This window comes from Thermobia domestica, chromosome 2, assembly GCF_964235325.1.
Source record: "Thermobia domestica chromosome 2, izTheDome1.hap1.1, whole genome shotgun sequence".
Lineage (NCBI taxonomy): Eukaryota > Metazoa > Arthropoda > Insecta > Zygentoma > Lepismatidae > Thermobia > Thermobia domestica.
In genome coordinates this window covers 373824067-373896155 of record NC_137455.1, presented here as the reverse complement: position 1 = coordinate 373896155, position 72089 = coordinate 373824067, and the positions used below count along the sequence as shown (strand labels likewise).

The following is a 72089-nucleotide window of genomic DNA, read 5'->3' as shown; positions in this document are numbered from 1 at the left end:
GCCCATCGGTGGTTCACCGACGCTTATGCCATGGGGTAGTGTCCTAAGGATATGTTCAATGTCCTTTCTAAATCTTCTTTTCAAATGAAAAGTGATAGTAATACTACCATTTCCGATCTCAGCACATCGAGAGAAAACCGCCATAGATAGCGAGAAATCGTTTTTATACTGATTATTCTTCATTTCATAGGTATCACAAGAGCTAATTCTTTTATTTTTAATCTTCAAAGCACGAATATTGAAATATTAAAGAAATACTTCAGATCTTTCAGATTGAATTTGTATTTATTTGATAAACACAACATTTTATATAGGAAAACTGCTTTATAACAATGTCATTCTTGTAACGAAGTCTTCTTTTCAACTTATTTTCGTCTTTAGGCTAACTCGTAAATTTAAAATACTTACTGCCTAAAATTTTTCTCCTCCTTTCAGAAAAAAAAAATCATGTTAACTTCTTTTGATTAACAATACCCCATCTATCAGGAGGCTTCCTTAATTTGGTTGAAGTCCTATTATTACACTCAGAAAAAAAATCGCATGTGGCGTACGTAAAATCGTATGTTAAATTTGTAAATCTTTTAGTTTTTGGGCTTAACGTACAGCAAAAGTATAACTGAAAACGCATGTTTTATAATACTTTCTCATATAAGTGTTCCATCTGTACGTACTTTCCGTATAAAACAACATAGGCAGTCAGGTTCTCACATGCAAATGAATGTATACAACATAAAACTGACGAAGATAACATACATATACAGGGTGTTTGAAAACAACGCCGACAACCTTTGGGAGGTGATTCCTGACACCAAGATAAGACGAAAAGTATATCTATAGACCAACCTGGGTGCACAAATGCTTCCTTTCAGAGTTATAGGCTGTCGAAATCATGGAAAATTGAAGTTTAAAGGTCCATAGCTCCGAAACTATGGGACCTACCATAGTCGGATCAAGACTTCACTTAAGAACTAATATGTGTTCTATCCAGATTTGCATGATTCAGAATCCTGCGGTACTTCCGCAACATTTTTTATACAGGTAGTTGGTGAGTGCTTCAAATTAAATGCCCCTAGCCAAACTCCATCTATAAAAATTGCTGCGTGAGTACCTTGGGATTCTGAATCATGGAAATTTGGATAGAACACATATTAGTTCCTAAGTGAAGTCTTGACCGACTACGGTGGGTCCCATAGTTTCAGAGCTATGGACCTTTAAACTTCAATTTTCTATGATTTCTGCAGCCTATAACTCCGAAAGGAAGCATTTAAACACCCAGGTTGGTCTATACTTTTCGTCTTATCTTGGTGTTAGGAATCACCTCCCCACGTTGTCGGTGTTTTGAAATAACTTGTATGTATGTAATATAAAGAAGACTGTTAGATATCAGACATCCTGGAATGGCATGATGTAACATTTAAGGGCAGTGACTATTGTTGCATGTGGATAGCGTATGCTCCGTACTGATTTCTGTGGTAAACAAGAGGATTCCGTATATTTGTACAATATACCGCTGTCCGGAGAACGGATTTTTCTCAGTGTAGGAAAACTCTTGTATTCCGCTTTCATTTGTCGATTGGTTTCACCAATATCGGAATCACTATGTCTATGATCTACTATTAGTTTAATATAACTATCCGGTCCTCTGTTATGTAGTTTATCTTTGTCATATCCCACGTTAAGCTGTAGGTGAATGTCTTATATAACCTCGTTGATAAACGGGACGCTAAACTCAAATTCAAAAAAGGCTTTTTAAATTCCTTCGGTTGAAATCACGAGTTCGGAAAATAATCTTTCAGTTTAACGTCCCTTGAATATGCCTTTTACACTAAGATAGATGAATAATTAGGCCAAGTGAATGGCGATAGAAGAATTGGTGGAATGAGAATGTGGAAGGAGTATCCAAGTAAATCCACGAGTACGATGTTGTCCACCACTAACTTATTTGGCCGAAGATCAAATCAGGGGCCCGACGCACCAGAGAGTAAGTGCCCCAGCACTAAGCCCCCGTGACCCTTCAAATCACAAGTTTGGGTCTCCTCTTCATGTGAGAACCACTTAAATTGCTGTCGAGAGAAAATTATTTTTTCTCCATTTTCTTCCACTAATTTAATTAAGGTAATTAACCTATCCTCTTGATAAAAACATTCGTAACAAACTTGGGCGATGTTTGTTTAAAGTTTCTTACCCTAACAGTTTGACCGATCTTGGGCAATCTTCTATTTCTTCAACACCCTCCTGATCCATTCACTTGTTCTGAATTCCCTGTAATTATGTAACAGAACCTTTTCCACTAGCTTTCCGTTTATCCCTTACGGGTAATGAGAACAATGTTTGTGGCTGATAACGTAAAATTTTATTTGGTTGGAATAATTTTATCGTCTAGTGATGTTGTGTGAAGGAACATGTAATTAGTATTGTCTATCGATCTCTTGAAACCGGTCTTATCCACTTGTCTCCAATTCTGCAACACTCGTTTCACTGTTTCCAATCCCTTTTCAGCAGCCCCATTGTTCTTAAGGTGAACGGAGCTGTAAAAATTTATTGTATGTTTCTAATTCACGTAGCTCATGCTCTTGAAAGGTGGTCCATTGTAGGAAACCAGTATATGTGGAAATCCTGTGAACTTAAGAAGTCCATCGAGATAAGTAGAACGAATTTACGACTTAGGCCTTACATTACTTAAAGTGATACGCAGGATTCCAATCCTACAGTGATTGAATATGAATATTTTTTCATTTATCTCCTCTTTCTTTCATTATTATTGGCTGTATATTTCTCAACTTCTACCCTATCCTACACAAGTACAAATCAACAATGTTATTAGGCAACCAGATGGTTTTGTCTTGGTCTCTGCTTCAATGCAGTTGTATCTCTTCTTGATATGGAAGTACTGTAGTTATGACCTATTCTGAAAGTAGCAGTTTGGCACCTATGCTCTAGACACATAGGTTAAGATGAATGTATACAGGATGGATGAGAGGAAGAGTGTTAAATAATGTGACATTTTAATAGCGTTCAGAGTTCCTTTTCTTCTAAAACAGTGTTACTTTCTAACCTCATCAGCCAATATATGTCAGAGATCTAATATACAGAGTGTTCCAAAATGATCTTTCAAAATTGATGACGTATAAGACAGATATGGGAACAGATAGAAAGGTGCGATTTAGGGCATAATGTTCACTCACACCTTAAGTTTGTTCTATACAGACACTTCTAACAAATCACTCTGCTCTAATTTGTTTTGTTTTGTCTTTGCAGGTATAACTTATAAAAAAATATAGAAGTTGGTTTCGGATATCGCGTTTCCTGGTTCGCTCTGGATTGGAACCCCTGAAGGCAATTATGGCGGTTTTATATGTTATACTATACAGCGTTTCTTAAAGAATAGATTGTAAATGACGTAAACTATATAGGAGTAGACTTGCAACGAAGCGTACATTCACCTTTAAAATTATCTGTATATATATATATATATATATATATATATATATATATATAGCGGCGATCCTTAAGATTAGGTCAACATTGTGATTACTATTATTCAGGATTCTAACACCAACTTCCATCTGATTCAGTTCGGCATACATTTGGCTCGAACTCAAAATATTCTTTATAGGTGGAATCCATATATACAACCACTCGTCGACTCTATATTCATATCAGCCATCTCATACATATCAGACAATATACACATTTACGGTACACTACTTCAAGCCTCAACTAACAAAACAAAATACAGTTTCGACGTCATCACAAATAGATCATATTATATGCATTTTATTAACTTAATTGTATTTGTTGTTTAATTTACAGACGAACGCATGCATATATAAGAAAGTATTAGATGATCACATAGCACATCGTAAGGTGAGATGAAGTAGTTGAGGTGACCCGAAAGTTATTTATTCAGACATAGCTTCCATCTTATTCATATCACAAGAAATACACAGGACACTGATCAATAATAATCATTAACAGACAAACTTTCTCAAGATTTATCAATCAGTGAACTACACAAATTTAACGTTTTTCACTATGTTCAGTTCGTCGTTATATAATTAGATCTTTTTTTTTCCTTATCTTATATTTTTCAATCAACAACAGTATATATATTCTTTTCTTCTCTTCTAATATGTTGGATTATAAACCTAACATCATAAATATATTTACAACAGTCGAAACCGGACATAATTATATTGTAGAATATTACAATAATCAGATTTATATAGATATTCATAATTTTAAGGAAATAGATTAAATAAGAAGTCTAATTTTAAATGTTAAAATAAACGAAATCTCTTCTAGAATGATATAGATTTATGGCCTTTCTGCACATAAAACATCTTTGGAAATAAACAATAATTCTCCAAGTTAAATTTTTCTTCTTATGTAAATAACTATTACGGGAGATGAAATGACACTATTTAGTGAAGCGCTAAAATGTCTGTAACGGAGCGAGGCCAAAATTTGGTCCGTTACAGATTTGCCGGCCCATCATAAAAAAATTATAAAATAATGTTTTATAATTTTTTTTCAAAGTTTCATTCGTTCTGAATTACATTGGGCATTAAAGGGTTAACCTAGGTTCAAAGAAACTGGCAATATCTCGAATTATCATTTGTTTAAGAAAACAACAATAATTAATTTAAACCGTAATTCCTAATCCCTGACCTACATTACAATCCCTAACCTACGTAAGTTACATACAATACAAGTAAGTAAAGATTTCATCATTGCGGTTTACCTTAAACAACACGTAATCAAGTATCCTACCATCTACTACATCTTTTTCACTAATTGACTTGACAAATTCTACGTCAATCTCTACTCATGTGTTAGACCACATTGATGTCATATTCTACTTGACTAGATATAATAGAATTTACAATTAGCCTCATCTACGAAGTTCCTACCGTTATTTACATAATTACATCTTGAATAGACGAGTTATCTACATACTATATTAACACTATTTACAAAGTTTTATATCTCGCCATATGTACTTTTTTCTTTCTTTTCCTCTTCTGTACACAGTACCAAACCAGTCTTCTCAAAATGTTCACAGCTGCTATTAACTTTTCAATGTCCGTCTTATTTCTCAAGCAACTGCATCCCCTAGCTTTCTGTTTTCTCCACTTATGTTCATATTTAGATAGAGCAGACTTCTTCCTATTTCGTTTCTTCATTGGTTTTCCTTTCCAGTGTCGTCCTTTCTTCTTCCATACACCGTGCTGTTTTTTCCGGACTTCTCTCCCTTCTTCCTTCGAAAACATACATGTCCTTTTAGATTTTATTTTCTGCCTCTTTCGACTACGGTTCAATTCCTTCCACGGATTTTCTCGGATTCCGCTTCTCTTCCTCCTTCGATGTCTTAACAATGTCATACCATCTTTTTCTTGTTTTCTTTCGGAGTTTCAGTCTCACTGAAGTTAGCAATTTTGTTCTTTGTGTTTCACAGGCTCTCTCACATAAATTCTTCTTATCTTTCTTCTTCATCATCCATGGGTTTCTAGTTTCACACTGTCCCTTAACCTCTTTCGAGACCTCTGAACAAATTTTCTTATTGAAGCCTGACTTTATCATCCTTTCACTGAATTTGATAGTATCCTTCTTCTCCGCTTCCTTCCATTCCTTGATCTCTCTCCTGGTTTCATCCTGGTCCCTTTTTATCTCTTCCATAATATTTCTCATACCGGCGAATTCCGAAAATTTTTCATCAAACCATTCTGCCAGCAATCTAAATTCAGGTGACACTTGTATACTTCCAAATAATGCTGCGTTTGTAGACCTCCGAGGATCACAATTACATCTGTATTTGACCTGGGTTTCAATATTCCCAGAAACAGTCTTTTTATCTTTAGATTCTGTCATTCTGACATTAACTAGCGGGTTCCCCAACAACTTTTTTCTCCCCATTATGCTTATTCCAATAATCTCATCTATCATAGATTACCACCAAATCCACATCGGTTGATTTCCATCCAGAGAACTGCTGCGCCATCTAGCGGATATCCTGGCTGGGTCGCCATTTTATAACTTATAAAAAAATATAGAAGTTGGTTTCGGATATCGCGTTTCCTGGTTCGCTCTGGATTGGAACCCCTGAAGGCAATTATGGCGGTTTTATATGTTATACTATACAGCGTTTCTTAAAGAATAGATTGTAAATGACGTAAACTATATAGGAGTAGACTTGCAACGAAGCGTACATTCACCTTTAAAATTATCTGTATATATATATATATATATATATATATATATATATATATATATATATATATATAGCGGCGATCCTTAAGATTAGGTCAACATTGTGATTACTATTATTCAGGATTCTAACACCAACTTCCATCTGATTCAGTTCGGCATACATTTGGCTCGAACTCAAAATATTCTTTATAGGTGGAATCCATATATACAACCACTCGTCGACTCTATATTCATATCAGCCATCTCATACATATCAGACAATATACACATTTACGGTACACTACTTCAAGCCTCAACTAACAAAACAAAATACAGTTTCGACGTCATCACAAATAGATCATATTATATGCATTTTATTAACTTAATTGTATTTGTTGTTTAATTTACAGACGAACGCATGCATATATAAGAAAGTATTAGATGATCACATAGCACATCGTAAGGTGAGATGAAGTAGTTGAGGTGACCCGAAAGTTATTTATTCAGACATAGCTTCCATCTTATTCATATCACAAGAAATACACAGGACACTGATCAATAATAATCATTAACAGACAAACTTTCTCAAGATTTATCAATCAGTGAACTACACAAATTTAACGTTTTTCACTATGTTCAGTTCGTCGTTATATAATTAGATCTTTTTTTTTTTCCTTATCTTATATTTTTCAATCAACAACAGTATATATATTCTTTTCTTCTCTTCTAATATGTTGGATTATAAACCTAACATCATAAATATATTTACAACAGTCGAAACCGGACATAATTATATTGTAGAATATTACAATAATCAGATTTATATAGATATTCATAATTTTAAGGAAATAGATTAAATAAGAAGTCTAATTTTAAATGTTAAAATAAACGAAATCTCTTCTAGAATGATATAGATTTATGGCCTTTCTGCACATAAAACATCTTTGGAAATAAACAATAATTCTCCAAGTTAAATTTTTCTTCTTATGTAAATAACTATTACGGGAGATGAAATGACACTATTTAGTGAAGCGCTAAAATGTCTGTAACGGAGCGAGGCCAAAATTTGGTCCGTTACAGATTTGCCGGCCCATCATAAAAAAATTATAAAATAATGTTTTATAATTTTTTTTCAAAGTTTCATTCGTTCTGAATTACATTGGGCATTAAAGGGTTAACCTAGGTTCAAAGAAACTGGCAATATCTCGAATTATCATTTGTTTAAGAAAACAACAATAATTAATTTAAACCGTAATTCCTAATCCCTGACCTACATTACAATCCCTAACCTACGTAAGTTACATACAATACAAGTAAGTAAAGATTTCATCATTGCGGTTTACCTTAAACAACACGTAATCAAGTATCCTACCATCTACTACATCTTTTTCACTAATTGACTTGACAAATTCTACGTCAATCTCTACTCATGTGTTAGACCACATTGATGTCATATTCTACTTGACTAGATATAATAGAATTTACAATTAGCCTCATCTACGAAGTTCCTACCGTTATTTACATAATTACATCTTGAATAGACGAGTTATCTACATACTATATTAACACTATTTACAAAGTTTTATATCTCGCCATATGTACTTTTTTCTTTCTTTTCCTCTTCTGTACACAGTACCAAACCAGTCTTCTCAAAATGTTCACAGCTGCTATTAACTTTTCAATGTCCGTCTTATTTCTCAAGCAACTGCATCCCCTAGCTTTCTGTTTTCTCCACTTATGTTCATATTTAGATAGAGCAGACTTCTTCCTATTTCGTTTCTTCATTGGTTTTCCTTTCCAGTGTCGTCCTTTCTTCTTCCATACACCGTGCTGTTTTTTCCGGACTTCTCTCCCTTCTTCCTTCGAAAACATACATGTCCTTTTAGATTTTATTTTCTGCCTCTTTCGACTACGGTTCAATTCCTTCCACGGATTTTCTCGGATTCCGCTTCTCTTCCTCCTTCGATGTCTTAACAATGTCATACCATCTTTTTCTTGTTTTCTTTCGGAGTTTCAGTCTCACTGAAGTTAGCAATTTTGTTCTTTGTGTTTCACAGGCTCTCTCACATAAATTCTTCTTATCTTTCTTCTTCATCATCCATGGGTTTCTAGTTTCACACTGTCCCTTAACCTCTTTCGAGACCTCTGAACAAATTTTCTTATTGAAGCCTGACTTTATCATCCTTTCACTGAATTTGATAGTATCCTTCTTCTCCGCTTCCTTCCATTCCTTGATCTCTCTCCTGGTTTCATCCTGGTCCCTTTTTATCTCTTCCATAATATTTCTCATACCGGCGAATTCCGAAAATTTTTCATCAAACCATTCTGCCAGCAATCTAAATTCAGGTGACACTTGTATACTTCCAAATAATGCTGCGTTTGTAGACCTCCGAGGATCACAATTACATCTGTATTTGACCTGGGTTTCAATATTCCCAGAAACAGTCTTTTTATCTTTAGATTCTGTCATTCTGACATTAACTAGCGGGTTCCCCAACAACTTTTTTCTCCCCATTATGCTTATTCCAATAATCTCATCTATCATAGATTACCACCAAATCCACATCGGTTGATTTCCATCCAGAGAACTGCTGCGCCATCTAGCGGATATCCTGGCTGGGTCGCCATTTTATAACTTATAAAAAAATATAGAAGTTGGTTTCGGATATCGCGTTTCCTGGTTCGCTCTGGATTGGAACCCCTGAAGGCAATTATGGCGGTTTTATATGTTATACTATACAGCGTTTCTTAAAGAATAGATTGTAAATGACGTAAACTATATAGGAGTAGACTTGCAACGAAGCGTACATTCACCTTTAAAATTATCTGTATATATATATATATATATATATATATATATATATATATATATATATATATATATATATATATAGCGGCGATCCTTAAGATTAGGTCAACATTGTGATTACTATTATTCAGGATTCTAACACCAACTTCCATCTGATTCAGTTCGGCATACATTTGGCTCGAACTCAAAATATTCTTTATAGGTGGAATCCATATATACAACCACTCGTCGACTCTATATTCATATCAGCCATCTCATACATATCAGACAATATACACATTTACGGTACACTACTTCAAGCCTCAACTAACAAAACAAAATACAGTTTCGACGTCATCACAAATAGATCATATTATATGCATTTTATTAACTTAATTGTATTTGTTGTTTAATTTACAGACGAACGCATGCATATATAAGAAAGTATTAGATGATCACATAGCACATCGTAAGGTGAGATGAAGTAGTTGAGGTGACCCGAAAGTTATTTATTCAGACATAGCTTCCATCTTATTCATATCACAAGAAATACACAGGACACTGATCAATAATAATCATTAACAGACAAACTTTCTCAAGATTTATCAATCAGTGAACTACACAAATTTAACGTTTTTCACTATGTTCAGTTCGTCGTTATATAATTAGATCTTTTTTTTTCCTTATCTTATATTTTTCAATCAACAACAGTATATATATTCTTTTCTTCTCTTCTAATATGTTGGATTATAAACCTAACATCATAAATATATTTACAACAGTCGAAACCGGACATAATTATATTGTAGAATATTACAATAATCAGATTTATATAGATATTCATAATTTTAAGGAAATAGATTAAATAAGAAGTCTAATTTTAAATGTTAAAATAAACGAAATCTCTTCTAGAATGATATAGATTTATGGCCTTTCTGCACATAAAACATCTTTGGAAATAAACAATAATTCTCCAAGTTAAATTTTTCTTCTTATGTAAATAACTATTACGGGAGATGAAATGACACTATTTAGTGAAGCGCTAAAATGTCTGTAACGGAGCGAGGCCAAAATTTGGTCCGTTACACAGGTGAGGCATTGACGAAAATGGACACCCCACAGGAGATGTGGAATGATGGATAGAGCCCAAATCTGAAACCCAGATACAGTGAAACTTCCGGACGCGTTACAAACGTATACCACCATCACGTGCCATCATCCGTCATGAAGAAGACAAGTTCTGGACGTCTGAGCACGAGTGAAGCTGATGTGAAACGAGTGTAACAGACATTTCTCCAAAGCCCAATCAAATTAGTCCGCCAAGCGTCTCGATAGTTGCAGCTACCACCAACCACGGTGCAGAGGGTGCTATAAAGCGACTGAAGCTGTATACCTACAAGTTCCTGTTGCTGCATGCGCTTCACCCTGATGACAGACCAGATCAAAGCGTAAAGCATTTGCAATTAAGATTCTGAATCCATCGACCAGGACCTGGACTTTCTGACGAAAGTGATGTTCTCTGACAAAGCGTCCTTTCATGTGTCCCGAATAGTAAACCGATACAATGTACGGATATGAGGCTCGGAGACCTCAAACATACGCTAGGGAATTGTACGCGACATTCCAAAGATAAACGTGCGGTATGGTCTGCTTCATGAGCATATGGTGGAAACATTTTTCTCTCCATAGGCGTCAGTCACTACGTATTGTTGTTTATCTAGACATGTTGGAACAGTTTACATTTCCACACGTCGAATACCTGTAACCTGGCATCGTGTTGCAGCAAAACGGTGCCTCTCCCCAGTGAGCCATGATCGTTAGGAAGGCTTTGAACAACACATTTCTAGGTCGCTGGACTTGTCGAGCAGTACCCTTGTCTGGTCCCCAAGGTCTCCGGACATCACCCTACTAGGTTTCTTCTTTAAGGCTTTGTGAACACGTTCCGGCACAACACTTGAACAAATTACGGAGATTATGATAGGCCAGACATGGGTGGAAACGGTATATCGCTTAGAACTCCTGCGTGCTACATATGGCGCACACATTGAATTCTGTTCAACGGCTAGTAAAACTTCAGATATGTGTGAACATCTTTCTACCTGTGCAAACCACACCTTTCTATCTATCCCCGTTTCTGACTTACAGTATATGCGATCAAAGTTGAAAGATCATTTTGGATTACCCTGTATATCTTGTCGTTTGTTTCCTATTATCGTTTGAGGCTAGGTATAGTGTCTGATGAAGCCAAGCGGTTAGAAGGGCGAAACTGTTATACGTTAACAATTTTACAACAAACGTATTGTTTTGCTCAACTAATAGTTCATCATCATCATATGTATTCTGCCATTATTGGCAGGTCACTTGCTGCAACTGAGAAGCTTCCATGCTCCACGGTCTTCCGCTAACCTCTTCATCTTCACGTACGGATTTTCTATTTTGATATCGTCCATTAATTATAGTCTCCTTCGCCCCTTTCCTCTCTTTCCTGCCAGCATACTCTCTAACACGTCCCTCAGGGTACAGTTTCTTCTTAGCCAATGTCCCAACTAGTTTTTCTCCCTCTTCTTAATAATATTTAAAATTATGTTTTCTCCCACAATTTCTAAGTTTTTAATTTGTTTTCCGCTCGACCCAGCTAATCTCTCCATTTTTCTCCATACCCACATTTCGAAAGCTTTCAGTCATTTTTCATCATTTTTGCGTAATGTCCGTGTTTCTGACTCATACAAGTATAGTACAATACTTCACGAAGCACTTTATGAATCTTTTTGTCAATTCTTTATTCAAGGTTCCACAAAATAGTATTTTCTTCCAACTAAAGGCTCCTTTCGCCTTTCCTATCCTTGCTTTTATTTCACGCTCACATTTTATATTATCACTAATACTACTATCCAAGTATCGAAAACTAGTCACGTGTTCTATTTTGTCTCCTCCTACTTCTATATTTGACACTGACCGCTTCGTTCCAATCACCATGGCTTTTGTCTTTCTAACATTTATTTTCACCCATATTCTTCACAGCCCTTCCTGAAGTTTTCTAACGTCTTCTTGACTGCAACAAGCGCCGTATCATCTGCAAACCGTACATACCTAATCATTCTACTTCCTACTAAAATGCAGTCTTCATTTTGTAGACTCTTTTTCACTATATTTACTAGATAGATAAATAAACGTTGAGTAACGTTGGAGAAAGACAGAATCCCTGTCGAACTTTCCTTCCAATTGCAATCTCCTCTGTCATTTCCACGTCTATTCTAATCTTACTTGTTGATTCATATATAAGTTTCGTATGAGTCTTCGATCATTCCATTCCAGCCTCACCTTCTTTAGAACTTCCAATAACAATTCTCAATTCACGCGGCCAAAAGCCTTTCCTAGACCAATAAATTCTACATATACCTCTTTCCGTTTTTCTATAAACGTCTCACCAATTACCCTTAATAATTCAAATGCATCTCTTGTGCCCTTACCTCTCCTGAACCCGAACTGTTCCTCCTCAACTTCTTCGTTTGTTCTTCCATACAACCTTCTGTTTAGAATTCGAAACATTTTTTTTTTTTTGCTGTATGAGATATGAGACTAATAGTTCTATAATCTTCACATTTGTTTGGGTTTAATCAAATTTAAATACAACTGGAGTAGAACTAGAAGATCCCATATGCTTATACGGGGAGCTAAAAGGGGGGGGGGAGTCGTAACATCGTGGTCATAAATGGAACATATTACATGTAAGCAGAATCCACTTTCAATATCACTACACTGAGGGGGGGGACTTGAGCCGATGGATTCCCTTCGTACGCCACTGCAATGAAGAATCCTCTTGCGTCTGGGTTAGTAGAATTTGCTTCTTTTCACTTCGTAATTGACGAGTTTGATGTAATAAGGGCGTAAGGGAGGTTTCGCCCTTTTGGCATCAAACACATAAGTGGCTTTTACCATGCTTGTTTAACCTCCTGGTAACATTTCAATTCCATATCGGAATAAAATGTCGCATATTGCATTGTTTTATGTAAGAAAAAAACACTACTTATTTTTAACATCGTTTTTCTCCAAATGCATATTTCAAACTTACACCCTTATTGCATCAAACTTCTCAATTGTTTATTTCTCACTTAAAGCGAAATGCAAATATGCTGCTAAGACTCCATAGTGCACCTAACTTTTTTTTTAAAATCGTATACTCGAAAAAAAAAAAAAACTTTGTCATTATACCCTGGCTGGTGAACGATGATTTCTGATAGCTTTGCACAAGGCCACGGCGAGCGAGCAGAAGACAGCAGGTCAACCAACCTAAGGCTCAGAACTTGTCGTGTCTCCATGGTAGCCACCGCACATTGCCAAACTTTCACTAACCCCTTCCCACCCTCAACGAGGAAGCAGGCGATTCTCCCCTTGCGCAAGAAGCACATGGCAATACCGCACTCCTTGCGAGCTGAGCTGTCAGAAATCATTGTTCGCCAGCCAGGGTATAGTGGTATATGTATCATCAACTGCTAGAACTTGTGAGATAACAAGGAGGCAGGCGGAGCCATTCCAGCTTTCTACAGCTGGAACGCGGGTTAAATGCTGAGAGAAGTTCTTCTTAAAACTCCAAAGGTTAAAAATGAAAAACTGACGAATCATATATACCAAATCTCCCAGTTCAATCAGAATTTGTTGTTGCCGACTGCAAAAACAAATATGCTCACAACAGCAAAGTAGGGATGAATGGTAAGTACCACTCAGCTTCAGGGGCGGATCCAGGACCGACTTCTCGAGGGGGGCACGATGGATTGTCATACTGCTACTTTTCAGGGCTCCAACCTTTCGGATGGGTTTTATTTATATATATAAAATAAGAAAGTTTCCTCTTCTGGGGGGCGATCGTATTTACAAAACTAACTTTCCGTGAGTGCAAAAACATAGACAAATAATGGCAGAAGAAACGAAAATGAACATGGTTTTGATCTGTCAAAAGTATATATTCGTACACTGAAATTAAAGACAAAAACGTCCAGCTGTTCGAGCTGTTGTTGACACAGAACGCCCTCTGGAGGTTTGCAAAGCTAAATACAACTACAGGCAAGCGAAATATCATTCAAGTGCAAAGAGTTATTCAAGACGGAAGACGTAATGGGTCAAAAAAGGACGGAGACAACAGATGCAGAAAGGAAAATAGTTATAAGGTTTCATAACGATCTACCATTGACTCCAAACTCATACGGAAGATATAAGATGTTATCGGACAACACATTCGACCGTGCAATCACAGATAGCCTCTGCCAAACAAACACAGTCAAAAACATGCCGCGAAGTGGACGTCCACGGAAGATCTTTGGACGATGTGAGCGCATACTGCTGAATGAAATTAAGAAGAACCCAAGAATCAGTGCTCCACAGATGCTGGCAGAAGCAGCCAAATCAGGTATGTTACTTTCAAAAAGTAGTGTGCGTCGTGCATGAAACAAACAAGGTTATAATGCTTGAAAGATTTTTTTTTTCTTCCGAGATGAATAGGAAGAAGCGGCTCCGGTTTGCGAGAGCTTACGTGAACAAAGATGTAGCTTTCTGGAAAAAAGTGATACTCTCAGATGATAGTAAATTTAATGTGTTTGGTTCCGACAATAGAAAAATATTGTGGCGGGAGCCAAATACAGAGATGGACCTGAAATATCTGAAGCAAACCGTCAAACATTGAGGTGGAGAAGTGCTAGTTTGGGAGCGCATGCGTGCTTCGGAAATGCGAAAGTTGACAATTATCGACGGTATTATATACCAGCGTATGTATACTGATATCTTGAAAAAAAAACCTACGTCCTAGTGCTGATCAAATGGGCCTGCACGACCACTTTATACTTCAACAGGATAATGATTCCAAATATACGGCACACAATACAAGGCTCTGGTTACTATACAATTTGCCAAAGCAACTGGCCACTCCTCATTAATCACCTGACCTTAATCCGATTGAGTGTTATGGTACTGATTCGTAAGGAAACTCCGCAATCGCAGCATTACGAGTAAACGTTCTTTGCAAACTGCACTTAAAGAGGAATGAGTTTCTATAAAAGTCGAAGATTCTCGACATATGGCGCACTCGATGCCGAAGCTCCTTCTATCTGTAATTAGGGCCAAAGGGTACCCATCCAAGTATTGAATCATGCACAATCATTTTCTTTCTGGACGTTTCGTACGTGTACGAATACTTTTGATACATCAAAACCATGTCTACTTTTGTTTCTTTTGCTATTATTTATCTATGTTTCCACATTCATTGAACTTTTTTTTTTTTAATACTAAAGAACTTAATGCAGAATGCAGTGCCATTTGTTTCAATGCTCTATCTCAAAGGAAATCAGAGCTACAGGCATTTATTCATAGTTTGCAGTCGGTGTACGAATACTTATGACTTTCACTGTATGTACAGAAATAGCCAAAACTATTGACAAGAGGGTTTCATTACTTACATCGCAGAAGTTTACACAACACAGAACCTTTTGCTGGTTTTATTTTAATTTTATTTTTTATATCTCATATTTTAGAAATGTACATTTAGTTTTTTTTTATTTTTTGGGGGCGGTGGTGCTTCAGAGAGTGGGGCTCTAAGCTACAGCTTGTTTAGTTGCGGTGGCTCAGTGGTAGTGTTCACCTCCGGTGCTTGGGTTCCCTGGTTCGATCCTAGCTCGCGTCGTGTGGACTTTGTGGTGGACAAACTCCGTGCTCATGGGTTTTCTCGGTGTTCTACCATTTCCTCCCACTTTCTTCCTTCCACCATTTCATTCATTATTCATCATCACCGTCTCCTTTAGCCTAACCGGCATAACCGTGGGACCTTAAACTCAAAGATTTCATTTCATTTTTTTTTTTTTTCCCTGGAAGCACATGCTAACATGTCCCACCATTGATATGCACCCACATAAATTTTGGAAAGTCGGCGCCGTTGAATGGATGTGTACTGAATTCACTCAGATAGTCCTCAAAGCAGTTTTCCGTTTTCCCCATCCTCACCAAATCATCAATTTTCCCTCTTCTTGAACTGTTGAAGTGGGGAATAGGTGTAATTGTTTGGTATTCAGTTTCGGCAACGTTTGATTCCTTATTTTACAAGTGAAAATGGGAACGCTATACTTTTTGTGGACAATTTGTGAAAGAAATGCTTTCGATATCAGCAAAAGAAATAATAATAATAATAATAATAATAATAATAATAATAATAATAATAATAATAATAATAATAATAATAATAATAATAATAATAAAACTAAAACTAAAATATAATCTGACATTATCTTGAAGAAAAAAGCAAGACAACTTGTTCTGAATGCTTTTGTTCCCTTACGTCGTCGTAAGAAACTATTTTTACTCATAGACAAGCTAAGCATATTTATTTCTGTTACTTTTAGTTGATTTCTTTACTACACGGTTAGCTTTTCTCTCAATTGTACAATGAAAGAGTTTAGTGTGGGCATCTCTAGTTACAAATTTAGATGTGCTTTAAAGGTTCTGCAGAAGGAATGATCTAATGAATATCGTTGTACAGTATAGAATATTTACGAAGTTAAGCCCGAAAAGGCCGGAAAAATATGGTTGTATATTTAAATATTTAAGGTCTGAGCCCGAAGTGATCTATGCTTGGTAGGTCCGAACCCGTGCAGACCTCTAATGTAAGCAAAAAAAGACCAATTAATTTTCCTCTTAAGGACTATTTAATGTAAAGAACATTTCATATCTTTAGAATATGTAACATTCAGTAAAATATTTAAAAAGATGTAATATAAAACTTGACTATGACATCTCTGCTAACGTTAGGGTTGCCAACCGTCCGGCATTTTACAGGACAGTTCGATTTTTGACCTCCTTGTCCGGTGTCAGGTAAAACCTCAAAATCGGACTTAAATGTCCGATAATTTTTCCTCTTACTTGTCCTACTCTCTGTTCTATTCAGATTATGTTGGAGTGACGAAAGAAATCGTTTGTCGATGAAAATGGTTAAAGCAGAGCTTGTAATTCGCTTTGATATTGACCTGTCCAGAGGCGGATCCAGGACTGACTTCTGGAGGGGTGGTCGTTTGTAATACTACTACTTAGAGCTATTTCTGACAGCTCCAAACTCTGGGATGGGTTCTATTTATTTATAAAATAAGAAAGTTTCCTTTTCTGGGGGGGGGGGGGCATCGCCACGATCGCTTTCCCCTGGATCCGCTCCTGGACCTGTCGTGGCTAAAGAGTTCAAAGCAGGAAAATTTACTGAACTTCTCAAAACTGCTAAAGGTCAACAAAAGTAGATTTTCAAGAGCACAGCTAGCACTGCTTCATTCTCTGCTAGATTTTCCAATTAAATAATGCATCGGAATCCAGTAAAAGTTTGTAAGCATTATGAGACATTACCAGTCCCAGCAAAGCTGGTAACTCTTATTTTTCAAGTATATTTTGTGCATGTTATAACAATATTGCAAATTATATTGGAGTTTACTCTTCTGTTTTAAATACAATGTATTATTGATGATAGACTACAAAAATTACATGTACCGACTCGAACAAAACTGGAATGAGTAAGTTTAATAAATGCTTCCAAATAACTTAAGTTATTAAATTCGAACTCCGAATAGCTCAATTTTATATGAAGTAACCACTTTCAAGTTGTTTACATTTTCGACGAAACGATGATGTCACAATATTAAGAGTATACGTACTCCAGGAAGGTGTCTGGTATATACATTTTCAGAAGTTGACAAGTCTAGCTGACGTAATTCATCAACGGTTTTTATTTATTTTTTTTAATTTTACACGTGTACGTATAAAGGAAATGTATGAAATTACATAAAAATCCGGGCTCTAGTAATAAAGCATTATCCTAGATGCATCACATTTGCGACACAATTACTCGTGAGACACTTCACATTCCTACTGCGATGCGATATTATTATTATTATTATTATTATTATTATTATTATTATTATTATTATTATTATTATTATTATTATTATTATTATTATTATTAACTATTCTGTCTATTGGCAGGTTATAAGACTTATGAGGTTGCTTTCTTCTTCTGTTCATCTTAATTTTCACTTTGGGCTTGGAAATGTTTCTTCCACGTTTCTCGATTTTTGGCTTCCTCTTCTAACTCCCAATATTTTCTTGTAATTTTCAAGTCATCGGCCAGTTGTGTTCTTCTTCTCCCTACTCCTCGCTTCCCTTTCATCTTTCCTTTTATGGCGCACTGAGAAAAAAAATGTAGGTGGCGTACTTAAGAAGATAGGTTACATGCGTAATTCATGTAGTTTTTGGACTTATCGTACAGCAGAAGTATAACTGAAAACGCATGTTTTGTAATATTTTCTGTATAAGTGTTCCATCTACACATACTTTCCGTATGAAACAATGTAGGCGGTCAGGATCTCACATACAAATGGACGTATATAACATATAGCTGACGAAGGTAACATAAGTATATGCATGTGAAATACGGAAAACTGTTAGATGTCAGACATCCTGCAACGGCATGATGTAACATCTAAGGGCAGTGCCTATGTAGCATACGGATAACGTATGCTCCGTACTGATTTCTATAGTAAACAAGAGGATACCGTATATTTGTACAATATACCGCTGTCCGGAGAACGGATTTTTCTCTGTGCGGTATGAAGAAGACCGCCATCTTTCTTTGTAAGATGTGTCCCATCCAATTGGCCTTTCTATGAAGGATGGTGTCTAGAAGCGTCCTCTTCTCTCCTATCCGTTTTAAAACGTCTTCCTTTGTTACTTTTTCTCTCCATTTTATCTTCTCCATCGTCCTCCAACACCACATACATATATTAAGATATAAATACAAAATCACATTATCCTGAACGAGAAAGGTTTATGTTCCAACCTCAGAAATCATTGAGAAGACATTATTATTATTATTATAGTAGTAGGCCCCCGCGTATATTGAGCCGAGTCAGCAAAAATTTTCTCGATTCTGATTGGCTGAGAGAGGTCACGTGACGTTAGGCCCCGCCCACGCGGGAAATTCAAATTTTCAGGTCACGTGGTATGACGTCATGAGTCACCCTGCGGGGAAATCCCTCACTAATTTGTTCCCTTTTACGGGTAAGATGTGTGTTTCTGATTGGTTGATAGCTGTCACATGATCTTAGACCCTGCGATATTTGAAAATTCGTTCCCTTTTACGGGTAAGATGTGTGTTTATGATTGGCTGACATAGGTCACATGATCTTAGACCCTGGGTTTTGAAATTTGGGTATCCTCTTTGATGAGTACTTTGGTACTACGATACATGATCTTAGACCCGCTACACGCTGAACAGGTCACATGGTATGACGTCATGTTTTACCCTTGCGGGGAAATCCATTACTAATTCGTTTCCTTTTACGGGTAAGATGAGTGCTTTGGTACCTTGATTCTGATTGGATGATAGAGATCACGTGATTTTAGGTCCTAGGATTTTTGAAATTAGGGTGTCCTTTCTGATGTATACTTTGGTATCTCGATTCTGATTGGTTGATAGAGGTCACGTGATCTTAAGCCCTGTGACTTTTGAAATTCGTTTCCTTTTTTTACGAGTAAGATGAGTGTTTTGGTACCTCGATTCTGATTGGCCGACAGAGGTCACGTGATCTTAGACCCGCCACACACCCCATGAGTGAAATATAGAGCAATATGTCGGTGATCACCCTAGACCTGGATTTTTTTTTTTAATGGTTATCCTTAAAGTTCCCATGAAGGGTTCAACCTCCTCCTTAAATAACCCTTTTTTTGGTATCATGATATTGTACTGAAGTTTACCTTAAATATTATCATTCTCTGTGACAGATAAGATGATTACCAGCTTTCTTACCTTGATGGAGATCCTGTCCTTGAATTAGTAGCCTATGTCTCTGGAAGTAACAATGGTGAAAGAGAGGTGTCGCTTGTAGATTTCTTATAACACATTGTTGTGAGTTTAAGCGATTTTTTAAACGCTCAGTAAGCGCTTCATTAATGGAAACAGTGTTGCCAGATTTTTTCTTACCGAAACTGCTCCGGTTCTTTTCGAAACGGTTCCGCAGAGTACAAGAAATTTTAAACTAAAAAATTTTTCGAACTAAAAAAAAATTGTAACTAAAAAATTTTAAACAAAAATTTTCAAACAAAAAATTTTCGAACTAAAAAATTTTGAAACTAAAAAATTTTAAACAAAAATTTTCGAACTAAAAAATTTTGAAACAAAAAAGTTTCAAACAAAAAAATTTTCGAACCCAAAAAAAATTTCGAACTAAAAAAATTGAAACAAAATTTTGTCGAACTAAAACATTTTTAAAAACAAAAGTTTCGAACTAAAGATGTAAATCACATCTAAAAATTTTCAAATCAAACTTTTTATCGAACTAACTTTTAAAATTTTCGAACTAGAAATTGAAACCGAGTTTTAGAAAAATCCTAAGAAATGTTTCTCCAGGAATCGAACTCAGGTATTTCAAACCAAAGATGTGTATGCTAACCGCTTAAATGAATTTGGTTTTAATCGATCTTGGTGGGTTTCGAACCATGGTCCTTGAAAAGGATACACATATACTTTAAGAAAATAAATCTGACAGTGTAACACTTCTCAAATCAAACTTTTTATCGAACTAAACTTTTAAAATTTTCGAACTAGAAATTTAAACCAAGTTTTAGAAAAATCCTAAGAAATGTTTCTCCAGGAATCGAACTCAGGTCTTTCAAACCAAAGACGTGTATCCTAACCGCTTAGCTATGAATGAATTCGGTTTTAATCGTGCTTGGTGGGTTTCGAACCATGGTTCTTGAAAAGGATACACATATACTTTAAGAAAATAAATCTGACAGTGTAACGCTTCTCAAATCAAACTTTTTATCGAACTAAACTTTTAAAATTTTCGAACTAGAAATTGAAACCAAGTTTTTGAAAAATCCTAAGAAATGTTTCTCCAGGAATCGAACTCAGGTCTTTCAAACCAAAGACGTGTATCCTAACCGCTTAGCTATGAATGAATTCGGATTTAATTATGCTTGGTGGGTTTCGAACCATGGTTCTTGAAAAGGATACACATATACTTTAAGAAAATAAATCTGACAGTGTAACGTGGATTAAAATAAAATGCTGATAGACTTCTTTGTGTGACGACATAGAAGCACATATGATTGAAAAAATGCAAACGTCAGCGGATCGCATTACTTTAGTTTTACTACGAACGTGTCAGCATGATTCATGGAAAAAAAGCAAACATTGACATTCTCGTATGGAATATGAGGAAAATGAAATGTCGTCACAGTTACGACAAGTAGTGACATGATCCTGACAGAAAGCATTTTGGGATCAGAACTGTGATACTAGATGTTGTAACTATTGAGAAACTTGAATGACGTCACGATCGATTGTTACACATCGTTTTGGTTCGTGATTCATGACGAAAAGCAGCGAGCGTTTTGATTGGTTCGTTGTGATGTCATTTTATAAATTTCCTCGTTTCTGATTGGCTGACGGTGACGTCGTTTTCACAGCGACCTAAATAAAAATCTAAATTTCATTTTTCAAATCCTACATCGCTCTCAACTATCGTGTGAAGAAGATCTGTTCTTGAAAAGTGTCTTCATTTAAGAAGCTTTACTACACCGACTTTTTGTTCATTGAATTTGAGGTAAGTTCAGTGAGATTTTATTTGTCACCCAAGATTCCAAAATCATTTTTATTTATATTTGTGGGCGGATCACGAATACACTGTTTTACTTTTAGTACGAAATATTTAGACTATGAAGAAATTAGTGGAATGGGAAAGTGGGAGTACGAATCAGGAACCCCCTACACATTAAAACTAAACACGATAAATGATATGGTTTAGCGTCCCTTCAGCGAGCACCCGTCGGGAATTGAACCATGGCCAGAAAAATGTGTGCGCTTAGTTTTGAAAAGAATGCATTACAAAATTTCAGAAACTATGTCTGAGAATAATATGGTTCGATTCCCTTTAAAAGCATTAGCGGCCCCTTCAGCTTAACGTGATATTCGAGCAATCACCTGGGATTGAACATGGGCCAGAGGCGTGTACGTCAACCATTTAGCTTAGTTTTGAAAAGAATGTATGATAACGCATGAGAATATTAAATTTCAGAAAAGACTTGACAGCGCTCCGATGTGGGAAAGTAAACCCACCGAGGATTGAACCAGGACCTTCCACATCCGAACCATGTACGCTAACCGCTTAGCCACGAGTGCATGAATATGTGGTTAAAAGATTTACGCTATACAGATTTTGTTTTGACAATTACGTATGTATAACGTTAATGGTTGGTGAATCTCTTCAACTTGCAAACGCATCATTTAAAGGTCGTTGTGAGTAGAAAAAAATGCTTACGAGTGCTTTATCACATCTCAGTACTGTTGAAACATTCATTCATTCATGCATTCTTTTTATCACTATAGAATGGTAGGTCAGTTACATGCTGATGCAATGCTCTCGAGTTTGACAGCAATAAAACACTCATTTCAGTAACATAATTATTTAAAAAAAAACTTTGATTTCTAGTACATGTGCTTTCATAATGCGATTCTGAACGTCACCGCCAGGAATCAAACTCAGGACCTTTACATGAATTGCTTAGTTAAGAATTTATCATGAATGTTATGATTTCCTGGGCTAAGCGGTTAGCATACGCGCCTTTGGCGTCGGAAGCCTGGGTTCGATTCCCGGCGGGAGCTCATGTGGTTCGGATTACACGTTAATCAGTAGGTCCGCGTCTCATATAGCCTCGCTGTTGAAAGGGACGCTAAACTAAAAAATCAAAAAATCAACTCAAATTCACGCTGCTCAATTCCTTTTTTCCATATCACATTTATCGCAATTGTACCTGTTTGTTTGTTTTCATTTTTAACCATGGCCGAATCCGGTTTTACTGTTCGCAATGAAATTACTCGTCATTATAGACGATTTATGTACGTTTATGTATTATGAGGTGTACGTCAACCATTTAGCTTAGTTTTGAAAAGAATGTATGATAACGTGTGAGAATATTAAATTTCAGAAAAGGCTTGACATGCACCGACGTGGAAAGCAAACCCACCGAGGCTTGAACCAGGACCTTCCACATCCGAACCATGTACGCTAACCGCTTAGTCACAATAATAAAAAAAAATACGCTATACAGATTTTTGTTTTGACAATTACGTATGTGTTACGTTAATGCTTGATGAATCTCTTCAACTTGCAAACGCATCATTTAAAGGTCTTTGTGAGTGGGGAAAAAAAATGCTTACGCGTGCTTTCTAACATCTCAGCACTGATGAAACATTCATTCATTTCATGCATTCTTTTTATCACTATAGAATGATAGGTCAGTTAAATGCTGATGTAATGGTCTCGAGTTTGACATCAATAAAAAACTCATTTCAGTAACATAATTATTTATTTTTTTAACTTTGATTTCTAGTACACGTGCTTTCATAATGAGATTCTGAACGTCACCGCCAGGGAATCAAACTCAGGACCTTTACATGAATTGCTTAGTTAAGAATTTATCATGAATGTTATGATTTCCTGTTTATCAGGTGATTAAGATTTTTCTTTCTTCTTTTCTTTTGTAGTAAATTCACGCTGCATAATTCCTTTTTTCCCCACATTACATATTTGTTTTACCGTACCTGTTTGTTAGTTTTCTCCTTTTATTAACATGGCCGAATCGGGTTTTATTGTTCGCAATGAAATCACACGTCATTATAGACGATTTAACATTGAAGGCAGAATGCTCGAAGTTCAATTCAACGCACCGCCCGTAGGAACCGATATCATACAGTATGTACATAATAGTTTCCAATCAATGCTAGACCATTTGTTAGCTAATGTCGACGATGAGGCGATGGTTGGTTTATCAGTAATATCACCACGGAACACGAATAAACCATTTTGGGTGAGTTTTCGCCAAGCGCGAAACTTGACACTGGAAACGATGTGGGCCTCCTTTGAAAGAGTGTTACAAAGTAACAATGCATTTCTCCTGCACGAGCCATTCACTGTTCATTTTCATCGTGTGGATATTCCACGTGGCTACGGCGGCGGTTTGCGACAAGGAGTACTTCAAAATGAAGAATTGTTACGAATCAAGCGAGGGATTGTACGTGTAAAAAATCAAGATTCAAGGTGTTTGGCGTTCGCCCTTGTTATTGCTATTGGCCTGAAAAAATACAAGAATGTAGATGTGAAACGACATAGACAATATCAAGATCAATCAAAATGTGTTGTGGACGATGAAGTGAATGCATTATGTTCAAATGCAGGAGTGAATTTGGATCATGGTGCCAGTGTAAATGAAATTCGACAATTCCAGGCATACCTCAAAGAATATAAAATTACTGTGTATACTAGTTTCACAGGCCGTGACATCATGTACGAGGGGCCCAACGATGAAAATCGCACTCCCATAAATTTGATTTGTTTGGCTGGACATTTTGACATCATTCAATCTTTAACTGCTTGTTTTGCAACCAAGTTCTACTGTGAAGCGTGCCATAAAAAGTATAGTAAACGTAATGAGCATGTGAAAAATTGTCCTGTAACGTGCTCCAAATGTTTACAGAGACCTCTATGCGACAAGAACCAAACGTCAATATTATGCAACGACTGCAATCGCCAATTTTACGGCGAAGAATGTTTTAACAATCATCGGAATGCAATATATCATCAAGGGGAACCTGTATGCAAAATGGTGAAGCAATGTACTAGATGCTACAGAGTATATTCCTTTGTACGAAGTGGACAACGCCTTCATGATTGCAATGAGATCTTTTGCAATGTTTGTAAGAAGATTGTTCCAGGATCGCATCAATGTTTTATGCTTCCTGATCGACAATGCTTGAAACCTGGTGTTCCTTCACTCATGCACGCAAAGAAAGCCTTGTTGATATTCTATGATATAGAATCTATGCAGGACACGAATATTGGCGATAATACGTATGTACACATTCCAAATTTATTGGTTGCACAACAAGTATGTTATGTATGTGTTGAAAACAATAATATCCAGCAGTCTTGCAGTACGTGTGGTCAGCGCCAGCATATTTTCCAAGGAGAGGATCCAGTTTATAATTTTCTCCAGTACTTGCGGGAACGTCGTCCCAATATAAATAGGATTTTCTGTGTCGCGCACAACGCTAAGGGATACGATGGGCATTTTATCCTAAAGACCATGATAGAACAATGCCAATGGAGACCTGACGTCATATTAAATGGAACCAAGATACTGAGTTTAACCTTGAATAATCTGACGTTCATTGACTCGTTGAACTTCCTACCTATGGCATTAAGTAAATTGTCAAAAGCGTTCAATTTACCCGCAACCAAAGGCTACTTCCCACATTTCTTCAACACCAAGGAGAATCAATCGTATATTGGACCACTTCCAGAAACAAAGTATTATGGTGCAGATGAAATGGCCGTCGAAGACAGAAACAAGTTCATGCAGTGGTACAACGATCATCGTAATGACACGTTTGATTTCCAGAAAGAAATTCTCAAGTATTGTATTCAAGATGTCAATGTACTGCGACAAGCATGTGTTTCGTTTATGACGTCATTTGAAACAGAAACCAAAGTGAATCCCTTCTTGGAGACGATCACGATTGCCAGTGCTTCCAATTTAGTATTTCGCCGGAATTTCCTTAAACCCAACACCATAGGAATTCTACCGGCACATGGCTATCGATGGAGAAGTACCCAATCGATCGCTGCAATGCAATGGCTGGCCTACATTGAAAAAAGCGAAGAAAAACAAATCTTACATGCGGCCCGACAAAAAGAAGTGTTTATTGCGGGATTCCATGTTGATGGTTACTACCAAGATCCTGAGACGTTAGAGGAGCACGTCTACGAGCATGCCGGCTGCTTTTATCACGGGTGTAAAGTATGTTTTACTACAGGCCGTAATCAGCCCATCTACAGCAATCCAGAAGACACCATGGAATTCCGTTATGAACGAACGCAAAGAAAAAATGCAAGACTGCGTGAATTGGGGTACATTGTACATGAAATGTGGGAGTGCGAATTTAATCAGTTCTTAAAACAAAATCCTGCAATGGCGACGTATCTGAAAAATCACCCGTACATGAACCGCAGACCATTAAATCCAAGAGATAGCTTTTTTGGAGGAAGGACCAATTGCGTGAAATTGTACCACCAAGTCGACGAAAAAGCGGGGGGAAGTAATAAAATATTACGATATTGTCTCGCTTTATCCTTACATCAATAAGTGTGCTAAATACCCTGTAGGCCATCCACGAATTTATCTACAGGGTGATGAAAATATACCACCAATAAATAAAGTCAATGGTCTAATCAAAATGTCGATATTACCAAGTCGCCATCTTTATCATGGTCTCCTGCCTTACCGATGTAACAAGAAACTACTCTTTCCACTGTGTGCTGCGTGTGCCGAAGAAATGAACCCGGACCCTACAGCAACGTGTACACACAACGACCAGGAGCGGTGCCTCACTGGAACATGGGTATCATATGAAATCCAGAAAGCAGTAGAATTAGGATATCAACCAGTGGAAATTTTTGAAATTTGGGATTATGACATTGAACAATATGATCCCATCACGAAAACAGGTGGCTTGTTCACGGAATATATCAATACATTTTTGAAATCGAAAATGGAAGCGTCTGGCTGGCCTAGTTCCTGTGTCAGCGAAGAAGACAAATCAAAATTCATACAAACCGTCCTGGAGCGTGAAGGTATTGCATTGGATCGGTCCAAAATTGAAAATAATCCTACACGAAGAAGTTTATCTAAGCTTTGTCTTAATGCTCTTTGGGGAAAACTTTCGCAAAGATCAAACTTTAGCCAGACCACAATTATTGATCGGCCGGAAGAATTTTATGAAAAACTCACTTCCCCCGACATTAAACTCCATCAAATTGTACCCATCAATGATACGATGTTGTATGCGTTCTGGGAGTACAATGAACATGTGCCTGTTCAAAACCGAAACACCAATGTCGTGTTAGGTGCATTTACAACATGTCAGGCACGTCTGGAACTGTACAAGTACCTGGAAATGTTGCAGGAACGTGTTTTATATTTCGACACGGATTCTGTAATATTTACGGAGAAGCCCGGGGAGCCAACCATTGAACCTTCAACGTACTTGGGATGCTTATCGAATGAGATGGAGTCTTATGGACCACGAGCATACATCAAGACATTTGTCAGTGGAGGACCAAAAAATTACAGCCTAGAAATATACAATCCGGATACCAACGTCACCAGTTACATATGCAAAATTAGAGGATTTACATTAAATTACAATGCAGGACAACAATTAAATTTCAACACGCTAAAAGAAATGATTACAAATCAATGCCGTGGACAAGTCACCATCACTATCCCCCATAAGATATGCAGGACCAAAGACCATACCATCGTCACACGCAAAGAAGAAAAAATGTACAGTATCCAGTACACAAAACGTCGATTTAAAGAATTCAATTCCTACGATACGGTTCCGTACGGGTACGTTAAAAAACAGAAGATGGAACTGGAAAAAGAAGATGAAGAAAAAACTGTAAACACCCAATAAGGCCGCCATTTCTTTTTTTCCTTTTCCTTTTTCCACTCCTTAACCACAAAGCAGCAACACCAAGAAGAAAATGAAGTACCCACAAGAGTTTATAAACCATCGACACAACCATCAGTGGAAGAAAATGCAGTCATCTCGTATCCAAGGAGGAACCTTAACCACAAAGCAGCAACACCTAGAAAAATGCAGTACCCAGAAAAAAGTTCGTAAACCACCATCAGTGGATGAAATGTACCCGAGGAGGGGGAAGATGAGCCTAAGCACATCCATCATTTACGAGTAAGTTTTATTTCTCTCTTATCAATATTGACTCATTTTTATTGTTTCAGAAAAAAGAAATTCTTAAAGTAATCCGTCGTTTCTTCTTTTTCTTTACAGGATACGTCTACAACATTCGAAGATGATGATACGTCCAATATATTCATTAAACTAGATCCTGTATTTATTATGTTAATAAACATGTATAGGAAGAGCACATACTTTTCGTTAAAATACAACAAGTTGAAAAAAAAAATATGTTTTATTATTTCTTGAAACCCTGAACACTTGTTTTCAAATCATGGTAATCTTGAAAATTTAAGGTGGAAAATATATTCAAGATTTGGTTTACATGATTTTGTTCGAAAAAATAATTAAAGAATTTTTTTAGTGTCCAAAATTTGATTTTTAATTTAGTTCGAAAAATTTTTAATTTGAAAATTTTCAAATGTGGTTTACATCTTTAGTACGAAACTTATTTTTAAAAATTGGTTCGAAATTTTTTTAAAATTTTTAGTTCGAAAAATTTTGATTTGAAAATTTAGTTCGAAAGTTTTTAGTTTAAAATATTTTTTCGAAAAAATTTTTAATTTTTTTTAGTTCGAATTTTTTGGGTTCGAAAATTTTTTAAATTCCTTTTAGTTCGAAAATTTTTTGATTTGAAAATTTAGTTCGAAAGTTTTTAGTTTAAATTTTTTAGTTCGAATTTTTTTGAAATTTTTGTTTCAAAATTTTTTAGTTCGAAAATTTTTTGTTTGAAAATTTTTGTTTAAAATTTTTTTTAGTTCGAAAAATTTTTTAGTTTAAAATTTCTTGCACTCTGCGGAACCGTTTCGAAAAGAATCGGAGCAGTTTAGGTTAAAAAAATCTGGCAACACTGTTTCCATTAATGAAGCGCTTACTGAGCGTTTAAAAAATCGCTTAAACTCACAACAATGTGTTATAAGAAATCTACAAGCAACACCCCTCTTTCACCATTGTTACTTCCAGAGACATAGGCTACTAATTCAAGGACAGAATCTCCATCAAGGTAAAAAAGCTGGTAATCATCTTATCTACCAAAGAGAACGATAATATTTAAGGTAAACTTCAGTACAATATCATACCATAAAAGGGTTATTTAAGGATGGGGTTGAACCCTCCACGGGAACTTTAAGGTACCAAAAAGGGGAACTAAATTCTAAAATCCAGGATCACCGACATATCGCTCTATATTTCACTCATGGGCTGTGGGGGTGCTAAGATCATGTGACTTCTATCAACCAATCAAAATTGATGTACCAAAACATTCATCTTACCTGTAAAAGGAAACAAATGAGTGATGGGGTTTTCCCACGTATTCTGTTCACCGTGTGGTGGGTCTAAAATCATGTGACCTCTATCAACCAATCAGAATCGAGATATCAAAGTATACATCAAAAAGGACACCCTAATTTCAAAAATCCTAGGATCTAAAATCACGTGATCTCTATCATCCAATCAGAATCAAGGTACCAAAGCACTCATCTTACCCGTAAAAGGAAACGAATTAGTGATGGATTTCCCCGCAAGGGTAAAACATGACGTCATACCATGTGACCTGTTCAGCGTGTAGCGGGTCTAAGATCATGTAACCTCTATCAAACAATCAGAATCGAGGTACCAAAACACTCATCTTACTCATAAAAAAGGGAACGAATTTCAAAAGTCACAGGGCTTAAGATCACGTGACCTCTATCATCGTGGTACCAAAGGACTCATCTTACCCATAAAAGGGAACGAATTTTAAAAAATCCCAGGGCCTAAGATCAAGTGACCTCTGTCAGCCAATCATAAACACACATCTTACCCGTAAAAGGGAACGAATTTCAAATATCGCAGGGTGTAAAATCACGTGACAGCTATCAACCAATCAGAAACACACATCTTACCCGTAAAAGGGAACAAATTAGTGAGGGATTTCCCCGCAGGGTGACTCATGACGTCATACCACGTGACCTGAAAATTTGAATTTCCCGCGTGGGCGGGGTCTAACGTCACGTGACCTCTCTCAGCCAATCAGAATCGAGAAAATTTTTGCTGACTCGGCTCAATATACGCGGGGGCCTACTATTATTATTATTATTATTATTATTATTATTATTATTATTATTATTATTATTATTAAAAATGAGTTACATTAACTTGAGGTGGTAGAGCGGTGGATCAGTGGTAGAGCGTTCACCTCCGGTGCTTGGGGTCCCTGGTTCGATCCCAGCTCGCGCCGTGTGGACTTTGTGGTGGACAAACACCGTGCTCGTGGGTTTTCTCGGAGTTCTCCCGTTTCCTCCCACTGTCTTCATTCCACCATTTCATTCATCTCTCATCATCACCATCTCCTTTAGCCTAACCGGCATAATCGCGGTACGTAAAACTTGAAGATTTCATTTCATTTTTTAACTTGAACCACTCCCTTGAGGAAATTCTCTGTACGCGACTGGTATATTCCATTATATGGTTATAGGAGAAAGATTGAAGTTATTTGTCTTCTTCCGTTGAAAACTACTGTTTTCTCTCTCTCTCTCTCTCTCTCTCTCAATCTTTGGCCGAAATTTTATATCGATATACTTTAATTTCACGCACATTCCTTGATGTGGGCCTATTTCTCGTGCCTTTTCATTGAATGCTACGCGTAATTTAAACTACTACCAATAGATGACACTATCCAGGTACTCTGTGTTGCACTCTAGTGACAGGTTGTATAACCACTTCGAAGATTTGCAACATAGAATATTGTATTACACGTGCACCATTTAGTAGTTAGCAAAGTCACCAACAGGTGGTGCTGACTATTCATTATGCTGCCATCTCTTGGTGATTCAACAAACTTACTAGTGAACCCTTCGAAATCAATACCAACGAGACCAAAGCTGAGTCAAAATGTTCACGTTAAAAATAACAAAATAAAATTTCTTTACTATTATTTCCGATAATTTAGATCAAATATTTGTAATTTTCCATCATCTTTACAATCATTACATTGTTATCTTCAAATGGAAATTAACTTAGTGAGAAATGTGAAGTTCAAAAAACACAAATTAAAAATATCAAGAAAAGTGTGCTTGAAGCCTCCTATCACCTTCTGGTAGCCTGTGAGCTAGCATACAAAATAGGCAGATGTAAATTCTTGAAAAGGCTCATTTATTGCCCCCTTTCAGGAAAAAAAGTTCAAAAACTAATGTCCTCGTCTACATACAGCCTTTTTGTTACTTAAATGCCATCTGTAAATCAATTTTAGCATTACAAAGCATTTTAGAGTGAATCGTTTGCTGACTGATGGTATATATTTTCACTGTATTGCATATTTTAGTAACATAAATCCAATAATTTATCTTCTTATATTTGCAGATATATACTTTATCTTCTTGATATACTGTATTGAGTATTTTCAAATTCCGAATTTCTTCCAGAAAAATAACTCACCTACCCCTAGGTAGATTTAAGGATTTTGTGTGTAGGGCTTCAGACAGACGTGGAATCCACCAATCGACTTGGAGCATAGAGGAGCATGGAGATTTCAGTGATTGGCCAACTTATACGAGCTAGACGCCCTGAAATTGTGTACTATGCCACACTTTCTAGTAGTAAATCTTCTATTTAAACACGCCTTAACAAAAAGAGATTGTGTAATTCCATCCAATCAAAATCCATAATCTGAAGTGACTCGAGCAATTTCCAACTCAATTGGCTCATAAAAATTCAGCTAGTTTCGATCTATATCAGAACTGTTACAATATGTTTTTCGTATCAATAGCACCTAAATATCTTATTGCAAAATCTCAACTGCTATTAAAAAACAAATCAAAGAAAACTGCTTTTATCATATTTAAATAGAAAATACATTAAAAATACCAAGATACAACTAATATTGACAATAAACTGTTACAGCCATCTCATACAAAGAAATCTATTTGCATTATAATACTTCAAGTAGAAACCACGCCTTAATGTAAACGCGCTTGTGCAAAAAGGAATAGCGTAAGCAAATTTTACGACCACAGTAACCAATAGCATGCATGATACGAGAATGCTTGGAATTGTGGAAGATGAGTGTTAAACGGCGTTCTAACCAGTAGAGGGTGCAATTAGAAAGACAAAATTAGCTTCTTATGAATTGCATTTCGTACACCTTAATAATCTGTAACTCCCCTGAGATATTTAAAATGTAAATTCTAATGTATGTTAAAATTTTACTCCGTCACAAGTGACAGTAAATCAAGGTTCCTTTATGGACGTAATGCAAAGTTCCGAAAGAATATCTTAGTTGCTTGGTACTTATGCTATCCTAATAATGTCGATTTTTCTCAATTTAAATCTGTGCTCGCATAGACTACTTTTCAGTTTGAGTTTAGTGTAAAATAAATCACATTGATTTAAAATTGTACTTTTCACATATCAAGTACATATTTTTACAAGTAGAACTATAAGAATTTATAATATAGTATTTATTGTATTTTACAATTCAGAGGTAATTTACTTGCGGTTTATGTACTTATTCCTGACCGTTTAAAAAAATAAATATATATAACTACATTTTGCTTTCGGCACAAATTCAATACTGTAGAATCATTTTATTTAAATGCTCCTCAAATTTAATGTCATCCAGGACTTCTTAGTTGTCGCTGACAGAATCAATCTGCACGACATGTGATGTCCACGGACCAATAGTCAAAGCGGTTCACAAACTCCAATGAACAGATCTCTCACCTTTTGTAGCCACGCCTAGTCCTCCTCTAATTGGAAATTCCTGTCGCTTCCAGGAATACAAGCATAATTAGTATTCGCAAATATTATTGGTTGCTGTTGCACCAAGATGGCCGAACTACTCTCTAGTCAAAAAATATTATAAGGAACCTAGAAAAAGTAAGTTCTTGATATTATAAATAAACACACAACCACTAAATATATTCATAAGAGATTTTTTCATCTTGTACTGTATATTTTTAACTCAACAGTTGGAAAGCTCTGCGAAACCAGAAACCAATTTGATTTTCTGGAATGGATCTTAACTATGAATTCAGAGACATCTATTACCCAGGAACAGTACTAAACGTACAGTTGGAACGTGAAAAACTGTCAGAAGTTAAAATTGAAACTACCAAGCAGAGAGAAACGAAAATGTTAAAAAGTTGGTAACCACGCAGAGAAAATAGCAACATAGTAAATCAACTAATATAAAACAACTTAATGATCAACAAATGTAGTATGAGAAAATTTCACAACACTGCCAAAAATAAATGACAAATTGTTAAATAATATTTCCCTAGCGTTAATGAATTTATATATTCGAACAACAAAAATTAATATCACCTAGGGAAATTTGTGAAAATAGCGAATTATTTAATAAGCTCTTAAAGGACCTTTTCATACAGCCACATGTGTACTTAAAATTTTTTCATATCTGCATATGTCAAGGCTATTCGTTTCTTTTTATCTTTTCGCAATGAAGTTTCATGTCAGAGAACTTTTTATTCTGTGGTGTTACTTTGAACCTAAATTGGATACAAAACAGTAAAATTTAATACAAGTATTATGCACCTTAATTTGTAAATATACATAATTTATGTTTGTAAGTAAATCAGACAAATTTTGCTACATAAACAAAATCGCATGCGCAATCAGTTGTGCCAGACTATACAATATGTTCTATCAGAAGATAATTAATTGTATTAAGGACAAAGTGATGATTCCAATACCCATATCATGTTTTTAATTATATTTCTTGTTAATAGCATTCAAAAAAGGTTTTACTGTAATAGTTAGGTACTAATTATAATTTCCAAACTATATTGATGACTGTAATTTCTGTTGGCTACACTGGTCTTGGAGTGGGTTGGAGGGTGAGAGAAGTGGTGAGGTTCCTACCGAATTATAAATTGCAAGGAGTTGTGTGAAGTAAGTTTACATTGATGGAGTTACTTTATCGTTTTAGCTAAGTTAACAATAAGTGTAAAATCTTTGAATGACCATGTAGTCGAAGTGTATTATGAATTGTCAATGATACAGATGATGCAATGCGGTCCTGTAGAGCGACATGCGTACGAGTTTCTTTGTAATGAGGATATTACTTTTTTTTCATTATTCCTTCGCATTTACATTGCTTTCTGAAAGCAAAATTACTGCATGTGTTCCCTTATACGTGTCCACTTTAAGAAAAGTTAATTTAGCGTTAATAAGCTGGTACACGTTCAGTACAAATGAATGTTATTTGAAGTAAGTGCAAGGACTGAATGTATTGAGCATCACAATATGGAAGACTACGGGTAAAATATGCAATAAAAGTGTATTGGAAGTAGGCATAGCAGTAACTGAGTTAGGTTTGTATCCTCTCGAGAGAAAAAAAAATACTACGGCCTATGTTTAGCAGAAGTGGTCCAGCTCTTTTCTCTAAAAAAATGTTACAATTTTGGTAATTTCTGTTCACATTCGGTTAGTTTAGGTTAGGTTAGTTTGTTAAATTAATGTAGGGATCCCGCATAATTTTCCCAAAATTGATAGAATTTCGCTTATTTCTATAATATTAGGTAAGTTTAGTTTATGTTAGGTTAGATTAGATTTGGTTACGCCTAAGTACTTGCATAATTCATTTCTCCTTTAAATTGTGTGTTTTTACGTGCTTCTGGATCCCTTGTACTAAACATACTCCAATACTACAAATGTAATTTGTATTTTTATCTCGCATTCCTTGTACTGGACTGGAAGAGATCATAAGTAATATTACTGCTAAACTGAATGAAGTTAGCAATAGAACATAATTTCGTGTAGCTTATATCAGTTTAATGGTTTATGGAATGTAACTGTAATTGCCAAGTTTAAGAAAGCTGGCGACACAGTGGCTCGGCGTTGGAGCTCGCACTTGGTGCGAGGGTCTTAAATTCAATCTTAGGCCGTGCGAGTTTGTGGTGATAGTATCGTGTCATTAGGTTTTCTCCGAGGTCTCTTTTCCTCCCACATTCTCAATTCTCCCATAAACAGGAAAATAAACCGTCGGATTGAGTATAGCTCGCTCCCCCCATTGATTTTTAACGAATCATAGTGATTCTAACGATTCATACTAGTTCATAATGAATCGGAATCGTATGTTATGTAGATTTAAGGTGTAAATCTTGTGGTAAGGAAGCTCTTTTAGTATAAGTAGTAGTAGTAGTAGTAGTAGTGGTAGTAGCAGTAGCAGTAGTAGTGATAATAGTACGGTAGTAGAAGTAGTAAGTAGTAGGGGTAGTTAGGGTAATAGTTAAGAACAGCTACTTATCATCTCCCGTGCACGAGGATACATCTTACTGTTGCACTACCTAAACACCCTAAGTGCAAGGGCAAGAACTCAGTCTATTACCTACTTTTTAACATCCTAGATAGTCAATGAATAATTCCTGAAAGTATGGCGTTTCTTGTCCTTTCCTAAATGGGAAGTACGGCTCCTTGACTATAACCGTAGTTAGTAGCAATAGTAGTAGTAGTAGTAGGAACGGGTTAGAAGCCCCGCAGGGATTGGTTGGGTTCTGTTCTCGATATAAGCAGTAGTAGTAGTAGTAGTGGTAGTAGTGACTCTTCCAGTTCCGGTGACAAAGAACTGGGGGGAGCGGGCTATACACAAGCCATAACCGTCATATTGGAAAATGAAAAAAAAAAAAAAAATCATTCTTTGTGGACGTACAAACCTTTGCTAAAGTGCCTTACGCCCTGCATTGGCAACTACTAGCTTTTAGTAACTAGCTACGTAGTAATGTAGCACATATTAGTGCGTATTTTCCGCGCTTCTAGTTAAGATTGTACTGAGAATGACTTACCAGTAAGAATATGACGACTTCATCTTTCGTAGTATACTTATACACCAGTTCTATTCTCGATGCGCATAGAGACACAATAAAACCTGTCATATCCAGTAAACCCGTTTCCGAATATACTCATATAACAGAGTCATGGGGACATAATATTTTGCTGACAGTGTGGGTTATAATAAGGGAGGCGTTTGTGCCACAGAGTAGGTTCAGTATTTTCAAGGTAAAAAGTATTAAAATTTTGCCGTTTATCAGAAAGTTCTCTGTCACTTTCTTAGAAACTGTTTCTCAAGAATTCCTCGGTGCACATTCACTTCAAAATTACTTTTGTGTTTTCCATGTAAATGTTGTGTCTGGAAATACGCCATAAAAGTCACAAACCAACGTATGCTAAGTGGACACAAAACTACGAATCAAATCTATCACAAAACTATCTAATCAAGTCAGGGCAGGAGCGCAGAAAGGGCCCCGAGCTAAGGGAGGGGATGTCCGTAGAAAACGGGCGCATCAGCGATGGTGGGTATATACGTAAACCAGAATGTTGCTAAAAACATTAGAGTACGTTAGGTTAATTCACACATTCCCTGCGATTACTTACCTTTACGCTGTGTAGAGGACTTGAATAAGTGCTCTGATAAATGAGCTTTCACGTGCTCACTTTATTTTCACACGATCAACACGATGTTCACATTTGAATATGTAAATGTTCCTGCACTTCTTTATTTTCAATACTTTCCTACATTTGCCACACTTTTTGCCCAATTTCAATAATCTGTGCCACTCTACAAAACGTAGTATCACTTCTTCTTCACCAATATAGGTTTCTTATAAAACACAAAACCGAAATGTCACATGCAACTGCCATCTTTGAATACGGGAAATTAATTTCCTGTTTACACGCTAATTTTTAACGTTAGCGTACCTCCACTCAAAATAGTACCAACGACACGCAGCTTTTCAGACTTTAAACTTCTTTTCTTTTCGTTTTTCTTTTGTTTTTGAAATTTTGTTGTTTTGTTTGTTTGTTCATTGTTGGATGTTGAGTGTTGTGGTCTCGTCCTTCCCACCCTGTTCCGTGTTCCCTTTCTTCCTTTCAATTATCGCAAATAAAGGAAAAAGGCTAAAGAAAAATAAAATGCGATGATGATAGCCCGTTTCGGTTAAAGTCTTCAGATACGGAAATGAAGAGGCGGATCTGAGGGGGGGGGGAACCTTCAAAAACACAATATTAAACTTGTTTAGTTAGCTAGAATTTCATGAGAAATAGGATATAGTATACATGAAGCTGCATTAGTTCTCGAAGGAGCAGGACGCTCATACTTTTAAGGATTATTTATTGAGTATGTAGGAACTTAAAAGGTGGTAACAAAGCGACTTTTGTGTACTTACCGACTGATACGAAAATATAAAAGGACGTACCTGTACTTTATATCTGCATGTGTAGTGCCCTTGTACTTTATCTATGACTATGTGTGTGGGGGGAGGGATTTAACGCATATTGCATGCTTTGTGCACATGGATACTTCTTACTATTGCACTACGTAGAAAATTATGGTATTTCATGTAGAAGTGGTAATATAACACAGTATACTACGTAACACAGAAGACACGCAGATCAGGGGGTTCTCATGTATATTATTACTGAAATAAGCAATTCACACTTTCTTAGATATTTTTCGTATTTCTGGACTTTACTCCGGTAGTTAACCCGTAAGGGTTTGTGTGGACTAATTTAGAGATGGACAATGGTGAGTGTGCAAGCAGGACTGAGAGGTTCTACTTTATCAAATAAGCTTTATGGTTTTATTTCCCTTTATCCGTGGTTAGTGACATTTCTTCAGTTCCATCTTCTACGTAACTTATTACATTGATCAGTTAAGATATGTTTTCCTTACCTTTTCCTAAAACTAGAGTGGGTAAAACTTGTTGGCTTACATAATATTCTTTCAGATACATGTATAATTTTGAGTAACTCATTTCTACTGTTAAAATATTCATTAATAAACTTGGTCAATGTTCCGTTAAGGGGGTCCAGTTTCTTTGACACCACTTCTTTCTATTGATTTTCGTTTGATTACATAATATAACGTTATATTAGGTTCTATTAGGTTATGTTAGCTTAAGGGGGTCCAGTGTAGTTTTGGAATCCCTTTACGGAACATGGACCATAAACTTAACCCAAAAGCAACGGAAAATATCTAATTGTGAATGTTTCAGAAAACAGTATTACTTTCCACAGCACATACTTTTACGGAAAACTTGCTTTGTCTGTGGAACTACTTTGGTTGGTTATCTTCTTCCGAATAGTGTTCTCTTTTCTTCCAGTATTCCTTCATAAAATTTCCCTTACATCTAAATATTTTTCATGAGCATTATACTTGATATATTATGTAGCTGATTAATAATAATAATAGCAATTTTAAAAAACTGCTTCTCAGACACTTCTTTTACCTGTGATCAGGGTTGGCAAAAACCATGGTTTTTATTAGAAAAACCAAAAAAAACGGTTTTTTTGGTTTAAACCAGGTTTTTTTGGTTTAAATAATTTGCTCTATATATTCATATCATATATGGACAGAAGTTTGTTTCGCCTTGATGTTAGTAGTAATTGCGTTACTTTAGGAAACTTTTTGGCCCCTGGGTCCCTGCCTCAGGACCCATGGTCCCTGGCCGGGGTCAATGACCTAGGGGTACCTAGGACCACCCCCTAAAATTTGGCAGGGGTATATAGGACCACCCCCCAGGACCCATGGTCCCTGGCCCGTGTCAATGACCTAGGGGTACTTAGGACCACCCCTCTAGATTTTGGCAGGGGTACATAGGACCACCCTTAAATTTTGGAAATTGCCAAATCTAAAAATTGGGTGTGGTAGCCTAGGACCACAGTATGTACCTCTATCAGTATTGGGTGTCTATGTCGTTCCCTTTTATGGGTAAAAAATTGCCAAAAAAAAATTCAAATTTCGGGGGTTTTTTGACTTAATTTATCCCCTTTGATGAGGTATTATTATCCTATATGGTTATATGTGCATATACAGGGATTCATTACCTTTCATAAGACATGGGTATATTAATGCACCCCTTTAAATTTTGGGAGGTGTACCTTGGCCCACCCCTTCAATTTTGGAAATTGCCCAATTTCAACATTGGGTATTATAGTATAGAACCCTAGTATGTATTACTATAAATTTGGGTGGTCCACTTCGTTCCCTTTTAGGGGTACAAAATTGCCAAAATTTTAGTACAACCACATGTTTGGTTTTTTTTTGTTTTTTTTTTTTTTTGGTTCATTTATATTCCCTTGGATGAGGTCCTATTACCTTATATGGGTGTATACAGGTGTTTATTTCCTATTGTAAGACATAGGTACATTTGTGCACCCCTTTAAATTTGGCAGGAGTGCCTTGGCCCACCCCTTCAATTTTGGAAATTGCCCAATTTAAACATTTTGGTACAATAGTATGTATTACTATAAATTTGGGTGGTCCACTTCGTTCCCTTTTTAGGGGTACAAAATTGCCAAATTTTTAGTACAACCACATGTTTGGGTTTTTGGCTCATTTTATTCCCTTGGATGAGGTCCTATTACCTTATATGGGTGTATACAGGTGTTTATTTCCTATTGTAAGACATAGGTACATTTGTGCACCCCGGCAGGAGTGCCTTGGCCCACCCCTTAAATTTTGGAAATTGCCCAATTTAAACATTTGGTATAATAGTATAGAACCCTAATATATATTACTACAAAATTTCGGTGGTCTATCTCGTTCCCTTCCAGGGGTACAAAATTGCCAAATTTTTAGTACAACCACGTGTTTGGGTTTTGACCTAATTCATTTCCTTGGATGAGATCCTATTACCTTATATGGTTATATGGCCATGTATAGGAGTCCATTCCCTATTATGAAACATAAGTACATATGTGCACCCCCGGGAATGGTACCTTGCCCCGCCCCTTAAGTTTTAGAAATTGCCAAATTTAAACATTTGGTATCATAGTACTGGACCCTAATATATATTACTACAAAATTTGGGTGGTCCACCTCGTTCCCTTTTAGGGGGCATTTTGTTCCGCTTTAGGAGTGAACCTTGCAATCGTCCCGAGTTTGATTCTTGGAAATGTTGAATTTAACGTCCCCGCGATAACGGTGAGAGATGATAGGACGAAACATGAACTTACTTGACTGAGGATTGAAGCAGGGACCTCATACAGTAGAGACAAGCACTGAGCCATCGTACACGTGTGTTGATTACTATGCAATGGTCCCGAGTTTGATTCTAGGTGTTAGTTTCAGGAAATGTTAACGTTCCCTTGAAACGATGATGAGAAATGAGAAAACATCATAAACTTACTTGCTTGCGGATTGAAGCAGAGACCTCACACATCAGAAATAAGAGCTGAGTCACCATGGCCCATTGAGAAGTTCAGTTTGTTGATTACTATGTCATGGTCCCGAGTTCGATTTTTGTGTTAGTTTAAGAAATGTTGAGTTTAACGTCCCCTTGAAACGATGATGAAAAAATGATAGGAGGAAACATGAACTTACTTCGTTGTGGATTGAAGCGCTGAGCCGCCGTACTCCATTCAGTGCGAACAGTTTCGCGTATGAAAAGAAGACGAGCAGATTATGTTACATTACACATTTCAGTGCGAGCAGTTTATACTAGGTTTATGTTTCATATAGAAAGATAGAAGATCTGCGTTGTCATCTTTTTTACTTCGTGTGCAACTTTGACCTTGAAGAAAACCTTGTTGACTCAGTGCAAAGCATTGACGTATACACATAATCTTATTGTTTAGTTGGCTGTATTTAGAGATGAATCAGACATGTAAGGTTGCTGGTTCGAATCTAGTTGTGTTCGCTGTAACTCAGGGTCTGAGCGATACTTACCGAAATTTTTCCAGTGTTGCCAACACTATCAGAATGAATCGATTCATTTAGTCGGAGCAGTTTCATGACGAAAACTGATTTTTGTTTTGCACACAAAAATTTTTCTGAAACAATTTTGTTTGTACATAAAAATTTTTCTGAAACAGAATTTTGTTTGTACATAAAAATTTTTCTGAAACAGTTTTTGTTTTGTACACACAAAAAATTTCTGAAACAGAATTTTGTTTTCGTACACAAAAAATTTTTCTGAAAACATTTTTTTTTTCGTACACAAAAATTTTCTGAATCAGTTTTTTTTTCGTACACTAAAAATTTTCTGAAACAAAAATTTAGTTTGATTTTTTTTTTCGTAAAACATTGATTTATTTTACCGGTAAACTGATTCAGAAAAAGAAATTGAAATCGCAGTACAGGAAAAAGAATTTGATTTTAGGATGTGAAATAAAAAACACAGAATCATGTTTTTGTACATTTATTTTTAGCATGTGAAAATGAATACAGAATTTCTTTTTTCTTCAAAGGAAGACGTGTCCGTGATGGGTACAAATTCTGTAAAGAGAAAATAAAACATATGAATATACATGGTAATATTAATTTTGTTTCCTGTGAAAGAAGAAAAACAGATTATTAACATCGAACTAACTGATCAAGAGAGAGTGAGGTGAGAAAAGAAACGCAAATGTGACGTACCTGAATTCCTTTTTATTTCTCCACGGGTTTCTGCAAGGTGATGTCATCTGAGTTTTGTTTCCGCTGTGGCCTCGTTGAAGCATGTCCCGTGTTGCGTTGATTCTTTGCCCCGTCTTTGGGAGGTGATGTTGGTGGGATTAGGAGAAAATATGGCTGTTATTCTGTTCTGGCTTTTTTATACCCATAGGGCAATGTCTCGTATGTGTCTGGTATTAATCGGCGTTTTTTATAGTTGAAACTGTACTTCTTTTCTTCAGGTTTTGTGACAAGATGATGATCGTGGGTTCTGTAAATTTTGTGCGGCGTGCTAATGGAGATTTTTTCACTGGATTGATTTATGATCATTTGCTCCAGACTGTTAAAATTTAGCTTTTGACTTGCAGTATAATTGAGTGTAAACCCACGAATTTTGCATACATAACTGGTTGATTTCGTGTCGGGGTTGTAGATTTCCAAGGCGTACTGTTTTGGGCCACCAGACACGAATTTTTTAATGTATGCTTTTGGTCCAATTGATTCCAGTTCATTTGACATTGAACCAAGAAATACTTCTGGTTCTATTGTGGGCTGTGATGGTCGCTGCGTGAATATTACGGAATCTGTATCGAAATATAGTACTCTTTCTTGCAGCAGTTCTAAATATTTGTAGAGTTCCAGACGAGCTTGACACGTTGTAAATGCTCCAAGGACAACATTAGCATTGTGATTTTGTACTGGAACATCATCTTCATACTGCCAATAAAGGTATAACATCGAATCGTTAACAGGTAAAATTTGGTTGACTTTTATATCTGGAGCAGTTAATTTCTGATACAGTTCTTTGGGGTCGTTAATGATGGTCGTTTGGCTGAAATTGTCTCTTATAGCGAGTCGTCCCCAGAAGGCATTCAAACAGAGTTTTGCAAGACTACGACGTGCTGAATTTGTCATTATATTTGCTGCATCTAAAGTTATGCCTTCCCGTTGTTGTACCACTTGAATATACTGCTGCTTTTCTTCTTCGGTGACGCAATTGGCAGGCCATCCAGAAGATTCCAGCTTAGATTTCAAAAATGTGTTAATGTATTCGCTGAATAATCCACCAGTCTTGGTTTCTGGATCATATACGGTGATGTCGTAATCCCAAATTTCGTAAATTTCAATGACTTGATACCCAAGTTCAATGGCTTTTTGAATTTCATAGGACACCCACGTTCCTGTTAGACTTCGTTCACTGTCCGAATGTGTACATTCAGAATCTTGATTTAATGCTGTGGCACAGGCAGCACAAAGTGGAAACAACAACTTCTTATTTGAGCGAAATGGCAGTACTGGATGAAACACATTTCTGCTAGGCAAAATCTTCAACTTGACTAATCCGTTGACATCTTGAATGTCGGGCATTTCTGGATCTCCCTGTAGATATATTCGTGGATGCCCTATTGGATACCGTCCACATTTATTCACATAAGGATACAGGGAAACGATATCCAAGAATTTTATTTCTTCGCCTTCATTTTCATTTGCGACGTGGTACAATTTAATGGCATTAACACGACCACCATAGAAGCTGTCTCTTGGATTTAATGGTGTCTTATTAATATAAGGATGTGTGCTTAAAGAAGAGGCCAATGCTGGATTGGATTTTAACACTTGACGAAATTCACATTCCCACATTTCATGTACTTTATATCCCATGGATCGTAATAACTTCATTTTACGCTGTGTTCTCTCGTAGCGATAGTTCATTGTTTCTTCGGAGTTGTCATAAATGGGCTGATCACGGCCTGTAGGGACACATAGAGGACAGCCATGATAAAAACAGCCGGCATGCTCATACACGTGTTCCTCTTTAGTGTCGGGATTTTTGTAGTAGCCGTCCAGATGAAAACCAGCAACATAAACTTCTTTTCCTCTCGCAGCATGTAGAATTGGATGGCCCTCTTTTTCCTCCATGTAGGCAAGCCACTGCAAAGCAATCCGTGACTGATTGTTTCTGTGACGGTATCCTCGTGCAGGAAGAATGCTAATAGTATTGGGTTTTAAGAAATTTCGTCGAAATACTAAATTGCACGCACTCGCCAAAGTGATAGTCTCCAGGAAAGGATTGACGTGAGTTTCTTGTTCAAAAGTGGTCATGAAAGATATACAAGCCATTCGAAGTACGTTGACGTCCTGGACACAATAGTTTACCAATTCTTCTTGGAAAATAAACGTATCGTTCTGGTGTTCGTTGTACCATGTCATGAATTTCTCTCGTTCATCCACTTTCATTTCATCTGCACCATAATAATGGATGTCCGGTAATTTTCCCACATACGTTTGATTTGCAGCAGTATTAAAAAAGTGTGGAAAATATCCCTTGGTCGCGGGTAAATGAAATGCCTTGGATAATTTACTTAAAGCCATTGGCATGAAATTTAAGGAGTCAATAAACGATAAGTGATTCACTTTCATGCTTAAAATTTTTGCTCCGTTCAAGATCAAAGTAGGTTTCAATTCATGTTCTTCCACTAAAGATTTAAGAATAAAATGACCATCATATCCCTTACAGTTATGTGCCAAAGATACAATAAGTTTGATGTTGGGTCGTGGTTGACGTAAATACGCAAGAAAGGCATTGATCGGATCATCTTGAAAAATATGTTCTCGCTGTCCACAAACTTCACACGGATGATGTATATCTTCATCTTGAACACAGTTGTAACATACTTGTTGGGCCACCAGTAAATTGGGCTTATGAATGAATGTGTCTTCATCGAAGAAAGTATCCTGTGTGGCTTCGATATCATAGAAGACAATCATAGCCTTCTTGGCATGTAACACTGATGGAACTCCAGGTTTTAATTGAGTCGTATCAGGCTTCATGTAGCATTGGTGGGTAGACGTAACGTGTTTATGGCACACATTACAAAAATAATCAGTACAATCATGTTTTCTTTCCCCTGTATGGACAAACGAATAAATGCGTAGACATTTGGCACACTGTTTCACCATCTTGCATATTGGTTGGCCCTTATGATATGGTACAGTCAGATGATTTGTATAACATGTTTCACCATAAAATTCACGATTGCATTCTGAACACTGCTTCTCCGTATTGGTCTTACTACATGGCGGTTTCTGCAAACATTTTTCACACATGGCCGAACAGTTCTTGACGTGTGCAGTACGATGATCATATTTTTTGTGGCATGCTACACAATAATACACAGTAGAGAAAACGGCCGTTAATGATGTCATAATGTGAATTGATGCACATTAAATTGATTGGAATTTTGTCTTCGCCACCAGGCCCTTCATACAGAATATCTTCTCCGGAAAAGCTAGTGTATACGGTAAGTTTATAATTTGTCAAGTAGCGTTGCAATTGTCGTAATTCTTCCACAGATCCCCCATGGTCTAAATTCACTGATGATCTGGACAAAAGTTCATGTACGTCAGGGAGAACGACACACTTGCTCTGTTTGCGATATTGATCGTAAACTTTTTTATTTGTATCCTTATATTTCTTTAGGCCAATAGCAATCACAATTGCATACGCTAAACATTTCTTGTCGGTGTTTTTTACACGTAAAATGCCTTTCTTGCGTTTTAATAATTCGTCGTTTGATAAAAGACCTCGATGCACCAATCCAAATCCACGGGGCACATCCACATGATGAAAATGGACAATGAACGGTTCGTTCATGAGAAAACTATCGTTACTTTGAAGGATGCGATCAAAGGAAGCCCATAAAGTCTCCAGTGTCAAATTACTTGCATGCCGGAAAGATAGATAAAACGGTTTGTTCTTCTCATCGTGGGATAAAATCGACAATCCAACCATCGATGATTCGTCGACGTTTTCCAATAAGTAATCCAACATCTGTTGAAAGGAGGTCTGAACCCACTCCACAATATCGGTGCCACTGGTCGGAGCATTAATTTGAATTTCCAGCATTCGTCCTTCAAGATTAAAACGCCGATAATGTCTATTGATTTCTCGCAAGACAGTAAAGCCAGAAGTAGCCATATTCAAATAGGAAAAAGGTAAGGTAAGCAAAAAAGGAATAGGCAAAGAAAAACAAATATCTAAAACGAAAAGAGAAAAAAAAAAGCACGAATTAAAATTGAATTCAGAGATCACTACATTATCAAAATGACTACACGATCAATCCTAAAAGAATGATCATATCTCAAATAGTTCTACTACTGAAACGTTTTATTGTCGTCATACTGGAAATCAAACCCGGACCAACATCAACATGTAAATGACCTAAGTTTCTGTAGTGATAAAAAGAATGAATGAAATTGTTTTTCTAACTGTGCTGAAAGAATCATTGTAGTAGTAAGCATTTTTCCTCTGACACTGAACTTTAAAACGTATGACGAACATGAAACGAAAACAAAATCTCATGCGCTTGCTTTTTTTTTTTTTTTTTTTTTTTTTTTTTCGAGCTAAGACAAGAAAGACTCGAATTCGTTTCTCGGCGGGAGATCAGATCCCACATTAAACTGTAGGTCCACGTCTCACGTTGTAGGGAACAAAATCGTGTGTAGTTTCTTTGTTTACTTTCAGAAACTGAGCTAAGTGGTTAGCGTTACGTTCCTCTGGCACGGGTTCAACACCCAGTATGCGATCAGATTCAACATTAAGCTGTATTCCTAGCCCCACTACTGAAGGGACGCTAAAACCAAAATCAACAATTTTCTCGTGCCTACTTCTAATGTGTGGGATGTGGCCCGGGTTCAACACCCAGTATGCGCTCAAATTCCTAGCACCCCACTACTGAAGCGACGCTAAACCAAAATCAACAATTTTCTCGTGCTTACTTCTAATGTGTGGGATTCCTAATTCGATCCCCGGTCAAGTAAGTGAGGGTTATTCTTCCATTTGCTAAATATTTCGTGTTAAAATAAAACAATGATAACAATGTTATCCTCATGCAAAAGCACTCCATTGATGTTAAGAAAACGCAGTCGATACTTACCTCAAATTCAAGGAACGGAGTAAAGTCACGCTGTCACTAGAGGTACATCTACGTTCATTCAAGATCTTCGTGGAAGTAGGATTTGAAAATGAAATTAAGAAATTTATTTAGGTCTGAAACGGTTCAACTATAAAGTGACAACACTATCAGCCAATCAGAAACGAGGAAAATGAATCAATGACATCACGGAGAACCAATGAAAACACAGCTTTCATCATGTATCATGAGCCGAAACGTGATGTAAGAAGCAATCTGATTGGTTGTGACATTATTCACGTTTTTTCTCCTTACACATCAATCGTTACGACATCTAGTATCGCAATTTTGATAATGACATCATACCGTTGACTCGTTAGTTTCTTACGACATTCAAATTACCACATCTAAAATGTGATTCATTTTTCTTAAACTTGATTGAAAATGTAACACTCATCGATATGTTACGAAACTGTCTTTGACATAAATGTAAAGTTGAGCTTTAAAAGTCCGTCAGCTGAGAAAAAATGCTGATGTAGTATAAGCAGATTCTGCAATTTCACAATAACAAGCTTCTATGCGTAACAACAAGCAGAAATGTGTAGTAATGTAACATAATCTGTTCATGTTCTTTTTTCATACGCAAAAATTGCTTGCACTGAAGTTGGCATAGTGCCTAACCTTTTTTTTTTTTCTGATGTGTGAGGTCTCTGCTTCAATCCGCAAGCAAGTAAGTTTATGATGTTTTCTCATTTCTCATCATCGTTTCAAGGGAACGTTAACATTTCCTAAAACTAACACCTAGAATCAAACTCGGGACCATTGCATAGTAATCAACACACGTGTACGATGGCTCAGTGCTTGTCTCTACTGTATGAGGTCCCTGCTTCAATCCTCAGTCAAGTAAGTTCATGTTTCGTCCTATCATCTCTCACCGTTTTCGCGGGGACGTTAAATTCAACATTTCCAAGAATCAAACTCGGGACGATTGCAAGGTTCACTCCTAAAGCGGAACAAAATGCCCCCTAAAAGGGAACGAGGTGGACCACCCAAATTTTGTAGTAATATATATTAGGGTCCAGTACTATGATACCAAATGTTTAAATTTGGCAATTTCTAAAACTTAAGGGGCGGGGCAAGGTACCATTCCCGGGGGTGCACATATGTACTTATGTTTCATAATAGGGAATGGACTCCTATACATGGCCATATAACCATATAAGGTAATAGGATCTCATCCAAGGAAATGAATTAGGTCAAAACCCAAACACGTGGTTGTACTAAAAATTTGGCAATTTTGTACCCCTGGAAGGGAACGAGATAGACCACCGAAATTTTGTAGTAATATATATTAGGGTTCTATACTATTATACCAAATGTTTAAATTGGGCAATTTCCAAAATTTAAGGGGTGGGCCAAGGCACTCCTGCCGGGGTGCACAAATGTACCTATGTCTTACAATAGGAAATAAACACCTGTATACACCCATATAAGGTAATAGGACCTCATCCAAGGGAATAAAATGAGCCAAAAACCCAAACATGTGGTTGTACTAAAAATTTGGCAATTTTGTACCCCTAAAAAGGGAACGAAGTGGACCACCCAAATTTATAGTAATACATACTATTGTACCAAAATGTTTAAATTGGGCAATTTCCAAAATTGAAGGGGTGGGCCAAGGCACTCCTGCCAAATTTAAAGGGGTGCACAAATGTACCTATGTCTTACAATAGGAAATAAACACCTGTATACACCCATATAAGGTAATAGGACCTCATCCAAGGGAATAAAAATGAACCAAAAAAAAAAAAAAAAAAAAAAACCAAACATGTGGTTGTACTAAAATTTTGGCAATTTTGTACCCCTAAAAGGGAACGAAGTGGACCACCCAAATTTATAGTAATACATACTAGGGTTCTATACTATAATACCCAATGTTGAAATTGGGCAATTTCCAAAATTGAAGGGGTGGGCCAAGGTACACCTCCCAAAATTTAAAGGGGTGCATTAATATACCCATGTCTTATGAAAGGTAATGAATCCCTGTATATGCACATATAACCATATAGGATAATAATACCTCATCAAAGGGGATAAATTAGGTCAAAAAACCCCCGAAATTTGAATTTTTTTTTTGGCAATTTTTTACCCATAAAAGGGAACGACATAGACACCCAATACTGATAGAGGTACATACTGTGGTCCTAGGCTACCACACCCAATTTTTAGATTTGGCAATTTCCAAAATTTAAGGGTGGTCCTATGTACCCCTGCCAAAATCTAGAGGGGTGGTCCTAAGTACCCCTAGGTCATTGACACGGGCCAGGGACCATGGGTCCTGGGGGGTGGTCCTATGTACCCCTGCCAAATTTTAGGGGGTGGTCCTAGGTACCCCTAGGTCATTGACCCCGGCCAGGGACCATGGGTCCTGAGGCAGGGACCCAGGGGCCAAAAAGTTTCCTAAAGTAACGCAATTACTACTATGTTATTATGCAACAACCGGGTTATGCCGGAAGGGGTCACATAAGCTTAAAGCTGAATAAAAACCGCTTCTCGAGTTACATCCGAGAGAAATTGTCCTCCATTTGAACTCGGAACCAGGACTAATTGGCCAGAAATGCGATACGTCTGCCGACTCACTCACGAAGGAATCCTGACAAAAATACGTTGTACTGATCTTTACATGCTTCTTAATATAACTGTCAAGAGTCATTTCAGAAGGACAAGAAGATAAACAGTTGCACAAGTGAAACCATTATACTGAATTACATATGAACAATTTCAAAGTACTGCGGAGTACAGAAGAACTAATTTAGTTCAAGTTAGTTAACGACGACTTTTATTGGTCCAAATTAAAGAAATACACAGACTTAATCTCCATATCAATAAGAAAAGTGAATAAAGATACGAATTATTTGAGTCCACTTTGGCTCAGACTCATTTATACATAAATAGATACCAAAGATACTTATTTCACTAAATGCCTCTCGTGGGGTCTGTATGACCTAGAGACCTGCACGGGCCGGGCTTGGGCGGGCCGACTCTGTTATTTCTTTGGGCCGGGCCGGGCCGGGCTTGGGCGGGCCGACACTGTTATTTCTTTGGGCCGGGCCGGGCTTGGGCTGGCCGACACTGATTTCTCTTCAGGTCGGGCTGGGCTGGGGCCGATCAATTGCAATTCTTTAATAATTATTGACTTTCGTTAAACGATAATTGGAATAAAGCCAAACGTTGAAGAAGTGCTATTTACAGTTCGTGTTGCTTAGCAGCTCCACTTTCCCTATAGAGGATTGCAGGCATTATGCGGTAAATTGAGCTCTGACCTTGACCTTCACTGAACTCAAAATATAACAAGGGGTGGGAATTTTTTGCCTGTCGTTAAACAATATTGCCATCTTCACTTTATGCTCAAAATCAATTAAGTTAGATTTTTGTTGCAGGGAATGGAGTTTTTGTTCTCTCGATGACAGGCAAAGTTCTAGGAGCCAATGATACCATTCGGGAGGCAAGCGTCAGGTTGTAAACCAGAGTTTAGAAAAGGTTTCTGAGGTTAGGTTAAATTTAGTACTAAATTTTGAGAAAGATTGGGGCTCGAGCTAATTTTTTTTTAAAAAAATTATCGGGCCGGGATCGGGCCAAAAACTTTTAAAATTTATCGGGCCCGGGCCGGGCTTGGGCCAATAATTTCAAAAAACTTATCGGGCCGGGCCGGGCTCGGGCCGAAAATCTCCTAAACTTTTCGGGCCCGGGCTGGGCCGGGCCTAGGTACGTTCGGGCTGGATTGGGCTCGGGCCGAAAAATTCGGCCCGTGCAGGTCTCTAGTATGACCCCCCCCCTCACACACACAAAAAGTACGGCATTTTCGATGTATTTTATCAATAGTAAACATTGAAACGAAACAATATTTAGGATTTTTCTTCGATTGCAATTACATAACAATAATAACAACTGCAAAAAATCACAAAATAAACATTTATAAACTTTTTTAAAAAAAGTTGCTTTTGTAGTATAATATTTTTGAGTAATGAATGGGGAATTTAGGTCTGAATATAATACGAATAATATACGGGAGTGAAACGTGATAACTAAATACCGGATGTTCAGGCACTAAAAACCTGGAAAATAGGCAGGCAAATAGGCACTAAAAATTTAAAAAATAGGCAGTAAAATAGGCACTAAAATGTAACTCGAAATACTGAAGATAAACACTCAATTCCATTAAAAATAGATTCAAGTTATAAATAATGTTCAAAGAATATAGAAACATACTTGTTTGTTAATATCTTCTTTTATTGTATATATAAAAACGAAGCTTATTATGTATTCCATATATACTGGGTGAACCTGAAAGATGTGCACATACTTCGGAAAGTGATTCGTGACATTCAAGAGGACTTTTTGTCTTCTTTTCATGTCACGAATCACCTCTCGAAGTACGTGCACATCTTTCGGTTCCGTTCCAATTATCAGGATTCGATTTTCGATTCCAAGTTTGCACCTCTGTCACTTGTACACGACGCGGAATTCGACAAAATACAAGAGGACTGTTTGTCTTCTTTTGATATCACTTATCACCTTCCGAAGTATGTGCACATCTTTGAAGTTCACCCTATATATATATATATATATTGTAACGTACTACGTGCTTGTATTTACAAACTCCTAATATACGTATATATGTGCGTATTTTTATATTATGTAAGTTATATATTTTCCCAATGAAGGCTTATTTTGAAGAAAATGCACAGAATAGGCAACATTAGGCACTAAAGCAATTATTTAGGCAGTAAAGGTCGAAATAGGCAAAATAGGCAAAATAAAATTGGCTTAAATCAAAACTATAACCCCCCATATAAACTCTAAAACATTATTTTTGATCATATCTTTAATATTAAAAAATAGGCATTTTGCCTAACATCCGGTCTCTAGTGATAACCCACAAATGTGTGTTCATCAAGATTTTACAAACACTTCCACTTTTGTAAACTTTTTTTTTTTTTTTTTTTTTTTTTTTTTTTTTTTTTTTTGTTTAAACCACCTTGGTCTAAACCAGCCAACCCTGCCTGTGATTCATTTCACTTTGCTAATAACGTGATTAGTTGAAGAAAAGTGTTAGTCCCACACTAAGATGACCAGAATTATAACTTACAAAAACCGGTTTCTGATTATATCTAGGTAATATTTGTAAGTTAGTACAAAATATAACCATTGTAGGTAACTTCCATATGTATCTCACATTTTTAGAGCCAACGAATACAAATGAACATCAAGTACTAACGGAAATACGTCGTGGTTAACCTGTTTGACACTCATAACTCCAAGCCCCTGTTTTGTTCAAGAAACTAATTCAAACCTGTTTTATTAAACTGAAGGGTCATTTCACCAAAAATAGCACAGTGGTGGTTGAACGACTATTTTTTTAAATTTCTAATCATTTGCACATATATTGGTATCTGTTTGTAAATACAATGCTATGATTAGGGATATTGGATTCCATTCTGTATGCACACAGCGGGCATATCTCCCAATATGAAGTGTGGCAAATAATGAGAAAAGCAGGATGCACGCGAAATACAATATCTCAAAAATGAAAAGAGGTACAGACATGAGATAGACACCAGTGGAAAGGTTATGAAGTGACATTTAAGGCAGTGCTAAAACATTTTACCACCTCAGTCTCAAATGCCTAAAATTTATAAGTACAGGTATCAGCCAAATTACAATTTTTAAGCCCCGAAAATTCTGGGAAGGAGTTAAACCAAAAATATCTTATATGGACTTATTATCTCCACACAATGTACAGCTGGACGAAGTAGGAGATCGTAGAAATGAATAATAATGAGTTATAAGGCATCAAATATGGCCACAGATTGAATTTTGCCGTGTTTGCATTTGAATATCTCTGATGGTGTAAGTGCGAAAATTCTTAAATGTACGTAAAATGACCTTTAATTTATAATATATTTATGGTATATATAAACGGAGTTTTAGCGTTGAAAGGCACATAAATTGTAACGTTGGAAAGTTACATATAAAATGATGTCAAGACACAGAGCAATGGTATGTATTCGTTCAGCTATAACACGTGTACAATACGTGAAAATGGAACTAAGTATGACTAGAACAGCTAAATATCACGTGACTAACAAAGCGTCAACAAAAACCAGGTTCTAAAACGCACGTGTGAAAGTCTAATAACGGTGCAGTTATAACAGAGAAATTTCGTTGCCCAATTTTTCTGTAATACGATAGCTTCTCCCTTTGGGTGTTAAGTTCCAAAAATATAAGTATTTACAAAATATGTGCCCGAGATACATAGGATGTATTAGTTGGCTTCGCAAATTTATTCTTGGTCCGATGGTTTAAAGAATCGAACATATAAATCATTATGACCCACTTTGACATCTTCAACCACTGTCAGCCGCCACTGGTGTTCATAAACGCATGCAACGAAGTCCTGGATGTGAAAATCAAAACAGTGGAATTCCGTGGGCATTAATGTTATCTTCATATGCACTTGAACGTGATGTTCTGTAACACCGCAGGATACTTGTGCTAAACTGTACAGTCAGCGTCAAAAATTGTTTCCGTTTGATAAAATTTATTTTGGAAAAAATGGTAGTATGGCTGGAACGTTCAGAAAATTACATTCTTTTTTAATTTATTAAATACTGTACTCAAATTGTCCTTCTATTCTGGAGTTATTTACAAAACTAATTTCATCAGACGGAAAGAACTTTTGTCGCTGAATGTACAAATCTGTGTTTTGACCTAATGTGAGGTACGAGTTTGTGGTTTGCATTTGACATATCTTCTCTTAAGGATAGGAGCATTAGCTTGTACAGCTTTCGTGAACACAAATATGTAGTTGATTCCTGTGATATGAAGTCATACAAATCTTGAGCGATCATAATCTGGTTTGTGTATGCTCATTGAAGACTAGCTCTTGACGCTTCTTGTTTGGTTGTACCACCTACACCGTCGCACAGACCTTTGCCGTGAGCAGATGTAATAAATAAATAAATACAGCAGAGACCGAAATTGATTCGTGATGACACGAGGTTTAGTAGATTCATTTTGTTTTTCTACTAGGTAGCTGCCCCATCACTGAAGTAAATTAGTTTTTTGACCGATGGCAAAACCTTCTTCAGAAGGTTTGAGTTGCATCTGAAATAAATACACAGCAGTAGGGACGTGTTGTAAATGATCGCTTCTAATACCCAGACTGTGACTGTATAATGTAGCATGTAACACATAATAATACATCAAATGAATGTAAAAATGGCTTGAGAATTTACCCAATGATAACTATGTATCTCATCTTGAATTACGAACATGTAATTTTCTGCAAAATCACCCAGTATTATGCACCACTGAGGTTACCTTTATATTCCTTTAAATACACCAACTGAGCTTTTGATATTTAGTGTGTTGTTTGAAGACTAACAATTTCTGTGTGAGACTTTCAATGAATTCACCGGAACTCAGAGTTATTGTAATTAACATGGACCTGTTTGTATTTACTCACTGTTAAACATCGACAGTTTTATTCAGCATTAAGTCTATCATCAATAATTTCTATACCAGGGTAACTAGAACACACATCCATCATACACTCGTACCTACGTGTTTCACATGTCATTTTAACAAGTCTTGGAAGTCAGCATTTAGATGTGCTTCTTGTAACACAAGCTTGACATTTGATGGTAAACACACACGCAAACTGTGTACATACCTGTGGACCCAGCAAGGACACACCATTTAGGCCTCAAAACAGAGTTTGGAGAAACTAATTTGTATCGTTGGGCACATAGCTTTGAAATGAATGTACAGTTCTTTCAGGTTACACACAATCAGCCGTGTTTGTCACCTTTACTTTATTCCATTCTTTTTCAGTGGAACTAGCTGAACCTGTGCTCTCTACAAAGCACATCCTTCGCATATAAGAATAAATCTCCTCATTCTTCCCAACATCTGTACATGTTCCTTTACAGACACATTTTTTCGATTATTTTTTCTCAATATCTCGCACCGTTTGCAAGATTTCAGCCTACTCCGGTTGGAGTTTCTAATTCATGTATGACCAGTGTTTTCTTTCTTCTTGCATGCAGTATGTAATAAGCAAATACATTACATACACAATTGATTATAATGTCAGTTATATATGGTGTTCATTGGCAAAACACTCCAAAAATAAAGGTTCATCTTAGACTGGAGAAATGCTTATCCTTCCTTTTTCATTATTATTTGGCCATGAAACAAACGCCTGAGACATATACAACAATGTAGTGTTGAAATGTATAATGCGTAGTATGTGATGATTTAGTTTTTTTAAATTTCAACACTTCCAGTGTACCCGTAAAAATGTAATAAAGAAATAGTGGTCATGTTTTTTAAATATTCAATTAGAACTGGACAATCTACATGAAATTTGCAATCGATCAGTGAAAACGTCATCTTTCTAGGGCCTGTAGTTTCCGAGATCTCATTGTCGAAAGAATTGGCCACAAACATATGGTTTAAAAGGACCCCAAAGATGGCAGCACAATTCATTTGCATTGATTTCGGAGAAGGCTTATTAAAATACAAAGGATTTGAACAATAGCTTTAAAGCATAAACTTTATATAAAAAAGATGTATTTAAATAATTTATGTAAAGTACACATACTTTAAAATATTGTCTTTGTTAAACGTGAAATCACAAACAACCGTAAGTCAAAGGTTTGAAATCCAAAGTTAGAGTTTGGAGTTCAGGCGTTTTTATAGCTTTTGTAGCATTTTAATAGATAAATTCGCCCTTTTTTTCCATCAAAAGTTCTGCTATTCTCATCGAGCTGGTAGAAGTATTCGACGGCCTTACTACTTCCGTACTAAACTGTTCTCGTCCTTTCTTCTCAAGGGCTGGAAGAACACCATGTTTCTCGGTTAGTCCCCTACTAATTTGAGCAAAATATTTCGACACCTGCAGTTCTTCACAAACTTTAGATTCGGTCATTTAATAATTTTAACTTCATTGGTAGGAAGCGCGTACCTAATCTTCAGTTTTTCATATTCTGTACACAAAGGATTAGCACAATTTTGTCTTCCATCCACAATCACACGTTCTGAAAACTGTTGCTCCAAGTTTTTTTTTTTTTTTTTCTTCAATTCTTTATTCTCGTACTCTTTTTACGTAACGTACTATTCTGTTTTGTTAGTTTTTGTTTGTTTGTTTTTATACTGGTGTCACTTAATATAGAAAGATTAACATTTATAAATATGTATATGTTGATAGGGACAACAGTTTGTAACGTATGATAGCAATTTTTACTTAAATATAAACTAATTATTTGCTGAGCAAAACTATATATTTTCGTTAAAATTCAACACGTGTTACAGTTTCGCCAACTAACTCTTTGGCTTCATCAGACACTATGTGATACAGGATAACTGTACAGTCGTATATACATACAACAGTGTTGAATTTTAATAAAAATATATAATTTTGCTCAGCAAATAATTAGTTTATATTTAATTATAGCAAAGCAAAGCTTCTACTTATGGAAAATATCACAATTTCTACGGCCAGGCCTGAATATTTAACTTGTTAAGTTTGAAGTCCAGTAAACATGTTTTTGTATACAGTCCTAATATAATATGTATAGAAACCATTAATAGTGGATGTATTCTCAATTATTAAAAAAAAAAAAAGGTAAGTAATTTTGTAAAAAAAATAAAATAAATAAAAAGGTAAGTGTAGAAAATTTTCGGAAAATACATCAGTCTAAATATATTTTATCTTGAGTGTTGTTATTGAACATTCAGTGAGTGAACTATGTTGTAATTAGTTCCAGATATTCTAATATAACGAACTTAAGGCTAATATACAGTTTTAAAATGTTATATTCTCTAAGTACATACTCATGGTCACTTCCAGACTCCGGATGTTATCTACATTTGCATAAACATGGCTTTGTAGCACGTTGGACAAAAGAGACTTTCCAGGAATAAATTCCACCTGTTGGCATTGCTTCCTTTTTAGATGATCACGCGTTATTTCCACAGCTTTTTTAATCTCTCTCTGGTATGGAACAGGATTGCAACACATCCAAAAAGATTATATTTCTCAGAACACTTCTTTTCGTGATACGTACTCACAGTTCGGATTTGTTTTTTTCTTATTATTAATTGTAGAAGGTGTTGATTAGCTTCAGTTAATTTTCTCACTGGAATTAAACGTCCAATGAGAAAATTTTCATATTTTTTGTTTTTATTTTTTATTATATATATATTTTCTTTAAATGACAGTCTCCGTGAACACATTGTAGATGCAGCACTCCATTTTCATTTAACACACCCAATATCCAACACACAGCTGTTCATCAGAGAGCATAGCAATAAACTAAAGTCGTGAGTATGTTCAAATGTGCCTGATAGTGCTGCTTAATACAAGTGTATGCAGTATGATGATGTGTTCAGACTTGCAATGACATGTACGTTATTTGACTAATCAAGCATGCTTGTTAGGACTTGGTTTTTTGTTCAGGCTTTCTTAGTAACATGGTATTTTACTGCTCTGGTCATATTTAATTCTGTTTTCAGGTATTGTACGTGTTATAGTTGAAAGAAATACATAACATTGCCCTTTATCAGTTTATACGTAACGATACAGTTTATATGTCGTCTTTTTTAAATACCAGAGTACGTTATGAACTAAAGGTCGTTTAGTGTAGGTTTCAGAATTCTTGCACTTCTTCACCAGAGATATTCAAGTGCAAACATTGACAAAGTTCCGTTTGTGGTCATATTTGATGCCTTATCAAATTGTTATTCATTTCTAGTATCTCCTATTTCGTTCAGGTATAGATTGGAGATAAATCCGAAGTCCATACAGGATATATTCGACTCCTTCTCAGAATTTTCGGGGCTTAAAAATGGTAATTTTGCTTATCCTCACCTATGGCATTATTTGAGGCATTTGAAATTGAGGTGGTGAAAAGTTTTTAGCACTGTCTTAAAATTTACTTCATAACCTTTTCACTGAAGTTTATCATATATCTGTATCCCCTTTATTTCTAATATATTGTATTTCGCGTGCATCCTGTTTTTCTCATGATTGGAAATATGGCCACCGTGTGCATAAGAAAGGGAATCCGGTATTTCTAAACCAGGGTGTCTATCGGTCACGAAAGTCACGAAATTTAGCTTTTGGGTCACGATTTTTTAACTGTACAAATGTAAGTTCAGATTGGAAAATTTTGTTCTATAAAACGTCAAAATTCACCACCAAAAATGTCTGTGGTCAGCTTTAAACGCTACCAAATCCCAAGCAAAATACGTTTTTATCGCATGGATGAAAATTCGGCCTAATTCGCACCCAACTTCGCTCTTGAAAACGTTAGGAAATTTTATGATTTGGTAAAGAAAAGGTCACGAAAAAGTCACGAAATTTCATTTTGGAATTTTAGTAGACACCCTGTAAACGTATCATTGTTTACGAAACATATATCAATATATGTGCAAATTATCAGACTTTTTAAAAATGTTCCTGCAACCAATTTGTTGTAAATCGTACTATTTTTAGTGGACCCCAAAACAACTTTTTTACAGGTCTCTCAACTGTACAATCTCCAATTTTATTTTTCTTGCTTCGGTTGGAATGGGCATGCTTCAAACTTGGGAACTTTCGGTAAACGGTTTTAAATGTCTCAGCCTTTTTTCGGTTTGAGGGAGTTCGTGAGTATGGGGTAAATAATGTTTATTATATTATGTTGGTAGTTGAAGTGGTATTGTACTGGGTGAGGAAGTTCTTAGTAGAGAATTTTACAGTAGCTCTGCTTTTTTCGAAGAATTTTTTTTTTTTTTTTTTTTTTTTTTTATGTCTAAATTGTTTGATAACAAGGTCAAATAGTATCAACTGAAGAGTACTGACGAAAAATTCGTGAGACAGTTAGTGGGGGACGGTGTGGTGGAATTAGATGCGGTTTCCCAAATTGCCAAGGCATAAGGAGGAAGATTCCAATGTGAAAATTGGGAGTTCTTCTAGTGGAGGTGTTGAATACTGTTCGTAGGGTTTTTTGTGTGCGTCTCTCTTAAGGTGTTTATTCTCAAGTCTAACGTTCACGTAAGAAAACTACTTTATAGTAGAAGAAGGACAAAGTGAATTTAATTGATGTTCATAGACTGTAGGAGTGCTTTCTGTGTTGGTTAGCTGTGAGTCAGTATTAAGGAAATGTCTATGAATCGGAACGAGAGGAAATGAGCAGAGATTTTGTGCTCCATAAATAAATTTGCATATTAGGGTTCATGGGAGTGTTCGTCGCAATATCCTTGATTTGCAGATAGTGTTTACGTTCAGATATTAAGTTGCTCATTCTTAGGAACCTCTGAGCATGGGATTACAGGTGGCACTTGAAAGAATCTGAAATTTATTCAGTGAGGTTATCAAACACAATGAGACTTCCTGGCTTGCCAGAACATGTAGATTTTAGGCAGAAGATGGAATTTATGGGCTTTCATTGTTTTACGAGTAAGGCGGTTTGAGGTAGGCATCTAAGTGGACAGTGATTGACTGAATAAAATTGGATTTTAATGACGAAATCGTGGCCGCAGTGTTGATGATAAGTTGCTTAGTGCTTTTAACTTATAGTCTGAGTACGTATCGTGATTAATTATTAGTCCTTATCAGCAGGACTGATAATGATTCTGTGGTTCAAACGCCGAAATTACCTTTCGTTCGACAGATTAATATTGCGGTATGCTTTGAGGATGTTCGAGAAATTAGGTCATCAGTTAGCAACTTTCAAATCCCTCTTTTATTTGAAAGACTATAAAACTAAAGCATAACCACTTTCTCTTTCGTATTTCTCCATGAAAAAATATGTCTTCTCCATGAAAAATTATGTCCAAGAGGATCGCTTTAGCGCTTTCTTTCTCAGGAAGTGAAGCTTCTCCAAGCATAATAACATTGAAAGCTTTTAAGTTACTTACCGTATGAATCTGCGCCGTTGCCTTACTTACATGTATATTACCAACTGTAAAATAATATTAATTGTCATTGTAGCTACCTGATACTTTTCCATGTCAGGGATGCCTTCTACCAGAACCATACCAAGTAGAGTTGAAAAATATCATAATTTTCCTTTTTAAAGATCATTTTTGTTGATTTTTATTATGAAAATCCATTTTTTTAAATTTAATTCGAACTTGCACTTCATGTTTTTTTTAATAACAGAATACAATTTAAATGTTCCTTTTCGTAACTGGGAAATACGAAAGTTCCTTTATTAAATGATGTTAGAATAAAAGGGAAATCAGGAATTTTCCGATATTTACGATTTCTGCAAGGTGTTTCTCATACAAGACAGTTACTTACTAGCAATACAATGTTATTCATCTAACATCTAAGAGCGGGGGGCGGTCGCTGTGAACATGCAAACTCAATTCACAATGATTGGTTGAAGCAAAGAGAATGTATGGTATATTTTTAAGCATCTTATTTAGTAAACAACTAGAGTAAAATATACAGTGTAGAATATGTTACCATTTTGCAGACTGCAAAAATTTTACATTGCGCTATACAATTTTTTAATACTGCTTTCCTCGGTTTGGCCTGGGCATTGATCAGTTAGTCATTCACTCAAAACTTCTTTCTTTATACAGAGACTTATATAATTAATTACAAATAACGCATTAAACATAAACACATACTGTACATTAGCCTTTAAATTTTTAGAAAGTTAAAAACTAATTTCAGAAAAATACTATTCTGTTGCAACTTCGTTCTTTAGTAATGACTTCGAGTTTTGATTGTAGATTAAAAAAGAAAGAAAAAGATGAATATTTTGTAGTTCTTTCTAGAATCGGAAGAATGTGTTACGCAAGCTAGTATAATAAACTGAAGTAATGCGGAAACATTCAAAGCAAACATATAGTCATATTAAGGCATTCATGATTCCGGCATATTTCATTGAAATGCTGTGTATCCAGAATTCTAAGTTTATTTTCAGTGTTCATTTATTCAAGTTTACTTTTCATTATCTTCTATGAAGCTACAGTACCAAGTGGCCAGTTGTTGAACAACAACAACAATAATAATAATAATAATAATAATTAATTAATAAATAAATAAATAAAATAAAATCCATCGATTTAATGAATTTGTAAAATATGAGTTGAATTGCTTTAATGACAAGATATTCAGATGTGGTGTAGAAGTAGATTCAAAGGAAAAAGCAGTTTCTGTTTCTCTCCTCTCTTCTGCTTTCAGGTGAATCATAAGGGCATTAACCATGCATTTCACTACTAAAGGAAAAACTGACGCATGATTATAACTATTAGCTTAAAGTCAGGAATGTGTGGGAATATTTACTAATGCCGAAACTTTCAGTGGAAATCATACTTCCGTGTGTGGCTTCTTTTTACATAAGCATATCTTAGTCTTTTATTATATAATGAGAAAACTGTATGGTTGAACTTACCAGTAACATTGTGTAATACAGCAGTATGTGTCTTTATGTAATAAATAAGTCGGTGACGTGAAAATTTCGGCACTAATGAATATTTAGACGCATTCCTGAGTTCAAGTTAATAGTAACTATGCATTTCTCAAACTAATAAATTGTGTATAGATGCTGGTTATACTCATAAAAAAGAAAAGAAAAAAAGACTCATTTGGATTTGACCAGTTAATGGAATAGAGTTTTGTATAATTAGCATAATATAAGTATTATACAATCAGTGTTGAATAGATATTGCAATACAGCAAACAGTACTGTACTATTAAAAATTCTAACAATTTTAACTATGCAAGAAAAGAGTATGTGTTGTGAAAATAAACTACACATAATCTTGATTAGAGAAATAGTGTACTTTACTGGACAGAAAATGGAGCGAAAAAAGTCGAACACGCTATCTCTGGAACAAAGTTAATATTGTAATATGAATTTTCCTAATTTCATTTAATTTAGCACTTGGATGATATAGAAAAGTGGATGTTTAAGGACAGTGTAGTAATTACGGAACAATTTCTTTCTAGAAAATAAGAAACTGTTGTTGTCCAATACAGTTATCACTGTCAGAAACCCGTCATCTATTGATTTACTTGATTAACGGGATAATGAGCGCTAAATACTGTAGAAGGCTAGAACATTAACCTTACACTATCCACCTACTATAGTTCCATTTTAATATAATGATCCTCTACCAAAGTCACATGGAGTTCTCTAGTTGAAACTACAGATTTTCATGTGATACCGTGTATTTTTCTGTGAGGCCTTTGTGATAAGGTGATGATGGTAAGGAGTGCCAAATGAAAATTATTAGAAATAGCTATATTTAAATCGAGTTATCACTGCCGTCATGCCGTTCATGGTCATGCCTTTTACCACCTTCTTGTCATCGTCAGATTGCTAATATGCTCTTCTCTTTTATTAAGTTGTCCAAGTTCAAATTTGAATTAATATTTGTTTGTTCGTTCCATTGAACCAAGTTTTGTTAATACGATTGTAATTTTTTCGGGGGTAAAATTCTTCAATCTTGAACACCACTTGAAAATTCTTAAGATATTTTCATGAGCTTGACACTGGACTTTTATCGACTTTATTAAATTATTTCTTTAATTTTATCGCAACAAATTTCTTTTTACCAATGTAGGAACTATTGTACAACTGTTCTACGATACACCAGAAAATTGTAGTACTTTATAATGCAGGATAAGAAATTTCCCATGGCCAGTTCACCATCGGCGGCCAAATATTTTAGTTTGGCGGTAGGCATTTGGCATTTACTATGTTTGCCAAATGGCAACCAAACTCTCTGGTCTGGCTACTAGATTCAGACCTGAAATTTCGTGTCCTGTTATAATAGATCACTGATTTTTTTTTTTTAATTTTATTTATTTATTTTGGGGAGAGTTTTGTTTGTTAAGTAATCAGGTGTACCTGCCTTAATGCCATGCAGTTACAGTCATTATAAGTAATAATTGTTAGAAATATGTTTCAGTTTATGAGTAATTCTCAGAACTGTTAAACTTACGTATTCAACATTTTAATAACCTCGTTTCTTTTTGATATTTTTCTTATAGATGTAGTTTTTACGTTGACCAAACATGGTATAAGTGTGTAACCATTCGCTTTACCACTTTTAAACAAATACAAAATCACCTCTACATCCATGCTATATGAACAGAGATTCTATACTTTTCGAATATGTATTCTTTCAGACTTTTGCCTTCACCCATCAAAGGTGTAACAATAAAGAGTATATACGTTGTGTAAGCAATAGTCTTCCTATAAACCGTAGTGGAAGTACTTATTCTGCCATCACCGTAATCCTGAGGAGTATTGAATTGAATACATTTTCAAAGAAGCTGTAATTGTATGTTTACTGATGTATTTTACAAGGATGCATATTTATTGCCGAAAAGGTTAAAGACACTTTATACCCTTGTAGAAAATTTTAACAAGCTGTTTCCACGCGTTTTTTTTTTTTTTTTCTTTTCCTCTTCTTTGTCAATGTGGCTTCTTTGGCTACGTTGCTAAGCGTGTGACATATGCTGATAATTTTTCTTCTATAAAATCTCATACCTCAAATAAAATCTCTTTAAAATAAGATTTAATGAAATTTTTTTTTTCTTTCTTTCTTCTTTCCACACTACCAAATTGTGATGATCAAACTTGCTTAAAATATTCTTTTTGAAAAACCGTTAAAATGTTAAGAGCGTTTCACAAATGTTTGTTGTACCGAAAGTGTGTTTACACATACTGATAATTGTTAAATGTTTAAATTGTAGTGTTTCTTTCTTTCTCTGTTAATTATTTTTCTTTTCCTCAAACCAGGTAGCAAATGTAAAATATTTTGAGTATTGTGAGAATTTTATAAGAAAATTGTAACAGTAACACAATGAAAAAAGGGCAAGAAAAACCTTGAAACAGTTGAGGTTTTTAATACAAGGATGTAAGGTGTCTTTTGAATTATTCCATTTCAGTTCATCCAGGCTATTTAACCTGTCATATCAGATTTTCTTGAAACGTCTGTCACTTGTTAGTAGTGCAAGGGTCATAACCTGTGTGAACTCTTTCCTCCTCAGACCAAATAGGTCACTAGAGGACAGAAATAAAAGTACCGAACTTCCAGACAAGTACCAAATTTCCCAAATGTCTAAAATAGTAAATGTCGTAGGATGTCTGAATTAATGCAGATATACCCTTAATGTGGCAACTGTTCACTACATTGCCTATATGTGCATATGTATTACTGAGCACCTCACATAACTTATCTATGTATTTTAGCAGCGATATTAATTTGCGTTGAACAAGGAAAACTTGTTTTTCAAAATAAACGAGTGAATGAATTCAGAGACTCCTTCCATTTGTTTATGTATGTATTATTTATTTAGCCTATCTGAAGTAAGTGTCCAGTTATGTTGCATTTGTGTACTTGGGCCCCTCCTGTCCTATTTGGGCGCAATCTTAGTGATATTTCACCCCCAAAACACCACAGCTGAAGTATATATGAAAAATTGTAATTTGTAATTTAACAGTTCATAAATTTGTAACATTTATTAATATCAACGTGTATCCAAAATCCCACTATTTTTCTTCCATAAATCTTTTAGCAGAGCTTTATGTTTAGCTGAAAACAAACTTTACCACCAAAACACCTGTACCTTTCGTGATAATTCTTTTTTAGTGATGCTGTGGTTTTGCTTGATAAAATTATAAGTTCTAACTTTTTTAAAAAAATAAATAAAAATAAATAACGAAGACAAGAGTTAGCTGACTTGATTAAATAATTTTTTTCTGAAATCTACAAATCTTGGTGCTTCTCTGAGAAATTTTCAAGATCTTAAGCTATAAAATCTTCAATTTCGAGTGCAGTCTCCAAGTAGAATCTCGGAAGCTGTGTACATGTGCTATTTTTCCTAAACTTTAATCGTCTCTAACTCCAAATCTATTTGGTCTTAAGAGGATAAACTTAGTAGTACAGGTTATGACCGTTGTAGTATTAACAAGTAACAGAAATTTCAAGAAAACTGAGTTTGAGATAGTGGGTTAAAAAAAAGGTGGAATGATCCTTTTGTCTTTTAAATATGTCACTGCATGTGGCCCTATATAATAATAATAATACGTCAACCACATATTTGCAACTCCATACATAGGTCCTAATTCACTGTCTCATTAAAATGTTCCTCTCAAGCTTCCTATAGCAGCAGCATATACTTGGACAGAATTAGAAAAAGGAGACTGCTCATGACTAACCGCTCTATGCATATTTGTTGTTAAAAAGCAAATGATATCTTACCTTGCACCATTGTAGGAAAATTCTTAATAAAAGCTGCAATATTTCCTACAAATTTCTTACTTGTGATGAATGGCACATACTGCTCCGAAGTACAAAATCAACTGGTAAAGACAGTAGAGAGAATCACGCAAAGTATTTCCGTATATAGAATATGGATAGTCATCGTTATCCGTTAATATGTTAACGAATTAACTTTAATAACTGACTGAGCCGATATAATCGCTCTAGCTGTCTACTGCAAGAACAGAATTCAAAAATTCCCTTACCTGCATGGGCTATGAACTATATGTGGCCACCGTTATCCGTTACGATGTTAGCGGTTTGACTCCCATTAACGAATGGGGACGAGATAATCGATATAGGTATCTATTGCAAAAAAAAAAAAAAAAAGAATCTTATTTTATTCATATTCCTACTTCTAATATTTACTACCTCAATGATTTCGTTTCGTCTCTCTGCTCCCCTCTTCCATACAGATAGATGAGAATTACACTTTGAGGGAAAGAAATATATTTACTGACGGATGCTTAGGATGCATATTTAATATTTAGAAAGACAAAAGCATCTTACTTTAACTTCCCTGTATTAACTTTTTAACATGGACTGTTTCAAGGCTTCTATCAAGCCTTCCTCGGTGTGTATGGCATAGTCCAGATAATTCAGGCAGGCAAAGAAAAAAAATTTACCTTGATAGTCTGAGACGTTATTGAATTTAACGGATGAAAAGATTCAGGAAAAATGAAGAACCCGTATTTTATATATATATATATATATATATATATATATATATATATATATATATATATATATATATATATATATATAATTACCCTGATCCGAGATGCACGCCGCCAATTTTCACTTGCAAATTTCGGTAAATTTCAGAGACATTTTTCCAACATTTTAGTCCATGGGCGTTCAAGCAGCTGACAGGTCATCTGCATGGCAAGAGCTCAAAACGGATATATCCCACCAAATACTTTACGGGGATGGAGGTCCTGTTTTGAGGCAGTTTCTGCGCCCCCCTCCCCTCCTGCCTCTCCTGTAGGTACCAACGGGCGTTTGCATCTAATTGTATAATAGAGAAACCACTTTTCATCCCCTGTCACCATTCTGGCTAGAAATGGCTCATACCTGTGATAGGTGAGCAGGAAACTGCAGATATTCACTCACAGCTGCTGTTGATTCGTTAACGCATTGAGTACCTGTTACCGACTTTCGACACATACCCAAATTCTGCAGATGACGGTGAATGGTCGAATGGGCGACATGGAGTTTGCTGATAAGTTTTTCAACAGTTCGCACTGGATTTGCCTCCACCGCTATTCGTAGGGTATTGTCTTCCAGCTGCACAGGTCTCTGTCCTCGTGTTTTATCGATGAAGCTTAGTGTCCCCAGGCCCAAACCTCTGGAATCACCTCTGGCACTTGGGCAAATGGACAGCACCCTAACCATGTACGCTACGCTAGTCAAAGGTCCCTGGTGAAACTCATACAGCACGACATTGCCATTTGATCCTCCAGCGCTGCCGTGATAAATGCAAGCTACAGTTCCAAAACGCGGAGTAAATCGTTCACCTTCTACACACTCTGCACAATGAAGTGTCCTATATGACAAAGCTGTGGCAAATGTCGTTTCCTACACTATTCGCTGGTCAGATTGCATCATTGCAGCAGTCACCGAAATACTTACAGTACGTATTATCGGATCTTTCAATAAAACAAAATATGTTGAATATTCTAGAGATAGAACATTTTAATATTTTACCGAAAATTACATGTTAGAAATGGCGCCCTCTATAACAGACCAGGAATATTTTTGGACAAAAAATACGGATTTCTTACTTTGTCCTGAATTTTAACATCTGTTGAATTTAATAACATCTGAGACTTGCCTAGGTATTCCTCCAATATACACTTATGTCCAAAATGATTGTCGCATATCTATAACTGTCTTCTTGTAAGAATATATTTTGATAATGATTTTGGAGGGCACTTTTAATACTGATGCTATGTGTATAATCGGGAAATGTAGATTTGTGGCAAATTTCATAGGAAAAGAATTGTAATGCGAAAATTAGAATGAGTAAAACAAAATGTTCCTAAATGGACAAGAAAGTTTTATTTTCGTTTTATTGTTATTATTTACTGCTCTTTTGACATGAAACTTGCCACATACATGTCTTTGCCGATTATACACATACTAACATTATAAAAAATACCGGGCGAATTCGTTATCAAATTATATTCCTACAACAACATATTTATAGACATGTGACAATAATTTTGGACATGAGTGTATATAAAACTGTTTTGAAACACTTTAAATGAAGTAATGTTTTTTTCATTCCAGTCTGTAGTATGATATAACCCTACCACTGTGTATTTTCTTCTGGAAAAATTTTGTGAATTATAATTTTTTTTATTAACTAAGGATTATTTTCTGGATCAACATTATACTTGAGGAAAAAAACTAACAAGTTAGCATTGTGGAAATATAATGTGAACCCAATACTCTTCATTTAACTCAGAAAATTCATTATTATTCAAAATTATTTTATTAAAAATAATAATTTATGTATTTATTTATTCATCAGGAAATAATAATAATAAAGATAAATTAGATGCGAGTGTTAGGTGTCAAACGGATATTACTGTTATGATTAAAAACATATCAGAGATGCAGAAAATAATAATAACATAATTTCTGCTCTTTCAAGATATTTTTGTGAACAAAACTATATCGGTAGCGTGAATATTTTACATAAATCATAGATTGAAAGGAATATATACAATATATTTTATAACTTAAATTCAATCACTCAACACTGAAATAAGTCATGATATTTCAAAAAGGAAATCAACAGATTTTGTACTCTAGTACACCTTTTATATTCGAGAACGTGTACTTTGATATGCAAAACATGTCAGTATTTCATATACAGTCAGTTTTTATGGTAAATGTCTTGTAAATTCTATTCATTTAGCGTATTTCTCAATGACTTTATCATTTCCCACAATTATTCCGTAGAAAAATATAGTTATATTAGAAAATTTAACATTTTGACCATACGTGGTAAAAAAAAAAAAAAAAAAAAAAAAAAAACTGAAAGGTAAAGTTGACAAAAAAAAATCAAATAAACATCGAAAAGCACTGAAGTTAATAGTTGAGGACAGTTTATGCTTACCTTACAAAGTGTAATATTCATTATAGTAGCTAGATATATATGGAATTAGTAATAATTATTTTGCAATTCCCGTTTAGGGAAGGTAACTAATTATTTTATTTTATTGTTCCAGCTAGACAATGGAGGAATACGCGAGAGAACCATGTCCGTGGCGAATAGTAGACGACTGTGGTGGGGCTTTCACAATGGGGGCCATCGGAGGAGCCATCTTCCAGAGTGTGAAAGGGTTTCGGAACGCCCCGAGTGGGATGCGACGAAGACTGCTTGGCAGTTTAACGGCCGTTAAACAGCGTGCTCCCGTGATTGGAGGTAATTTCGCCGTTTGGGGTGGCATGTTCTCTACAATTGACTGCACACTTGTTCATCTGCGGAAAAAGGAAGATCCGTGGAACTCGATCATCAGTGGAGCAGCAACTGGTGGGATTCTTGCGGCAAGAAATGGTTTACCAGCTATGGCAGGAAGTGCAGTCATTGGCGGTATTCTTCTAGCTCTTATTGAAGGTGTAGGAATCTTGTTTACGAGACTATCTGCAGAACAGTTTAAGCCAATGAACCCTCAAGAAGATCCCTCTCAATTGGGAATGGCTCCTCCAGGGGTGGGAATGCAGCAGAATTATCAGTAGTGATAGATGTAAATGTAGTCATTATTCCGTAATGTTATTGGACGACAAGAAAATGTGTACATAATGTAGACTTATTGATCGTCGATGGATGTGTGAGTGAAGTGGATGTGAGAGAGAGAGAGAGAGTGAAATGTATATCATCTTCCTTGTACACACACACACAATTCGGAGAAGTTTTATTTTTAAACACCAGGAAGTCAGAAACAAAAATGTATATTTTGCATTTCTTTTTAAATAATGTATTTTGACTCTTGGTTTTTGTCGTTAATCAGACTGACTTTATTGATTTGAAGAATATATTTTGTAATTTTCAATGTTGTTTTATGATTGGTTTAAATGTATGTTGCCTTCAAATTCTTCGAAAAATAAAATTGTTCACAGATCTAATTGTAACTTTACAATAGATCTTTTCTATAGTATATTTTAATCTACATGTAAAATACAAGGTCTTCAAGAAAGAATTGTACGATTTCGTGGGGCTGCTGTGCAGAAGTGATGATATTTGGGTCATTAAATGATACACTTATTTATTTTTTCTTTTTTAATAATTCAGTTTATTCATTGCAAAAGCAAGTATACTGCTAGCAGAATCCATTATACACTGTGACAAAAATCATGGTAAGATGTGTTTGTGTTTCCAATATTTACAGCACTACACATTTCCAGGCAATAATCAGTTTCACTCCAGGCTCTGTGAAGCATGTCTGGCGTAGTCAATTATCTCGTTGATCCTTGATTTCAGGTCATTTACATTATCGATTTTAACATGGTATACAGTGTCTTCGAAAAAAGAAAAAATCTTAATGATGTGAGGTCAAAGTTTCTTGGAGATAATTCTGATAACGTCCGAACCATTGATTTCCAAAACGAACATCCAAATTATGTGAAACAATTCGAGCAAAATGAGGGGTGTTCCATTGTCCTGGAAGATAATTTTAAAGGTAGGTGTTTCCATGGCCTCTGTGGTGAAAACAATGTTCAGGTACAAATGTGCATGTTTCAGCCTGCGCTTCCACTCGGTTTGGAAAATCATCGCATCGCGGCGTTACTCATTCATGACATAGCAACAAACTTTGCGCCATCAATCATGCACAGTATTCCCACGAAATCCCACCATTCTTTCTCAAAGACACTGTAAAATAAATGTAGAATGCTCACGTATTTTGGAAAGTGTTAATTTACTGTTGTGAAAATGCGAGTCTGGATCGTTACGCCAAGTAAATCCCGTACTTGTTGAGTATAACTAAAAAAACCTGCTAGTTGGTAGTTACTGCATTCAAACCCACCTATTATATGAACCAAGAAAGTTGGCACAGCGTTTTATTTAGTATAGTGTGCACATTTCTACAAATTGTAGTTCAATTCTATAAGAATTTTACTCTTACCATCTCGGCATACAGGTTTTGTAGATCACGCTCGTCAGTGGAGAGAATCTAAGGATTAGTCGCAGTTACGTTGTATAATTTACGTCCTGAACGCATCAGGTATGAAACTGAATGGTAGTAGTATTGATTGTAAAGGGTACAGCTAAGGATTGCTGTTTCTTTATTCTTGAACATGTGCCATAAATACCTGAATGTACAATACAGCTAAGTAATTGTACACAAAAATTTGTACGGTAGACAAGCAGTGATTCAAATCTGTTGATTCAAGCAGTGATCTGTTTGCAGGGCGGCAGTTAATTAATAATATTGTTATTCAGGTTTTTCCACAGAACGCAGCGCCACACGACTAAACTAGTTGTACAAAAAACTAACCAAAGATTTTGTCATATTTTCATTCGTGTATTTTTTAAGATCTCTATTGAACACAGTAGAGTGAATTACAATTGTTGAAATTTACTGAAATAATAGAACTTTTGATAATTAGGTATTAATTTGTAAATTGTAAAATGCCATTTTATATACTCTTAGTAGGAGAACGCAGTAGCTTCATGATTTTAATGATTAACTTACATGAATTTTAAGGTGGATTTAAAAAAAGAAAAAAAAAAAAAGAAAAGTAGCGCACGTGGTCCTACTTACTGAACATAGATAAGTGAATGTATGCGAGATATTGTTCATCGTTACATAAATAATGTCAAAGCACATCTGTCCCTGATAAACACAAGTATTGAGAAAGCTGGTCATTTTATATCTCATTTTGAAGGCATTTGGGGGGATATTTTTAATTCTTGGTATAATGTCATCCAATGGTCTAATAGAATGTCTATCGAGTATTAATAATGTTTGTAGTCTCTTCAGCAGCCGTTTTGTTAATCTTCACCGTAGAGGATTTAGCGACCGGCGTGTTGCTTTCTTCAGTACAACTTCTTTGTGGAATTTTACATTGCTTGATGAATTACATTAGCGGTAACATTTCTGCACTATAGAATAAATTATTACGTAATCTTATCGTTTTACTCACTCTGAATTTACTTTTTTAAAGAATATAATGAAGGGTTCATAATGTCTCGGGAGTGCCTAGGAAAATCAGTGTCTGTAATTATACGACAAGTTTTGTGATTTGTGCCAAGAATTTTACACATCAGCAAAAGATTATACCTTGCAACATTGAAATTACAGTCTATATTACATGACGAATACAATGTAATTTTCGAGGTTGAACAAATAATTTTGAGTGGTTTTGTAGTTCTGGTGTGAATTTTAGGGGCAAAAAATAAAACAAATTCACACGTGCTTGCTATTCGAAACTACAAGCCCCGAGCAAGTTTGCAGAAGATATAACGAATGACATTATAGCAAAAAATGAGTCCGTACAGGAAAAGAACAGCGAGCTCTAAGGTAAAATTTTATAAATGGAAGTAAATCACATTATACTTAGTACTAATATGTTACGACATTCACGTGCAAGAAGTTGTTACAAATCCAAACTAATACTACATACAGTATATCCTGATATTAAAACGAATATAGACTATATTAGTTAGAAATAAGAAAAGTCCACACAGAAGACGAGAATCCGGTTGCTGAAGATTAAGCATAGAAATTTATTTCTTCTACCAGCTTCCTCTATAGTGATAATTACCGAGAGTTTGCCTTACTATGTGCCATAGAATCGCGTCGGTAGCACGTTAGTAGTTTGTTCGGTAAACATGCCTCAGGTTATTATGTATAGCAATTAAGATTTCGTGTGAAATTTGCTTTTTGTATATTTCAAATTAAGAAATTCAGCTGCGCAGTTTCACATTAAGTGTTCGGTAAGTGTATTATCAACATTAAATACTTGAACGAAATTTAAAGCACAGTACAATAATATACTTGTAAGATTAGAGAACATAATATTTTTAAAATGTCAGTCCTTGCTTTACAGTTAAATTTGGGAGAGAAAGCTGAAATTGTTTCAAACAAGGAAATTACATATATTTATTTTAACGAAAAAGTATAAGTATACTGAAATAATGGAATAAGAAAATTTAGTGACGTATTTTAAAGAAGACACACAAAAACTTAATTCGTATTTACAGTTTTCAGGGGGGGGGACTCATATACATTTAAAACTATTAATACAGAAAGAGTGAAAAAATGCATGGCTGGACCGAGACTCGAACTTGGGTGTACCGTGTCGATATAAGCACTACGTTACCTAGTCTGCTTCCAGAACAGCCATACACACTCCCATTCTTCGATGCTCTTCCACTCAGATTACGTGGCTTGTACCACAACCTAGCTGTTGTGCGTGGACAAATCCAATGTCTATGTACAGAGCACCGTTAATGGTTGTATTACCATTATATTAATGAAAGGAAGAAACAACGTTCTGGACTTACTTTTTACACACCAAATCCTCTGTAGGTTCGAATTCAATAATACACAATGTTCATGACTGGACCAGAACTCGAACCTTGGATCTTCGGCGTATTTGCACTTTTTTTCACTCTGTGTGTATATATTGAATTGGCAC

The 72089-nt window shown here is 35.8% G+C and overlaps 1 protein-coding gene across 6 annotated transcripts; it reads left to right on the top strand.

The window, feature by feature from the left end:
* The first annotated feature begins 32859 nt into the window (after positions 1-32859).
* On the top strand, positions 32860-68573 carry LOC145678848 (mitochondrial import inner membrane translocase subunit Tim17-B-like). 6 transcript variants are annotated; one of them, XM_081749411.1, is made up of 2 exons: positions 32860-32966; positions 67676-68573. In XM_081749411.1, exon 2 carries the CDS (start codon positions 67683-67685, stop codon positions 68184-68186), a length of 504 nt encoding a protein of 167 aa, XP_081605537.1. In that variant the 5' UTR covers positions 32860-32966; positions 67676-67682; the 3' UTR covers positions 68187-68573. The 6 variants fall into 6 exon arrangements, with proteins under 6 accessions (XP_081605537.1, XP_081605538.1, XP_081605534.1 ...); XM_081749412.1 differs by lacking the exon at positions 32860-32966 and adding an exon at positions 33357-33375; XM_081749408.1 differs by lacking the exon at positions 32860-32966 and adding an exon at positions 33544-33701.
* The last annotated feature ends 3516 nt before the right edge of the window (positions 68574-72089 follow it).

Excerpts from the sequence above, each read along its gene's own strand:
- LOC145678848 (XM_081749411.1), top strand. The coding sequence starts at position 67,683 with ATGGAGGAATACGCGAGAGAACCATGTCCGTGGCGAATAGTAGACGAC.